The sequence below is a fragment of the Camellia sinensis genome, chromosome 14, assembly GCF_055761805.1.
Source record: "Camellia sinensis isolate YWXY chromosome 14, ASM5576180v1, whole genome shotgun sequence".
Lineage (NCBI taxonomy): Eukaryota > Viridiplantae > Streptophyta > Magnoliopsida > Ericales > Theaceae > Camellia > Camellia sinensis.
The window spans coordinates 74,795,183-74,867,271 of NC_138974.1; the positions used below are offsets into that span (position 1 = coordinate 74,795,183).

The 72,089-nt window shown below is 35.6% G+C and overlaps 1 protein-coding gene and 1 long non-coding RNA gene across 2 annotated transcripts; one reads left to right on the forward strand and one right to left on the reverse strand.

Annotated features, from left to right (window-relative positions):
- Nucleotides 1–20,816: 20,816 nt before the first annotated feature.
- On the reverse strand, nucleotides 20,817–27,882 carry LOC114323577 (cytochrome B561, amino-terminal protein). The gene is made up of 7 exons (XM_028271201.2): nucleotides 27,557–27,882; nucleotides 26,939–26,994; nucleotides 25,918–26,825; nucleotides 23,622–23,823; nucleotides 23,331–23,516; nucleotides 22,253–22,629; nucleotides 20,817–21,365 (listed from the first exon to the last, which is right to left on the reverse strand). Exons 1-7 carry the CDS (start codon nucleotides 27,754–27,756, stop codon nucleotides 21,225–21,227), a joined length of 2,070 nt encoding a protein of 689 aa, XP_028127002.2. The 5' UTR covers nucleotides 27,757–27,882; the 3' UTR covers nucleotides 20,817–21,224.
- A 30,123-nt stretch (nucleotides 27,883–58,005) lies between these two features.
- LOC145807970 (uncharacterized) lies at nucleotides 58,006–59,389 on the forward strand. The gene is made up of 2 exons (XR_014351416.1): nucleotides 58,006–58,060; nucleotides 58,114–59,389. It is a non-coding gene; the product is annotated as an uncharacterized LOC145807970 (long non-coding RNA).
- The last annotated feature ends 12,700 nt before the right edge of the window (nucleotides 59,390–72,089 follow it).

The following is a 72,089-nucleotide window of genomic DNA, read 5'->3' on the forward strand; positions in this document are numbered from 1 at the left end:
TGACTGTTCCGCGACGTTGTTAGAGTTCCAATTAAAAACAGCAGTGATCAAGTGCTCTTCTAATAAGACTTCCAGAAACCCGTAGACCCAGTCAACACCTTAGGAACCAAATCCCATACCCATATAATCACATAGGCATGTTATCATATAAGCACATATCATCCATACTTAAGTCTCTAACAAGTGAGACAAACCCATAGTGGTACTAACCACTTCCCACGTACCCAAAGTATTCAAACCCGGTACGCTCTGATACTAAGTTGTAAAGCCCCCAAACTAATACAAAGAACCAACTCATAAGAGAAATGAATATGATAGAATTAGTCTATTTTCATTCAACAGAGTTCATATTACAAAAGGTATTACATGCATTATACATTCATAAATGTTCATCCTGAATCTATAGCATGTAACATTAGTTAAAAACAACAAAGTAAATGCCCTACGGGCTTATATCTTTCCAAGATATTACTTGGTTACAACAAAGAGAGAGTCATAAGCTCTGTGCATATAAAGCCCTTGGCTTGAATAAACATTTAAGCACAAAAATAACAAAATAGAGCGTCTAGCTCTTAGGTCCTCCCAAGTTACGTTCTTGGAGGAAGCATGTCACCTGTACTTGAAAATGGTTTCCCAAGTAGGGTGAGCCAAAGCCCAGTAAAGACAATCTATCACAATATATGAGATTTAATCAAGATATAAGTGTCAGATATATTCAATATTTATGACAAATGCACATTCATCACATGATCACACGATACCAACATTCACATCTAGATTCATTTCCATTTATCCATTTCAAATTAGTTCATTTCATTTCAACTCAAAGACCATGTTTATAATTTTCTGAATAACTCAACTGAGATTACAATTCAATGGTTTTCAATCGACATAACTATCATATAAACATTTCAATCTTGCCATTTAAGGGAAATTTCATCAACGGGATCGGCACCCATGTATACATAAGATTTTGGGACTTTCACCCTAGACACTCTGGCCAACTTAATTTTCAATGGAGTCCATCCCCTATCTCCTCCCAAAACATGAAGTACATCCTCTTTCTCCTCCCAAAACGTTATACATATACAATGTATTTACAAGTATCATCATATTCAATGCCTTAACATACCGTCATATTCAATGACATAATTAAGTGATTAGTTTCAATTCACCTAATCCTCATGCGATTTCTACAATAATCATAGCTATCCTCCACTAATAGCCCAATACAGATATGTCTAAACAGATATACAATCTTTGTAAGAGATAATTCATCAAATTTCCATAGGTGAGTGATTTAAGAAATCCAACTACACAATTCATTCGCACATCCTTCCAATTTCACATGTCTCATACATCCTTCCAATTTTACAATCTAGGGTTTTTGAGTGAAAAAATACAAAAATTTTGTGTAAAAATGAGCTACTGCGATCTGATATACGCGAGGCTCGCTCGAGTGAAGGAGTTGTCGCTTAAGCGACCAGACATAATAAGTGACCTCGCTCGAGCGCAGAATACACACCTTTAGAAGTTTTACAGACGCACATCGTCGCTTGAGCAAGGAACATTACCCTTCCAGAATCTCTGTAGCTCTGCAAAAATGCTGGGAGTACACAAAACTCGCTTGAGCACAAGAAGCCTCGCTTGAGCGAAGAAGCAATTTCTAGACCGCAACAACTTGAACAACTAGCAACCAACCTGTCCCAAACGAGTCCAAGACATTCCGAAACTCCAATTCAAAGACATAAGTGGGAAAACAAGAAATGGATAACAATATTAAACCACGAAGCCCGAGTTTGGAGTACAACAAAGTCGGGTCAAAATTGGAATTGCTATAAACTGTATATCTATGACCCTTATTTAGCTTTAGAATTTTGTAATCGTAGAAATCCTAACTTGAGAAGAGATGTTCTCAAAACTATTCAAAATAGTTTGTTGCTAGTCAATGCATTTGTAGATAAATTTCGCCAGGCTTATGGCATTTTACATCAATTAGACTCGACAAGACACAATCTACCTGCTCATCTTCATTACAATTCAATAACAGATTGACGTCGGTATAACCTACCAACTACAGATGAGATTGCAACTGTAATACCAGGTAATGAAACAGAATTAAATGGAATGAGAGATATTATCTTACATTTTTGAGGAAATGATGAGTTGATGCAAATTAATGAATGTCACACAGCATACTTACCATTACATTATGTTCTATTATTTCCATATGGTGAGCTTGGATGGGAACTTAAGTTGAAATTGTGGAACGTTCAGTATGATCGACCTTCAACTGTTTGACTTACTCAAATGGATTTTTATAGTTATCGTTTGTTTGAATGACCTACAAAGTATTCAACAATTTTGAGAAGTGGGAAACTATTTCAAGAGTTTTTGGTAGATGTTTGGGCTGCAACTGAGCAAAATCGATTGACATACTACAAGCTTAATCAAGGGAAACTTCGGGCTGAGCTTTACCAAGAGTTGTCAGATATGGATCCAAATTATGTGTGACCTGGTCAAATTGGTCAAAGGTTTGTTTTTCCATCTTCATTTACTGGTAGTCCTAGACATATGTTTGAAATCTTTCAAGATTCAATGGCTATCATGCGCAATAACCAACACCCAGATATTTTTCTTACCATGACTGCAATTCCCAATTGGCCAGAAATTACTTCAGCATTATTACTATTGATCGTTCTGATTTAATTGTCTGTGTTTTTGAGTTAAAGAGAAAATGTTTGATGAATGAGATATAAATAAATAAAGTGTTTAGAAATAAAGTTGCACATGTTTTTACAATTGAATTTCAAAAATGAGGCCTCTCTCATATGCATGCACTTTTATTTCTTAAGGGTCCAGACAAAATTCAGACATGTGCTCAAGTATACAAATTGGTCTGTGTAGAATTTCCATACCCAAAAGATGATCTTATGCTTTTTAAAACTATCAAATATTGTATGGTACATAGACTATGTGGTGCTCGAAATCCGCAAGCACCATGTATGGAAAATGGTAGATGCACTAAAAGATACCCTCAAGCTTTCACAGAAACAATAACTATGGATCAAGATGGATACCCTATCTATCATCGCTGCAATAATGGTCAAGTACATACTGTGAGGGGGCAAGAAGTTGATAATAGGAATGTCGTACCATACAATGCATATCTTTCTAAACTTTTCAACTGTCATATAAATTTGAAAGTTTGTACCGGAATGAGATGTGTCAAATATATACATAAGTACATTTATAAGGGTTATGACAATGGTGTTAGGAATAATAAATGAGATTCAACTATATCTCGATGCAAGGTATATTGGACCTCCAGAAGCTTCTTGGCGAATATTTGGTCATCCTTTGAATGCAGAGATGCCAACAGTTGTACGATTGGCACTTCATTTACCTGGAATGCATCGCGTTGTTTTTAACCTAGAAGAGTCATTAGAAACGATTCAATCTAGAGCTAGTCAACAAATCTCAACTCTTACTGGCTTCTTTGCATATTGTGCTGCTAGTGAAGATGAATGTCCATTTACTTATTAAGAATTTCCACAACATTTTGTTTAGCTCAAGTTAGAAAAGAGATGGAAATCAAGAGAATGGGGATATACAATTGGTAGAATGTACTTTGCTAGCCCTAATTGTGGTGAAAGATTTTATCTACGTTTGTTACTAACCGTTGTCAAAGAACCAAAGTCGTTTCAGTCTTTACACATGGTCGATAATGTTGTGCATGATACATTTAAATATCATGTGCTGCAAGGGGGCTTTTAGAAGATGATAAAAAATAGATACAATGCTTGAAAGAGGCTGCAGTTATAAAAACTGGATATCAATTGAGGTGATTGTATAGTATTATTCTCACCCAGTGCTCTCCACTAAATCCATGTGCATTATGGAATCAATTCTCAACGCATATATGTGATGATCTTGCACATAAGATTCGTACATTGTTTGCCATTTCTAACCCAACTGAGGCTCAAATTGAAGATTATGCTCTCCATCTTTTGAATCAAATGCTTCATGAATCAGGCAAACGTTTAATTGACTTCCCACCCATGCCACAACCTACTGCAAATTGGAGTGCAGTAGTTGGTAATCGATTGATATTCAAACATCAACAACTGCAGAGTGAGGCATAACATGCAGATCCATAAATTACTATTGATTGTCTCAATAATGGACAGCAGAATTCTTATAATACAATCACTTCTTCAGTTTTTCAAAATAAAGGAACTGTTTTCTTTCTGAATGGGGGTGCTGGAACAGGGAAAACATTTCTGTACAATACGATTGCATTAAAATGTCGCAGCCTTGGGCATATCATTGTTAATATGGCTTCATCTGGAATTGTATCATTGTTACTGGTAGAAGGTCACACTGCACATTCAACATTTTCCATTTCGTTATATGTCTTGGAAAATTCACTTTATGGGTTTAGCAAATAATCATTACAAGCCGAGTTATTTAGAGAAACAAAACTCATAATTTGAGATAAAGTTCCAATGCAACATAGACATTGTATTGAGGCGGTTGATCGTACATTAAGGGATATTTGTGATAGTGAAAAGCCATTTGGGGGTATTACTGTTCTTGGTAGAGACTTTTGACAAATCTTACCAGTTATACTCAAAGGAGTTCGTGAGTAAATTGTGAATGCATCATTAAGACACTCTGTTCTATGGAAGCATATATATATATATATATATATATATATATATATTATTTGGATTTGAATATGCGCTTGAATCATGAAAGCCATGAAAATGCTAATTTTGCAAATTTCTTAATGGAGGTAACACTATTTCAACCTTTTTCCTTATTATATAAATTATTTTAAATTAATAAATTCTGTTTACACTCTTACTTTTTTTATTGATTTCATTTTTTTTATATTGGGACCAATCCTCAAGAAATCGTTAACCTTCCATCAGCAATATACAAATGTCAAGATTTGAATGAATTACTCTCTACAATTTACCCACAATTGAATATGATAGTGATGTCAATCCCAACATTTTTAACTGAACGCACAATTCTGTTTGTGCATAACGATAATATCAGTGACATTAATACTACTGCATTGAATATCTTTCCAAGGAGATTATATACTTATCTTACAGTAGATAAAATGTCTGAAGATAATGAAATTGATCATACCATTACAAATAGATATCCTAATATGAATATTTAAATTCATTGGATCCTCCTGGGCTGCCAACTTTTATGTTAGAGTTGAAAGTGGGTTGTCCTATAATATTGTTGAGAAACATTGTACCAAAAGATGGACTATGTAATGGTACAAGATTGATGGTTACTAGGTGCGACACTCGCATAATTGAAGCTCAAATTTTAACTGAAAAAAAGTTTGGCAATTTGGCATTCATACCAAGGATATCTTTGACACCATCTTCTTTAGAAATGCCTTTCCAAATGACAAGACGTCAATTTCTAGTCCGATTGGCATATGCCTTGACCATTAATAAATCTCAAGGACAATCTATGAAATTTGTTGTGGTTGATTTGCGTATACCAGTGTTTAGCCATGGGCAATTATATGTGGCATTGTCCAGATGTACATCCTTTGATCGTATAAGTATTTTCCTCCCTAAAGATAGTTTGGATTCTACTACAAATATTGTTTATCCTGAAGTGTTGTTGTAGTATTTTATGTAGATTAAATCACGTTTTATCATAAGGTAACCATGTAGATTTATTTCTATTGATTATATAATTTTTTATAAAATTTCAATTTAACAATAATTTGAAATATAGACTTTTGTAGGATTAGATCAAAATATCTATAGAGCTTAAAAGGAGAAATATGACTAGCTTGCTTCGATGGGGATGTAATAAGGTAATTTCAATCTCAAAGTATTTTGATATGTATATTTCTGACAAATGTACTAATCTATATTTTTTTGTTTTCACAAATTACTAGATTGTTGTGCATGTTCCTCATTGGAGATACATGCAAGTTGATACAAAAACTTTTTGAAAACTAATGAAGAGGAAGTTTGGGCAAACACATGTTTGAAGACATGTTATTGACACATCTTTTGTAAAGCATATATATTTTGGAAAGCTTTAACCCACTTTTTGTAAAGCTTTAACACACTATTTTGGTGTATGACAATATAATATTTGTTTTTCTTATGCAGTTATAATTTGATTGGCAGCAGTAGCACTAACTGGTATGTATTTTAATTTTAATTTCTTTTAGATTACAGAGCACTGGCTAGTGTGCATTATTTGATATTTATTTTTTATTTTTATATTTGATTTGTTTGGAATTGTAGAGTACAGGCTGTTATGTATTGTTTAATATTTAATTTTCAATTTAATTTGTTGAGATTGTAGAACACTTATTGATGTGCTTTATTATATAGATTTAGTAAATTTTTTTCTTTTTATTATAAAGCATGAACAAGTATACAATAACTTTAATTTCTGTTTTTTGTTTAGTGTTTACACTTTTTTTTTAACTGCCTCTTATATTTTAATTTATAATATTGGTGAATATTATAAATCTTATATGTTTATTTCTTAATTTGCATTAAGATTAGGGGTAGTTGTTATTTTATTTGAGTTTTGTAGAGCATGTAATACAAACAAAATTGTTACAAGTTCTTTAAGAAGAAAAATATTTCAATATATTTTTTCAGTATCTTTATCAAAAAATGACACAAATTTCACAAATTTTAACATAATACGTATAAATTATAACTGTATTTTAATCTTAAAATTATTTATACCATGTCTTTAGGCACGAACATACGCCAGTATAACAATAAGGCAAGAACTTTAAGTATATTTTTAACATAAACGGGAGAAGGGAACATGAAAGAGGTTAACAAGAGTCATTTCTTTATTTTAGTATTATATAATATACTCAACATATTGTTTTGTATTGTTAATGTAAATGTAAATTACTACTACACCTACCACCAAACCTACCTCCACCTACTACTCCTATCACCTACTACACTCCACCAAACCTACCTCCACCACTCACTCCTCACCTACTCCAGAATCATCTCCTATATAATAGGAATTCTTGTACAAAATATTGACACAACAATCAATAACAAATCAATCAATAATATACATCTCAATTTATTTTACATGGTATCAGAGCGAGGTTAAGAACCTGGTCATTCTGCTTCACCGGCGGGCGGCAGCCTCGCCTTGGCCGCCCGCCGGACCTCAACCTAGTCCGCTAAAAGTTTCTACACATACCTTGAAATTTCTTCGAGTCCACCGCCTTCACGCCCAACTCCTTCGAGTCGCTGTCCTTGACTCACCCAGTCAACCCATCACCACCAATTTTCTTCCTTGAAGCTTCCTCTGTTTTCGCCCCTATTACTTTTTTTTTGTTGAGCACCGATTCGAGGTTCAGCAACTTCTAGAGTTGTCTCACTCTCTGTACTCTCTTTACTGATTTGCTAACTTCTTCGAGTTTATGTAGCATCAAATCCGTAGGCAGTATACTGCTGTGCTCAACTGAAGCATAACGTGGGGAACCCACGATCTTCCAACTTTTGGATGGTGATCTGAACACAGCTGGACCCTTAGCAGAAGATCCAACGCGGACCATACTTTCCCCTTCACCGATTTGAGCAGCAGATCTCCGAGTTCTACCAACATCTTGTATGACCTTGGAAGCTTCAGTCACAATGATCTTCCTCAAAAGCCCAGGGTTATAAACCCCTTGCACCTGCAACTCATCTACAGGTGCAGCTTTCCCATGTGCTATACTTTCAACTCTAACGGTGTGGATTCCATAAGTTGACTGCAAGCACCCTTGTTCAATGCTAACATCGATCACCTGCGACAGGAGTAATTACAATAGAAAAGCATGTACTCCCTTTCTCTCTTTCTCTCTCATAGTTGAGCAGAAGAAGAGAAATGGCGGATGACTTGGTGATGGACTTGGAGGAACTTCGTCAACTTCAAAGCATTGCAAAGAGGCCCCGTGTTGTCTCTCTCATTTCCTCTGAAATTCGCAACTTGGAAAAGCTGTCAAAAGAGGCTGCCTCTACAGTGACCTCTCAAGCACAAACTCCAAGCCCAACACCAACTCCCATTCCTACAGCAAAAGTGGCTTCAAATCCCAGACTCTCATACTTGACACACAACACAACCTCTCTCTCTCTCTCTCTCTCTCTCTCTCTCTCTCTACGAATGAATATGCAGAACACCTTCAGTAATAATTTCAATGACATGGTCCATTGTGCTGTTGAGTCGAATGAATATGCAGAACAGAAAAACATCAGCCTAGCTTCTGCATCAACACCTGAAGTGAATGATGATTGTGCTGCTGTTTCACCATATGGTCTTGCTTTTTTTCATGGAACAATGGGCTATGGAGCCTCAGAACTCAGTCCCAGAGCTGCCCCAGCCCATGTGGGATGCACAGAACATGATGTGTGCTGCTGACCCACACCACCCACCTTTCTTTTTATTATTTTATTTCATCTTTCAATTCACGCTTTACACAACACCTCCTGAGCATCTCTCTCTAATTTTTCAAACCCATTTTCCTTTTCTTCTTTTATTTCTTTCTTCTTTCTCTTCATCCAACTATCCACCAACTTTTGTCCCCCTCTTTTCCTTTCTTTTATTTTATTTAAACACAATGCCTCTCACATCTTTTCCTCCATCGTCCACATCCCTCACTTTCTTTAATATATTTTTTTTTATTATTATAATATATTTTTCCTATCCCTACTTTTATTTTATTTTTTCTATCTTTTGTATAATAATGAAATATTGATAAAAAAAAAAAAAAAAAAACATTCACAACCATCTCGGTTTTCATTCCACAAACTTCTCATTTTTGTTATGACGGGATCAACCCCGATCACAATTTTACACCAAAAAAAAAAAAAAAAAAAAAAAAAACACCAACAACAACAAAAATACACAAAACAAATCACAACAACAACAGCTTTGTTTTCTTTTCTGCAGACGGCCACCCACCGACCTACTCTGCCGCCGGTCTCTTCTTCTTGCCTCCGTCCTGGGCGGCCCTTGACGGTGTTGCCCCCGTGTTTCCCTCTCCACTGGGCATGATCACTACTCCCTGCTCCTCCACTGCAGCATATGGCGGACCTCCAAATCGGAACATCACGGTGGCCTTCCGCTTCAGCTCCTTGTTTTCTGCCCTTAGCACGCTTATCTCTGCTCGCGCATCCTTATACATGCGTTGGAGCAGAGCCAGTTGGGCGTTTAATTGCTGCACCTCATTTGTCCTACTCTGCAGCCGGTGCGACAAGTTTGTGACCGCCGTCATAGACTCCACACATGCCTTCAACGTATACTGATTCGCCTCCACATCCGTTTGCACTGCCATTTTTTGCTCCACCGACTGCATCGGAAAGTTCAACGGAGCAAACCCAGTGGTGTTTTGTTGAGGTTCACGGGACACCGCACCAGTTATCTCTCTTGTGGACTCGTTGAGGTCGGGAAAGAGAGTAAGCAGAGGGCGGGACGAAGAGGCCATTTTCTGGGCAACAGAGTATTATAGAATATCTCTCGCAACAGAATGTTACAGACTCTCTCTCTCAGCACAACGAAGAGTTTTTCAGAGGATTTTGCAGGTTTTTTGCCTCTGCCTCGGCCTCAAGCTCCGTCGTGGTTAAATAGCCGAGGCAGCCACGCGCATCGCGCGCCTCTTGACGCCCGACAAACTGGCACGCCTTTTCATGGCACATCTTTTGATAAAGTGGGCACACCTTTTGAGGGCACGACTTTTGAGGGCTCGATATCTACGTCCATGTATATCTTTTGGGCAGCCTATATACACACTCATACAGTGTCTGCTACTACGGTCTGACATGACCCCATAAACTGTCCCGACATTGATTCCGGTCAGCTTCTACTACGGTCCGACATGACCCCGTAAACTGTCCCGACATTTGATTCCGGTCAGCTTCTACAACGGTCCGACATGACCCCATAAACTGTCTTCTACATCGGTCCGACATGACCCCATAAACTGTCTTCTCCAACGGTCCGACATGACCCCGTAAACTGTCCTGCTACAACGGTCTGACATGACCCCATAAACTGTCTTCTCCAACGGTCCGACATGACCCCGTAAACTGTCCTGCTACAACGGTCCGACATGACCCCATAAACTGTCTTCTACATCGGTCTGACACGACCACACAGTGTCTGCTACAACGGTCCGACATGACCCCGTAAACTGTCTGCTACAACGGTCCGACACGACCATACAGTGTCTCCTATCCCATTTTTAATTGTCAGCCTATTTTTCTGTTTTGTTACTCTCTCCAAACTCAAGTTGGCTAGTACCTATCCTCCTTGAGTTTGAGGGGGGCTGTTAATGTAAATGTAAATTACTACTACACCTACCACCAAACCTACCTCCACCTACTACTCCTATCACCTACTACACTCCACCAAACCTACCTCCACCACTCACTCCTCACCTACTCCAGAATCATCTCCTATATAATAGGAATTCTTGTACAAAATATTGACACAACAATCAATAACAAATCAATCAATAATATACATCTCAATTTATTTTACATGTATAATGGTTAAAACAGGAGAAATTTGCCAAGTGGTACCTTCTATCAATCACGAAAGTATATGCTCTTAGTGTCTCTCAAATAGCCAATATAACTATAATGGACTGTACTATCAAATTCAATCATAATGGAAGAAAATACCACGTATCATATACTCTGCTAGTATCCAAAAATTCCTCTTAAAACAGAGATGAATAAAACAAAATGAGGCTGCACTCTCAGATCAGATTTTAACCTGCAAGGCTCACCATATTTTTAAAACCCATATCAGATTCCAATTTGCAAGGCTCACCAAGTTTCTACCAAATGTTTCATATTTAAATAAACAATCAGACTCACTAGAAAATTTTTCTTTTCCCTCTGCAGATTTTCTTATCACTATACCTTTTCATTTGCTATAATCTAATGCCATAAATCGGGCAATTTGTTTTCTCCATAATTAAGGGCAGAATTTATACAAACACACTAGGAAGCTAACAAGGCTCTTTCACTGCTCTGAAAACGATTCTGTATCAATCATGTATGTGTTTGTGCACAAATGCAATAAAACCACTCATCCATCGACCCACAGCGAGAGAGAAACTAGTAGCAAAAATGCAAAATTCTTGATCACCACTCCACAAATATTGGTCAGCCTAAGTAAACATGTCACAACCATTGATTAAGAGTCGAAAAAACAAGAAATTCTCAATATAGCAGCTCGACATGCATTACAGCAGGTGAAAACATATGCCTTGCACTCTTAATTCTTCACTACTCTCCCAGGGCTGAAAGACCTTGCTTGAGCGTCTCCATCTCCATCTTCTTCTTTGATATAGGCTTCTTCTTCCTTGGCGGCAAAGTCTTTTTGGCTTACAAGTAGAGAATATAGTTCCCTCCCAACCAAGAAGGTAAAAACTAGTTCCCCAACAAGGAGGAGGACTGTAAACCCTGGGTTGATTCGTCCTCTTCAGCACCAATGATACAGCAGTCTTAAGCACCTCAACTAATCAACAAACACAAAACAACATGAAACTCCGAAAAACTAGACATATATAGAAACAGGGCAGATTATACAAAAGATGATAATAAATCCCAATGTGAAAAATGGTTATATAATTGACAAATCTTAAAGATTAGCATGTCATCTTACATGATCAACAGAACCCCCTATACAAAGGCCTAGGATCTGGCTCTTCAGCCATTTTTTTTCACTATTTGTTCCTTTAGTTGGATATATTATCACCCTAAAAATGGACTGGCTATAGCTTGAAAATTTTACGTCTTTTTGAAGTTCAGTGCATTCGTATTGCTATAGATAAACTACATTAGTGTTATCACATGATCAATATATCACATTCGTATTGCTAGTCTAGTAGTACAGCTTCATTCACTCATATCACATTAGTGTTATTGAGGTGAGCTAATTCTTTGTTGCTAAGCGGTGCGTGTTTCTTGAGTATGAGTGCCTTGGATCCTGGGGTTTGCCTAGACTTTTTCCTGTATTCCAAATTAAAAAGTATGGTCCTATTGACTAGTGAATGGGACACAACCAATTACTCTTTCTTTCCCTTCTCTATTATCTTTCACCTATCTGTTTTTACCACCTATGAACCACTAAAGATTGATTTTATCAAATGCAAGACCAGACCAAGACCTTAGGAAAGCAATAACCTAGAGCTCCCTTTGCCTTTTTCCACCTTTTCTTTCTTCTTTTACTTCATTAATAATCTTGATACCCTCAAATCTTCTACCTATGTACTCTTTGAGCTCAAAGTTGGTCAAGGATGCCCCACATTTAAGTTACTCAAAGTGTGACAAAGACAAATAAAAAAATGCAAATAATACTAAGATTTTAGAGCAAGATTGATCAATTTCAACAACAATTCAAAGTCATTCATAAAATCAATTGAAAAATGGTTTTAGTAAGTCGAAAATTATCCCAAAATACAAATCTTCTATAAAAATAGCGTTTCTCATGCAGAAGCTATATCTATAAATTGGCAATTTAACTCACAAACAAGTTACTTGATGACACAAAAATAATAGGGCAAATTGCAATGACTACTCCTAAAGTTTAGAAAATTACAACAAGCTCCACGATTTTGACATAATTATATTAATCTCCCTCTTAAGGCTAAAGAGAATAGAGTTAATGCATAAAGTAAAATACATATTTCAATATAAAAGATATAACAATTATTTTTTTACCCATACAACTAATGAAAAAGTGCTAGTGTTGTATGAATTAAACTAATTGTAATTACAACAAAACTTATTGAACTCAATATATTTTCTTCAAACATCCAAGAGTGATTATTGTAATTTACCAAAATAATAATGAATGCAAGAAAATTGATATTTGAATTTTAGTGTGTGCGCACGCGTGAGAGATAAACTTATAGTAAAGATATGTATATAGAATTTGTGCATAGAAAAATGCCTAGAAAAGTAATGTATAATTTAGATTCAACTCTGTATTTTTTGAGGCTCATATTTAGAATGATTCTCCATCACACGAAGAATTTTCTTTGTATTTTGTGCATGAATTCTCAATTAACCACGAAGATACACACACGCATCGTATAGGTACATATATACATTATAAACATTCAAGGATGAAAAAGGATTGCGGGGTCAAATGATAAATAATATTTTTTTACTGAATAGACAAATATATGTATGTGCAATATGATATATAAATTATATATACACATAAAAAAAAAATTGGTAGAAAATAAAAAGAAAATGAAAGATTATGGGAGACAAATAAGATAGATATCGTTTATACTAAGATGTCATTTTATTTATAAAATAAGATATATATATATATATATAGAAGTGCTATGACAAACAAATTTTTTCATAGGGGTCATGGTCACCCATAGTCTTCTCGTAGTTCCATTCTTATATATATTGATATATAATTACTTTACGCTCTGTTTATTTGGGCTCAAAACGAAAGTCTAACGGAAAATATTTTCACATGATCAATAAAAAACAAGTCTATTTTGGGCTTTAACAAGATAAAAAAATATTTTTCAAACTAAAATTTTACCAATGTTATTGCCACCAGTACTGTCACATCACCATCAGTATCGACCCAACACCATGCCACCACATCCACCTCCACCACCACTTTTGTTCCACTACCACCATGAAACATAAAAAAAATATTCTTCAAAAAACCTTTTTTGGAAAAAAATTTGCGTAGAAAATTTTTTCGTCCAAAGTGAGCATTAATTAAAAGAAAAAGGAAACAATTCACGAATTCTACAGATCTATAGAAAGCACATAGGGGGTGTAAAAATGGCCAGTGGGTGGCCCAAAGCCCGCCCGCGCCTAGGGTGGACGTGGCCCGTTTAGGCCTGGGCCTAGGCACAAGCGGGGACCCTAGGCTTGGGCATGAGCCGGCATTTTAAAGCTCTGCCCGGCTCGACCGGACTCAAAAAAAATTTCACTCTACGAGTGGCCTAGCCGACTCAACCCCCCCCCCTCCAAACGACTCTATTATATCCAATGATTGAATTAAAAAAAAAATCCTTTCAACCGGTCAAATGATCGTTTACTTCAACAGTAATTTTTTTTTTTACAAATTAACCCCCCTCCCCTCAAACTTCTATAAATATTTCCCATCTTCCATTTTATTTCTCACAAATAATTCTCTCACTCAACTCTTAACTCTCAACTCTCTCAATTAATTTTGAAGTCTCATCCTTAAGTAGCAATTGTAATTGTGCAAGAAGAAACTTTTATCGGAAGAAATTAAATTTTGTATCACATTCGCCAATGATAACATTAACTAGTTGAATTAGACTTATTAGTTAGTCATTTTTTTACATTAATTATTTCTTAATATATATTAGTTGTTATTATTTACTCGTTATTTAAATTAATTGTTAATTCTTATATATTATTTTACTTACATTAAAATGGATCCTAATATTCCTAATGTTTATGTCGATATTGATGCATATATTACACACCAAGAATCTGTTAATTCTCCTTCTAATACCTAATATCTCTCTTCCAACAGTTGGATCATCATCTAAGGGCACGACTAGTACTGTTTGGGATTAGTTTGAAAAAATATCTGTAAATAATCCTGATGGTACAATTACATTTAAAGGAAAATGTAAATTTTGTGTACATTTGCTTAGTGTTGCATCTGCAAGGGGTACTAGTCATCTAAAAATGCATACTAACAAACATTTATAAAGTCAACAACTTGTTATTAGAAGTCAAATGCAACTATAGGTTTATCAACTGGTCATTTGCAAACATTTTGATATGATCTTATACGTATACAAAATTCTGTAATTTATTATATTATTAAAAAGAGACAACTTTTTATTACTAATGAATGTCCTGATTTTTTACAAATGGTTTACGAAAGTTTTGCACTACAATATCAAAATTTTTTGAGAAATATTACTAGAAACAAGATTTTAAAGAAATTTGAGGATATTAAAAGTAAATTATTTTGCATCTTCAAAAATTTAAATCGAAGAGTTTGTTTAACATCTAATCTGTAATCAAATAATAGTTTAGAATATCAATATATCACTGCACATTTTATTGATAGTAATTGAAAATTAAATAAAAGAGTTATTTCATTTAGATTAATTGAACTTCCATACATTAGTCATTCGTTTAGTGTAGAAATAAGAAATTTATTATATGAGTGGGTTTTGTAAAATAAAATATTTATCATTAGTTTAGATAATGCAACATATTATAATCAGATTGTAACTCATTTGAAATCAACTTTATAATTACTTGTTGGTAGTGATTTATTTCATGTTCGTTGTTGTGTTCATATTTTAAACTTGATTGTTAAAGAAACTATGCATATATATGAGACTTTTGTACTGGTAATAAAAAATATGATTGTTATTATTATACCTTCTACTAATCGAATTTCGAAATACAGAAAAATTTGTCAACGAGAAGACATGTCATTTAAAAATTTAATTTTAGATATAGACAGCATATGGAATTCAACGTATAATATGTTAAAAGAGTTTGTAAATAAAGAAAAATAATAGATTTATTTTTTACAACATCAATAGGAGGAATACTAACTCCCACAGAACTTAATTGGCGTCAAATAGTCTTATATAAAGATTTTGTAAAAGTTTTTGATACTGCAATAAAATTATTATTTTTTATATATATTCCTACATCACCATTTGTTTTACATATATTAGCAGAAATAATGAAAGTTTTTGTGAAATATATGAGTAATTAATATTATGTAACCATTATTACTATAATGAAAGAAAAACTTGATAAATATTTTGATATATTGCCTAATATTTTAAGTTTAGCTATAATAATTGACCTTAGGTGTAAAGAAATTGATTTTTAAGAATTTTTAGAACGTATTTTCGCTGATCAAAAATAATTTGTCCATATTATTAAAACATGCAAAACATTATTTGAAGAATACATGGTAGTTGCATCTGCAAATACATCTATACGCACTACACCAACAGTCTTATATCCAGGCGGAAGATTAAAGCCCCGTTTGGCAACCGTCCATTTTAGCTAAAAAGTCAAAAAGTTACCAACAAATCCAAAAAGTCACCCTAAAAACCTATGTGTACAGTACCTGAACGTGAAGCTCAAAAAGTGTTTTTTCAGTAATAAAAAATAGAAGAATATCTCAACATACCAGCTTAAGTAGTTTTGAACTGCAACATTATTTGGAAAGCTCGGCAGTGGATGATTTCAAAAATTTTGACATTTTGAATTGGTAGAAACAAAATAAAATTATGTAGCTTGTGCTTTCATAGATGACCCGTGATATATTAACCATTCATATTTCTACAGTTACTTCGAATACAACTTTTAGTGTAGATTAGATGGGTGCTAAGTGATTACCGCAGTAGGATTTCGGGCCAAATAGTTGAGGCACTAATGATATCCAAAGATTACATGCATACACTTATAAGAAGACAAAATTATAGTAAAAACGAGAGAATTCAAAACGAATTGGATGACATATCCTTTAGCAACGTAAGTGAATTGTCTGCCTCTTCCGATGATTGACCAATAATTTGTTTTTCACTATTTCATTTCATTATTTTTTTGTATTAGAATATTGAGGTAGAATATAATGCAAATGATTGGTTGGCTAGTAGATGTCAACCTAGTTAGAATATATTTGACCTATAGTGATACAATTGCTCTACCATAATCAATAATCTACATCTATTTTATTTGATGATATAAATGTTTGTAACATTTTATTTCATTTTGAAATAAAATATATTAATTCAATAAATGTTATCTATTTAATTTAATGATTGTAATATTGCAAGTTTCATTTTGATATATATATATATATATATATATATATATATATATATATATATATATATATATATATATATATATATAATTATTCATTTCAAAATAAGAAAATTGCATAATTTCATACTTTTTTAGTCATAAGTTCATAACCAAAAAAATATAAATTATACATAATTAAATTTAAATAGCACTACACATGAAACATATCCAAACATCTCATTTATCTTAACTAAAATACTTTAGTACAATTTTTCTTTTATTTTTTATTCCTCATAAATTATCGATATACATAATATATTTATTATTTATTTTTTGCACAAAAAAAAAAAAAGCCCAGGCATGTTGGCCTGGCCGCCAATCCTAATCTGAGTGGATATGGGACCCACTTTTCGGCTCGACAAAAAAATGGGAGGCCTCACGGCCCACTGTGAGCCAGCCCGAGCCCCGTCGTCTAAGTAGGCCGGGCCATATTTACACCGTTAGAAGCACACACCGCGCGTTGAGATGACTGTGGAGAATTATGATGAGTGAACTCGTATTCGGAATCCATCACCAACAAAAGGGATTCAGCTCTCACCTTCTCCTTGGATCTTCGAATGCGTGAATTTGATGATCTAAAACACCACAAAGTGTCAAAAATTTGAGAAACAAAACAAAACAAAATTAAAGGTTAAATCGCGAAGATGTATGAGAATGGTATGAGAGATCGAAGATTTTTTTATTTTTGTGTGTTTGTGTGTGAAGCAAAGATGAAATGTAGAAACAAATTTACGAGTGGCCAAGTTTGGCTACAAAGAAAAAAGTGCACTTATTTCATCTTTTTATCTTTTTTGGGTCACATCAATCAACATCTCCTCTCTACTTTTTCTACACATAATACAAAAAAAATCAAAAAATACACTTATTTAGTCTTCCCAAACTAGGCCTTAATATCAAATATCAATGAATTGCGGAGCAATCCTGATACCATGCTTGTACAGAGGGGAGGGAGAGAGATATGTGGACTCGTGAGGAATTATCCGTCTTTCAAAAATTCCAACCATGCTAATTAGTCTGTGCCCTTCTAATAAAATTACTTTATATAATATATAGGAGAAAAAATAAAAATTAATAAATATGTAACTAATAAAATTAAAAAGCATAAGATGGAGCTAATTTTTTGGACTCGTGAGTCGTCGCCACATTACGAACACAAAAACTATTGGCCCACAAACGCCATAACTTTTTCTGTTGGTCGTTAAAATGTGAAAATTTATTTTGTTCACACGTGATTTTGGTGTGAATAAAAACATATTATCATTATTATTATTTATTAATTAATTAAAATAATATAATATTTTTAGGAAGAATTTTATTAAAAAATATGATTTACAATAATATAAAAATTATTATTATTCTTTTTTTTTCTAAGAAATTAAACACTAAAATGTAGGGTGTGTTTAGTTTAGTTTTGGGAGATAAATTTTAAAAAAATCTTGGAGAAAGAGTTTAGAATTTTTTTTTGATTTGTTTGGTTGCATATTTTAGAAATAGTTTTGGAGTATGATAGTTTAGTTTGAAATGATTTGATATTTTGGCTCTGTTTGGTAGCGCTTATTTCTAGCTTATTTCAGCGTTTAGTTTAATTTAAGCTATTTTGATGTATTTGGTTCAGCTTAACAATACAACTTATAGTTTTTTGTAAGTCAAAAATCAACTTATTCTTTGAGTGGAGGAGGAGAAGCTTAATTTATAAGTCAAAAATCAGCTTATGTTCACAGTTATAAGTTTTAAGCTGTTAGGCTATAAGTTATAATCACTTTCCCACGGCTCTACCAAACGGGACTTTTATTGTAATTGGGTAGATATGTGTGAGAGAAAAAGTTATTGAAAAATAAAGAGGAGAGAAAAAAAGTGATTGATTGATATCTAAGAAAGAGAAAATGATTTTTAAAAAAAATTTCCAACCAAACAAAATTTTAAAAAAAATTCAAAAATTATATGTTGAGAATTAAACCAAACAAATTCGTAATTTCTTTTATAACACAATATCCAGCTTACTAGACCAACTGCCATTATTGTTCTAGGCATCTAAATGGTATATTTTTATGTACTTGTCTTATTATTATTTTGATACACGGGAAAGGTAAAAAGGACGTGAGAGTTTGGTCCTTTCCCTCGAAACATCTAAGATGTCTGCAACCAAGAGACTATGGCATTGTTTGGTAATAACTTTTTAGTTAAAAAAATATAAAAAATAAAATAACTATGTTGTATTTAAATTATAATTATTATTATTTTTTTTTTACAAGAGTCAAACCAAACAAATTTTTACTCTCAAACTAAAATAATTAAAAAATCAAAAAGCCAATTAGACAATTAAAAAAGTCAATCACCAAACGACAAGTCACTTCTCAGCTTTTAACTCATTTTGAGTTATATCATCTCACATTTTTTACACGTTTTTTCAAAAAAAAATAAAAAAATTAAAAAATTAATTTTTAACTATCTTTTCAAAACATCCTACCTTAGTAGCGACTCATTCAAATAGAAGTAATTTCTCCGGTTGTTCTGGTCCAAGTTTTGCCAAAACATCAGCACAAGCATTTCCCTCTCATTACATGTTTGATCTCACACTAGCAACTTCACATGATCATCATCCTCCACTAGTCCTCAAAAAGGAAATTTATCGCCTGGCCCTCTGTCAAAAGTTAGGTTACTTGTTTAGCATCCGTTTACGATAACCCTTGTTATTAGATATACAAATAAGAGAAAGATTTTATATAAATGAATTGTACTGTGCAGTCCATCTTGTGACCCTTTAAAACTTTTTAAAATATTTTCTATTAAAATTAACTCATTATTATTTGAGACCTTTTTCATCATGTAGCTTAGATAATAAATAAATATTTTCTACCACGACAAACAAGGTGTTCACGAGTGCTACGTTTCTGCTCGACTTTATTATCTCTTTAATGATTGCATCAAATGGCACCCAACCGCTCGACTTTATTATCTCCTTAATGATTGCATCAAATGGCATCCAGTGGACATGTTAGTGATAGTGTTAGTGTCACTTGTCAAAATTTAGCTAGCTATAATCACTTTTAAATTTTATAATGGACGTGTTAACGCGTGTATTAATTATGTGTGTTAGGGTTAATTGTTAACTTGTTTATTAATTGTGGAGAGCGTTGCAGTTGGGAAGGAAAGTGTTTTTTTTGTCTTCTGGGTTGACCGGCAGTTGACCGGTCAACGGCAATTTTTTTTTTTTTTTTTTACTTTTTGAGATTTTTTTTTTTAATTGAAATTTAATTTTGAACTTAAAATTTTTGATTAAACTAAATTATTTATTTATTTTATTTATTATATACACACATATATATATATATATATATATTTAACACACACCTTAAAACATCCATTGTACCACCACTCACTCTCTAAAATTAACAAATTCTTAACACATCTTAACAAATATTTTGGTGCCTCACTTTTACCACTTTTTGTCATATAACACACACTTTAACAAACAATTGGCTATCCCATTGTAGATGCCCTTAGGTCTCGTTTGGAAACATGCTAATTTAATAACTTTTTGACTCTTTAACTAAAATATGAACTAAAAAAAATTAATATGTTTAGAAAGACTTTTTGACTTTTTACGAAAAAATGTGTAAAAAATAGAGAGAAAATTTTTTTTTTGACTTTTTTGTATGAGTTATTGACTTTTTTATTTTTTTAGTGATTTTTTTACTTTTTGACTAAAAAAAATCACTTGGCAAACGAGACCTTAAACCCCATTTGAAAAGATGATAAAATAGCAAAAAAGTCGTAAAATTACTAAAAAAAAATACAAAAAAATCATGTAAGTCAAAGATTTTTTCTCCTCTACTTTTTGCATATTTTTTTAAAAAGTCAAATTATTCCCAAACACATTTTATACTTTCGCCTCATGATTTAGATCAAAAATCCTTAAAATAATCACTTCCGAAACAAAATCTTATTAAGAATTTCCAACTAACAAGTCTATACATGTCATCCATTAGATTGAATCACATCTAACCCTGGTGAAATAAAGCAAAAAAAGTCTACGAAGAATATATATAGATTGAATCATAGCATCAAAAAGAAATTCCAGTCATAGGCCAAAGTCTTCATCAAAACTACCAGAACTGCAAATCCAAGTCAATCATCAGAATTCGATTCAGGCATCTCTGAAAGTCATCCGATTTAGCAAGCGCGCTGAATGAAAAAAAATGGTTAACTAGACTCATAAATCAAGGCAGTCCCTCCACATGGTGAATATCGCTCGTTTGAGATGCCGATGCAAATCAGGCATTGCTTAATTTAGATTTAACCACAATACACCTTACAAGTTTCTCAGTCTTCAGTTTCCGGATCAAGAACAGGAAGAATGCCTAAAGCTGAAGAACCAAGATTCATGCCCCGAACAATCCCTCCACTTGCAACCTTAATCCTGTGGCACAGAAGCAAGATAGAATCCCACAGTGATGTTCTTCCCTGAAATAGACCAACACTGGTGTCAAAAACCAAATATATCAACACACAAGTTTTGATCATGCTTCTATGGATACATTCAAAATTGATACAGCGAGAGGGATCTCAACGCATTGTGAGAGACGTAATCTAAGGGTACACCCCAACAATGTTGAAGTATTATATGCAAGCATCATAAAACCACAACAGCACTTCTATAATTCCTACAATGAAAGCCATATTGCAGGAATGTCGCACAAAACTTGATTCCAGAGTCTAGAACATCAACCACTGCTCTCTGCTCAATTTATGGAAGAATTTCAAATTCTATTCAGGATTCCATGACCCTAAGTTGTTTTGTTTTCTTTAAATTGCCTCAACATTTATACTGTCTTGAGAAAATGTATTCCTTTTGAACTAATGCTAACATTTGATTATTCAAAGGCAGACTCTCCCGTTGTTCGCGGCCCAGTCCGCTGGGGTGTTATGTTGGGTCAATCCCACATCGACCAAGGAGGGACACTACCAAACTCACGTGACTGGCTTCTCGCACCCCAGCAAGATATTGTCCACTTTGGCCGGAGCCTCACGGTTTTGTTCTTCCTCGGAGGAAAAGGCCTCTTGCAAAGTGGAGGGGGCCAGTACGCTTATAAATTGGTTGCAGTGTCCCTCTCTGGTCGATGTGGGATTGACCCAACAATTTACAAACAAAAGTTCTAATACAGTGAATTCATGGCAAGATATTATGCACACTTGCTAAAACTTGGTACATGCAACATTTACAAAATCTGCAAGAAAGTAACAATCACTATATTATCTCAGTAATAATATGCAGGCAATATGACAAAATCAACATGCTACATAATGTACTCAGAATAGGTAATATATGCTACCCCTTAATTTTAACTTGCCTGGAGAGAGAACTGTGGCTTCTTATCCCAATATAAGGCAAAGATTGGCGGACTTTGCCTTCCAATAGCCAATATACAAGCTCCAGGATGAAGCACATGCGGGACACCAGATATGGCAGCTACATACTTTTCAGGGAACCTTTCCTTCGGAGGCAGAACACCCAAAAATAAAGGATTCTTGCTAGACTGTGCTCCAGCAGATGATGTAGGATCCACATGTAGCATCCACTTCGGATGTTCGAGGAAAGCACAAAAGAGATATAAGAGCAAGTGAGAATCTGTGGGAAGCTCAAGCGTCCACTTCTTGTTCACTTTGTCATAAACCTCCCCACTCCCTAGGTACTCATAGTTCTTCAAGCAGGTTCCTTCAGCAAGCTCTGTAAAGATTTGGCAAGTAGATGATTCAAGGTTATTTACATGTCCCAAATGGTTGTGCCATGCTTTATTTGTTATATCATAATCTATTCCAAATGATTATAGGAGATACAAAACACAAAATTGTTATGCTCTATTTGGTTCACTAAAATGAGAGAAAATTGAATGGTCATCCTTAGTCTCGCCTATGGAATGATCATTCCCTTATAATGGTGAATGATAATTCCATTTGCAATATATTTTTCATTATTTTTTTGTCAATCAAACATGGGAATTGACATTTTGATGGAATGATCATTCCATTTCACTCTATTCCAATGAACCAAACACTACCTTAGATCACCCTGCTAGTCCCAAAAGCTTTATAGATGTTGGGAAAGGGGCTTTATCAAGCTCTCCAACACCCTCCTACATGTGCAACCCCATCTTGCAGGTGAAGATTCAATTATCCAAACATAAAGAGAAACATAATGCAAACGGAGACTTTCACATGCAAGATGGGGTTGCACGTGTTAGACGCCAAGATCTCTCCAACACCCTCCGCTATTTGTTAAACCCAAGATCTCTCCCATCCCAACTTAAGCTCTAATACTATGTAACACGCCACTAATCCAAAAGCTTAGGCTATTAGGAAAGGGACACAACAATACATATCAGGCTCCTCAACAAAAATAAGCTTGTAAGAGAGAGGAAATATAATTACCCCGGATCCTTTGTACTGTAAAATCTGCCCGGACACTGCTTTGTGGTAGCAGACCCTTAGCCCATTCTCCTTTCATCAAGGAATGGAGCCTCTGGTGTTCAGTGATGGCATCAATGCACTCCTGTACAATAGGGGTCATAGTGTTCTGTTGTGGGGACTGTTGCAGATTGCCTAAAGGTAACTTTGCTGCAAATAACAAGAAAATTTACATGAAATCCTCTGAAAAGATACATAAGCAACAATTTCTGAGCAAACATAAATATGACAACTGATAAAGGAAAAGCAACTTACGCATAGAAGCATCCAAAGCTTGTACAAGGGTAGCACGTAATTGATGAAGAAGACCATCTTCATCGAGATCAAATGCTGGCTTCCAGTCATTAGGCCGTCTCTCAATTGGAGAAACAGTAGCAGGAGTTCCAGTAGTTGGTAAATCACTTCCCACTTTACTAATTGTAATTGAGATACCAAGTTTTGCAGCTGCTTGCATGACCTATAAGCATGAGATTCTATGAATAAATAGGCATGAAATATATTAGAATTATGCAGAGAATCTGATCGTTGGATTTGCGGCCTCACTTGTGCACATGTATGTCCAAAACATGCATATGAACCAAATCAAACAAAACTTGTGTGATATGATGCTTGTCCTATGATTATCAAACTTTCTCTAAAAACTTAAAGAAGTTTGAACAAGGGCCAACCTTGGCCACAAATGACCCAATATCATCACACAATTAAATATCGCTAAATTCCATATATACACTATGCACGCTGGTAATGGTAGCCAAGTAAACTAATGTAGTTTCCAACCTATTTACTCTATACAACTTAAACCTTAGATCCAATTGCTTGTGGTGGACGTGGACTGCACTAGGCTTTTGTTTTCCCATTGGCCACGTTAAATATCACACCCTAGTCCCATCTTCAGATAACCATATATTTGTCTCTTCTTACTACCACAATCCAAGTCCATCTCAGCTTGTTCCTTTGTTTTTTGACAACTTAAAATTAGATAATATCACTCCCGAGTGACAGGTACATTAATTGATTGTAGATGGCCATGACAGCTCAAATGATTCTCCCTCAATTTATATTCAATTGGTGCCACTTGGCACGCCTAAGGGCTACCCCAACTAATTACAAGATACATCCAATCAACCCAAGTTTTTTTTTTTTGATAAATACCCAATCAACCCAAGTTCATAACTTTCTTTTTTGTAAAACACCCTGTCATGAGTCATGAGTCATGAAATAAAACAACAATTAGGTAAGGTGAAAATGCATTAGTTAGGTCAAAGAATACGAGGTATAATTGGAGAACAGAGAAAGATGTCAGTGCATTAGTAGACATCTTTGAACACTCAAATATGGCAGGTTTATGGATGGGTTTAAGTGATAGAAGGCAGATTGCAGGCTTTGTATATGCAAAAAAAAAAAAAAAAGCAGAACATGCTTATTTTCAAACTTGCGGCTCACAGGATTTCTGAAATTAGTGGCAGGATTTACCTGAACAACTATTTTATAGTGTGGATTAGGACCCAAAGGGTATGGGAAAATGTTGGGTACGATTTGAACTTGATTGGCTAGTGTTTAAGGGTTGAAAAAGGGATTGTTCTGTGGCTGCGAACAATAACCTAAGAATTGTAACCTGAGTATCCCTGCAAAGAAAAAAATAAAGAAACGAAGAGAGGGAAAGAGATGTTTCACCCTCACAAGGGCTAGACAAATGCACACAACCAAAACCTCAAATTCTCATTGTTCAAATTCTAATAAAAAGAAAGATTACATGCATATTTATAAACTACTAAACTTCTCTTATTCCTGCAACGACTATAATTCCATAATTTAGAAGTTAAGAAACTTTGATCAACTATAATATAATAGACCTAATAAAGGCTCATAAAGACCCACCAATATAGTTTTGATCCAAAAGAATTCCCATGGCAACTTGTACAACCCATATCTAGCAATTTACAAAATTACCAAAACACCGCTAATATTAAAACTGAACAAAAAACATTAAATCTGTCCAACAACATTTTAATCTATACAACAAACAAAAATAAGACTCAAATTAACCCTCAACATAATTACACAAAGCCCTAGGTGGACTTCATGTGAAATTTCACATTTGAACTTTTTCTTCTTTCTATGTTCATCATCACATCTCCCAAAAATGCAATTTTCAAAGAGGTCAATTGCAATGGAATGCAAAAGTATTAAATTCCTATATGAAGATATATGCTTCAGCTCTTTACTCCTTAGTGTCAACTTTTCCTTAACTCTGACTTTACCATAGAGTCTTGCCAAATACCAATGATATATTTCCATTTTCCACAAATACCCACCACAGTTACAAGTTACATATGACACCAAATAAATACATGGGCACTAAACGTGGGAATAACATCTACCAAACCCCACATTGATACTCAACATAATTAATGAACTCAATGTACGAATACAATGTGACATTAACACATGGTGAGCATAATAGTTATCTATTGAACATGTATGCACCAATAAAAAATTGAAACTATCAGTAGAAGATGAGGTGTGTGGATGATAATATGATGATACACACCTGCATGTGACTGGTTTCAATCTTGTTTAGCAGAGGATTTAGCAGAACTGAAGAAAACCACTGCCTGATGCGATCACGCCACAGCTCAATCTGAGGAAATATGCCAAGACGCTCAAAAGCTTCAATTGACTCTTCCATGGACATGGGCGGAGGAAGATCTCCTTCTCCCTTCTTGGGAGGAGTGCTGAACTTCTGGGAACCAGGAGACATCCTGACAGGCCTCAACGGTGTACTTCTTGTAGTTCCAGAAGTGTTAGCTGAACTGGCAATTGCGTTAGGACTGGCCATACCAAAACCACTTATGGTGGGAGGTGGAGTTGCCATTTTTCCAGCAGATTCAGAAATTTTCTCACCAACATCAGCCAAGAACTGTTCAAGCTCTTCTTCAGTTGTTATCTCTTTATTAAAGGAAGCTCGCTTATTCAACCAAGGGGTGGCAACCAATTGATCAAAACCTGGTGAAGTCTGAGCAGAAGGTAATTGTGAAGAAGCTGCAGGTACAAGATATAAAAGAGATGGAGAACCTGATGGCTTGGATGGCGTGCTGAAAGAATGGGTCTTACTCCCACTACTAGTGTTTGATTTGCCACCGCTGAGTTGAGATGAACGATTGGAACTAGTTACTGGCTGATGAAGTGGAACAAGAACATCAGCAGTAGATGCTGAGTTGAATTTGGTTTTGGGAGGTTTCCTCAGAGGTTCCGTTACAGCCACCTTTGACCTTATTCCAAGAAGCCCTAGTTGTCGATTTGTAAGAAGGGTTTGCTCCTTCGTTCCTTTAGAGGGCGATATAACTGCTATACCTGCAGCATTTCTTGCTCTCCATAGGGAAATCGCTTTGATAAAGGCAAACATGGTTCCAACAAAAAATGAACCAAGCGTAATCTGTATTGCTTTGGCGAATAAATCTGAAGAAAACATATACGATAGTTAACAAATAAATAAATAAATAAAATACCACAATCAGAAGGAGCAAGTTAAGAGCAATCACTGAGAAACCAATTTAAATTGGGTAACTTACAAGCAACATCAGGGGAAATAAACCCGAGTTTCAAACTGTTGATAAGCCCATTTTCCCTTCAGCATTCACAAAAATAAATAAATAAACTCCATTAGCCAATAGCCACACAAAATAAAATTAATCATACAGTAAACTAATATTCAAGTTTCAAATTTTCAGTTTGGTTAAAAGCACATATAACACAAGGGAAATAAAAATAAAATAATTACAAACTCAAATCTATTACTCTTTCTGATTCAAAGCCAACAAAAAATAAATAATCAGCTTAATCAAGACTTGTAAAAAGTTATGGTAGGAAATTAAGCTACAACCCACCCACCAAACCCAGCCACAAGAAGCACATAAGCTAATTTCCATCATTATAATAATTGTTTTTTTACCTTCATTATTATTGTTATAAGAAAGACAAACCAAAATAACACCCAAAAAAACATTTAAAACAAACCCAAATTATCTAAAAAGAAATTACCCACAAGCCACTTTGCATTAAAATAGCAAGACCAATTTGAAAGGCATGAAATTTGTGAGAACCCTAGCTTCTCATAATCAGCTAATATATGTGTATTTACTTATGTGCATATACAAACACGATCACACACACATTGTTTGTATTTGAACCTGGCAGAGAAGCTGAGAAGAGCGAAGGCAGAGGCGGTGGAGAGAGAGAGGATGCAGAGGAAAGTGGGTTTAGTGGGGCGGAGGCTGTTGGTGCTCATGGCGGCGGAGAGAGCTGGGTTCTGATACACCGCGAACTTCGAGGGCTTCGGTGGAGGCGAACCCATGTCTCCTCCTCCTCTTCCTCCTCCTCCGCTGTTCATAGTGGAGATAATAACTAGGGTTTCGCTCGATCAGGCTGGCAGAGAGAGTGTTTCCGCCATAGAAATGGGTGTCCAGTTCAAATATTTCTTGCGAGGGCTTATTGACAATTATGGATGTTTTAGGTTAAGAGTTAATTTTTTAATTTTTTTAAAAAATATATAAAAAATCAAAAACATATAATTAAAAAAATCAAAAAGTTCACTTTTAATTTTAGAAATATTTTTCAATAAATTACATCTCACAAATAAGTATTCCAATTAGTTTCAAAAAAAATTTATTGATCTATTAAGTCCTATTAGTGAAGATTTTCTTTCCGTGTAGTCCTATTTTTTATTTTTGTAGTGTTTTGGTGGACAACTACATCCTTTTATTAATGTGACAGGTATGATGTGATACTCTAATGTGGCACTTCAACGATGTGATACTCCAAAGAAACTAAAAATTCCTTAGCGTGTTTTTCTTAAATGTGACAACGTGATGAATATAATGTGACACTCTAAAACTTGTATTTCAAAATAACTAAAAACTTCTTAGTATACTTTCCAAATATGAAAACATGGTGGGTATAATGTGACACTCTAAAAAAATAAAAGCTCCTTAGTGTACTTTTTTCAAATGTGACAACGTGGCAGGTACGATGTGACATTCTAATAAAAATAAAAATTCTTTAGTGTATTTTTTTCAAATGTAACAACGTGACGGGTATGATGTGACACTCTAAAAAAATAAAAACTCCTTAGTATATTTTTTTCAAATGTGATAACGTGACGAGTATGATGTGACACTCAAAAAAAATAAAAATTCTTTAGTCTATTTTTTCCAAATGTAACATGTGATATTCCAACGTAGCGGATATGATGTGACACTCTAAAAAAATTTAAAATTTTTTAATGTATTTTTTTAAAATATGACACTCCAGCTTGACAATTATAATGTAACACTAAAAAACTCCTTAGTATACTTTTTCTAAGGGGTCGTTTGGGAATGACTTTTTTAGTTAATTTTTTGATTTTTTTAACTTTTTTAGCTTGAGACTTTTTTAGTTATTTGGTATTCTTGTTTGGCTTTTTTTATTTTTTGACTTTGGAATGACAAAATTGCCCTTAGTATAGAATAATGTTTTTTTAACTTTTTGTTTGTATATGGGATAGTTTGATACTTTTGTAGCTTTTTTGTCTTTTTGTGATTTTGTAACTTTTTTTTGTCTTTTTTGTGATTATATATAGCCAAAGATGAAAACCAAACCAAGACTAAATGTGACACTCTAATATGACAAGCAAATAAGTCATTACATATCCAAAAGAACTAAATGGATTAAAAAAAATATGAGATTATATAAATTACAAATCCAAAATATAAGATTTATTGATCAATCTCCCTTTATTTTAATCTATTTTCTTATATTTTTTTTCTTTTTTTATTTATATATTTTAATGTCACCTAGTTATGTTTGGATTGCAAAAATAAAAAATAGAAAAATAATGAAATCCCATCAACACAAAGAATTTCATTGTTAATAATAGGATCAATTGCACTAATTTTTTTTTAAAAAAAATTTGAAAGAAAAAATACACCAAAATTCAATTTATCTAACACTAATTTTTGTCAGTTATTAAAGAATTGACTTTTTTTTAGTAGTTTTTTTGAGTTTTAAGAAAAGAAAGATAAAAATTAAAGAAAGTGATATGACAATGTGTAGTTGTTTTTTAGTTAAGTTGTCGTTTGGCTAGGGCATTTTTAATTAGCTTTTTTTAGTTAGGATTTTTTTAGCTTAGGAATAAAAAGTTCGTTTGGATAGTTTTTTTTTACTTTGTGAGAGAAAAAGTAAAATAATTATGATTGAGATGTAACATTTTATCTTATTGACTTATTTAATCTATTTTGTCTTTTATATTTTTTTTAGTCCCAATTTCTTTTGCCAAACAAAACCTATAAATTCAAATCCCCCAATATGAGGTTTGAGTTTCATAATAAATTAAAAATTGAATGATTTCCAAACTATAATTCTATCTACACATTCAAACTTCATATTTGGATATGGCTTTCAAAATGTATTTTCAAAACTCTGCAGAAAACTCTGTCTCAGGCGCGATTTTCAATTTTTTTTTTTTCAAATTTGGCCTAACTAGTCGTCCCATTGGATGTCCCACGGGACGTCCAGTCAGTTGACCGGAACAGTGTAAACTTTTTTTTTTTTTGCAATTGACATATGTTAATTTTTATATATTCGAAAAAAATATTTTTCGAATTTTTAAATTTTTTTTATGTGTTTTAATAGAATTTTGAGTTGTATGTTTGTTATGAGTTGTAAGTTTTTGTATCAAACATTATATGTCACATCAAAAATTTCCCACTCAATTCAAAACTGTTTTCAAAACTCTTTCACCAAATAAATTTTCCACACTCAATTCATAATTTTAAAACTCACAAACTCAAAATATAACTCGTACTCTCAAATCATATTTACAAAACTCTGTCAAACACAACCTAAATTTTTTATTTTTCACTTTAAACCTTAATATTTCAACTTGATAATAATTGGTTTTTTCAACTTGGGTTAAACTCCAAGTTTCAAATTAATCACACTGAATTATAATCGAACCTAAAAGGTTAAGTATGAAAAGAAAAAAAAAAAAGAAAAATTATTATTTGAAAGACATATAATATATAATAAATTTTTTATTTTATTTTTATTTATTTAAATTGTACGTGCCAACTGTTAGTCCATTAACAGAAAGCATCTATCCCCAGCCACACCGTCGACTAGATTATATTCACTGTTTACCTGTTATCCATTGTATTAAAAAGAATCTATCATCAACCACACCGTGAACTTCATCACATAGTATTAGATCACCACATTCTTTTCCCTAAATCCCCTCCTCCTCTTTACCCTCACCTCCACTTTTACAATCTCATTACTCTGACAAGCACGAAAAAAACTTCAATGCAAAAATAATACCATCCCATTAATGTTATCGTTTAAAAATTTCTCATCATTTATTCTCCCATATATATGTGACATCTAAAAAATAAGAATTGACTCTTCATATGTAAGATTTAATATTTGTTAGTAATACCACATCATCAATGAGAGGGTAATTTATGTGAAAATTGGGCCGAGCTGAGTAATGGGCCGTTTTGAGCCGCAGTACAAAGGGCCGAGTAAAATGGCCATATAAGTTACTCCGGTCATGTGGATATTTTGAAGTTAGTCCGGTGCTAAGGTCGAGAAGCTAGTCCGGTCCGACAGAAGATCGAAGTTAGATCGGTCTAACGGTACTTTGGAGTTAGACCGGTCTTGGAGTTACACCGGTCATGACATGTTAGTTCGGTCTAACCACGTCATGGGTGGTGCATGAGAAGCCGACGTAAGAGCAGTAAAAGGAAGAGCTAGTTTGGCTTATTCTGCAGCTATGCATAGTCATGTTTACTTCGGTCATGTTGGAGTTCGGCCATTGTAAAAACCATCTCACTTGGTTTAAGCAGTGAGGGGGGTGTTGAAGGATAAACATTATCTTTCAGGGATATGAATCCTAGGAGAACTCTGCATGGAGAAGTAGAAATCCTACTAGGATTGTGCCACACGAAACCTATAAAAGCTCACAAACATCACCTTTGGAGAGGTAACACACAACTTTACTTTCTGAATACACAGAATTTTTGTCTATTTGTCAAGGTTACTGACTTAGGCATCGTAGAGGTTTCCGGCATACACCCGTCGGCTAGCTCACGTTTGTGTTTTCAGGTGATAAAGCGACGGCGTACAGCGGAGCGCAAACTTGATCAACAGGATTATACGAGAAAGTTTATTTCTTTCCCGTACAATCAATATCATCGTTAGATTAAATTTTTACCCGCCAACCACACCAAGGGCCACCCAACTATAACTATTCTCGTAATTACGTTTTCTTTATTTTTTAATTAGGGTTTAACTCACTCAAAAATGGTAGCAACATTTGATTTTTTTTTTTTCCTTCTCATTTTCTTCTCAACCCTGCATGACCGGCTAGTTGACCATCTCTCTTCCATTAGAACTAATAGTGAGATATTTGTTGAAATTTGCTTAGTTTCATTGAGTCTTGGTACAAAATTTGGTTGCTTTGGTCGATTTTGTTGTGTGATACTTTGTTGGTTGTGGTCTATGGAGGTGGGTGTGGTTGCCAATTTAAGAAGGAGAAGTAATGAATGGCATTGGTTAGGCACAAGTTATATGTTCGTGAAATCTTATGAATCTAAGCATAATAAAATGGTGATATCTTGTTTTTGCATGAATAAAAAAATTAAAAATAAACAATTCACATCATATTTGGGAACATCAAAATAAATCACATTTAAAAAAAAAAATCTTATTTGGTTTAGACTGTTTTTCTGAAAATTAAGTTTTTTATTTTTTGTTTTTTTGTTTTTTTTTTTTGTTTTTAGTGATTTTTTTTAATATTTTATCCAAATTTTTATTTTTTAGATACATTTCGATACCCATAAAAAGTATAGTATTTGTGATCTTTTTTTTAAAAAAAAAAAAACCAAATACAAAATATTAAAAAAATTCAGTACATTTTTGTATTTTATTGTATTCAATGAATTTTTTAAATATTTTTGTATAAATTTTATACTTTCTAAGCATATCAAAATTAAGAGGATCTAAAATGTAAGAAAATTAATTAAACTATTTTTAAAAATCACAACAAATACAAAAAAAAAAAGGAATTGAAAATTTAAAAAACTATTTTTCAAAACTCCAAAAACCAAACAGAGTGATTTTTATTTAATTATGTCCCAATTTTTAATTTTCCAACTTGTCTTGTGTAAACAAATTTAAAGGTAAAAAAAATTCAAAATTTTCAAAAAAAATAGAAAAGCCAATTTTGTGTGTGTGTCTGTGTGTGTGTGGCTATTCTGGAATTTTTTTTCAATTTTTTTTAAAAAATACTTTTTCTACCCATATAGTCAAGTAGAATTTAAAAGTTTAGTTTTTAAATTTTTTTTTAAAAAAAAAAATCACCAAAAAATGTCAAAAAAGTAAATCCCAACCACCAATCTCTTAATTCACAAAAGACCAATTTTGGAGGTGTTTGGGAACTTAGGTTGGAAGGTTTTTTTTTTACTAAAATAGCCAATAAAGACAAAATAAGTTAAAATACTCAATTAAGTAAAATGTCATATAGGAGTGTTTTGAGAAGGTGGTTAAACCTCCGTTTGGGAAAGTAGATTTGGGCTAAAATAGCCACTACAGTCTAAAAAATGCTAAATTAGCCACTAGTTGACAGAAGATATTCACATGCTATGCATTGTCCCAAGCCAGGGTGAATTTACCAAACTACCTCCCTCTCACTCTGCTTCACATGAGCACCGCCTTACTACACATGCAACACTGAAATTATTCTAGGTCACACCAACAACACGCTGAAGTGAAAGGGCGAATTGGGGACGCTGAACGACGAAGACATCGCGCGAACAACGCCAAAGCCGATCGAAACCGGAGGACACATTGCGCGAAGAACGCCAAAGAAGAATTTGCCGTCTGAAACACCACCGATCTGCAGGTACTAGTTGCTTTTGTGTTTTGTTTTTGCTTTGTTTGTGCATAAATCCGTCGCCTTCAACCCGATCTGGTGGGTTCATCTGTCAAAGCCATTGTTGTGGGCGATTAAACATCTTTCGCCATTTTTTTTTTAGGCATCTGTGGTTGTTTTTTTTTTATTTGTGTTTGCTTTGTTTATATCAATTTTTTTTTTTTTTCACATGTGGGAGACCCACTGCTCTATCATTGAAATGTAGCCAAATACCCCATTTTTTTTTCATTTTTCTTTTTTTTTTTTGAACTACAAATGCTAATCTTGATACCATTTTGTGATAATTTTTTTTTTTTTTTGGTGGTAAATTGAGGTTCATGTTTTGTTTTGTTTTTTTTTTTTTTTTTTTTTTTTTTTTTGCAGATCTGCTAATTATATTTTTTTCGAATTCAGTTTGTTTTTCAAACTGAGGTTTTGTAATTTCAGTTTTTTTTTTTTTTTTTTTTTGCTTTTTGCAAAGTTTTTGTTTTTGTTACACTCAAGTTCTGATAACCCATTCCCAAAATCCTGATAATTCATGTATTGCCAATTTCATGTATTATCTTACCAATTCAAAAAGAATTCATGTATTTTCTTTTTTTTGAAATCTCAAATTCTTGTTTGTGTATTGCCAATTTGATGAAACGATGACAACACAGAGAAGCAGATGAACCGCTTCACAAAGTTAGATTTTAATTGTAATTTTATTTTTTTCTCTGAAAATTTTGAACCTCACTAGAATGAACAGTAGGATTTATTTTTAACCAAATTTTAACCAAATGGTTTTCTTTTTTTGATCAAAGGACGCAGCAGGCGAGCCAACAGAAAGGACCCAGAAAAAAGAAACTTAAGAGTCCGCACTGCCATTACCACAGTATTCAATGAACTTATCTACCGGATTCTCAGTGAGATACACAATGAACCTTTCGTCCGGTGGCCAGGCAAGTTAGGAGAAGCACAAAAAGGCTATGACGAGAGGTCCCAGTACACCTTCCATGATGAAAAGGGGCACCGCACTGAAAATTGCACGCCATTGAAGCAACATCTGGAGGAGTTAGTGGCAGCTGGGCACCTGGACCAGTACATAGAAGGAGGGACACAGCCAGCCCCCAAGACCTCAACAAACTGAACGGGATGCCAGTCGACGGTTCACCCCAAGGCGTAATCAACGTCATACATGGGATCATCGAACCTGAGCGGGTATGTGAACTCAGGGGGATAATCAAAAAGGCTATACACTTGAGACAGGTATTAAGTGCATAGCCTACCATCAAAAAGGGCAGAACAGAGGCTACGAATGTCATATCCTTCTCAGACAAGGATCTAGCAAGGCTACATTGCCCTCACAACGGCGCACTGGTAGTGACTTTGTGAGTCAAAAATTTCAACATCAAATGGATTTTGATTGACCAAGGAAGCTCATGCGAGATAGTGTACTACGAGACCTTCAAACAGCTGAAATTAGAGGACAAAGACTTGGCACCTGCGACATCTCCCCTTGTCGGATTCAACTCAATGCTAGAGTGGCCAGTAGGCAAGATAATCCTCCCGGTCAAGGCAGGAACCATGACAAAATAGGTGGAATTCTTAGTATTGAAAGTCCCTTCCACTTACAACATAATCTTAGGGATGGTTGCACGCCATATGATCGGTAGCGTCAACCTACCATCAAGCATTGCGGTTCCCCAAAGAAGCCAGAGTAATTGAAGAGATCTTGGGAGACCAAATTATGTCGAAACAGTGCTTCGTCACAGTAAACGGCAGTAGGGCTGCAAAAGGGTATGTACAAATGGTGGAAGAGCTAGAGAGCAATGAACTGTTTGCAGATGTTGGCAAGACAGCCGAACAGAAGGCAGTGGAAGACTTGGTAGAGGTAAGGATAGATGAAAAGAACCCAGAAAAGTTCTTTTTGCTCGGCTTGTCTTTGTCCAGCACTGAGAGAATAGAGGTCATGGAATTTTTAACGTCTAACATCGAAGTGTTTGCTTGGACACCATACGACATGCCTGGCATTAACCTAAACTTCATCTGTAACCAACTTAATGTCCACCCAACTGCCAGACCAATTATACAACGAACTCGTAGATCGGCACTCCACCACGCGGAGATAGTGGCGAAGGAAGTAGGAAACTTACTAGAGGCAGGAGCCATCAGAGAAGTGTACTATCCCAGGTGGATCTCCAATACTGTAGTAGTACCAAAGAAAAATGAAAATTGACGTGTCTGCGTGGATTACAAAACAGTCAACAAGGCATGCCTAAAGGACAGTTTTTCCCTACCACGGATAGACCAACTGGTAAACCTGACGGCAGGACACAATCAACTTAGCTTCCTTAATGCGTACAGAGGTTACCATCAGATTGCCATGTTTGAACCAGACCAGGAGGTCACATCCTTTACAACGCTAAGAGGATTGTATTGTTACAAGGTCATGCCCTTTGGCCTAAAGAACGCAGGGGCTACATTCTAATGGATGGTTACCAAAATGTTTGAACCATTGTTAGGCAGAACAAATGAGGCTTACATAGATGACATGGTGGTCAAAAGCAAGGATGAGAAGGACCATCTCAGGGACCTAAATGAAATGTTTCAAATTCTGAAGAAGAACAAGTTGCTTCTAAATGCATCCAAGTGTGCATTCAGCGTAGGATCAAACAAATTCCTAGGCTTTCTGGTAACCAACCGAGGTATAGAAGCAGACCCCTCTCAGATCAAAGCGATCCAGGATCTTGAGAGGCCCAACATAGTCAAAGAGGTGCAGCATCTCACTGGCTTAGCAACCGCACTCAACCGGTTCATAAGTCGGTCGTCAGACAGATGTCGACCATTCTTTCAAGCATTAAAGGCCAAGTTTGAGTGGGATGAAGAATGCGACCGTGCCCTAAAAAGCTTGAAAGAGTACATGTCTTCTCCACCATTGTTAGTAACCCCAGTGCCTGGAGAAGAGCTTTTTTTGTACTTAGCGGTTTCACAGTATGCAGTCAGCGCAGTGTTGGTCAGAGCGGAAGGAATCCAACATCTGCCTATCTTTTATGTTAGCAAAACCTTGCTAGCCGCTGAAATAAGGTACCTGCCATTAGAAAAGCTAGTATTAGCTTTAATAATGGCCTCAAGAAAGTTGTCGCACTATTTTCATACTCACACCGTGATCGTCCTAACAACTTTTCCATTAAAGGCCTTGTTTGAAAGGGCGGATTTTTCTAGGCAAATCTTGAAATGGGCGGTGGAGTTGGGGCAGTTCGATATCAAGTTCCAACCCAGAACAGCAATAAAAGCCCAAGCTCTAGCAGACTTTGTGGCTGAATTTACACCAGGAAGTCATCACATCTGCCCAGTCAATTTAACTGACGCAACCGAAATAAAAGGGAAAAGTGCCGCTGGAACTGCGCAGCCCCTAATATAGGATGCACAACCACATTACAAGCCACACAGGATTGAGGACAGGAGGGAAGGAGCAATCCACGCTGTTCCCAGCGAAGACTCATCAAAGAGTAAAGACTTTGGGCAGTCAGATAATGAAGATCAAACCCCAACAGCAAGCATGGACTTGAAAGAAAACATTGGCAACACTTTTGATCCCAAGACATCATCCGATCCCTCTACTTGCTGAAAGCTATTCGTAGGAGAGATGTGAAAGCTCTTCGTAGATGGAGCATCCAATAGACACGGTGCAGGACTTGGCATAGTCCTCATCTCACCGAACGGCCTAACAATTGAACAAGCAGTCAACCTTGGTGTCACGACCCAAACCCACCCCTATAGGTTTAGCATCGTAACCGGCCGTAATCCTTGGATTACCGAAGGCTTCAGAACTGATTAGCAAAATTGAGGGGCTAGCGGAAGCAAATACATAAATATAATTGTCCAATGAGCTATGCTAGCTTATATAAAACGGAATATTTAAAACTTTATACAAGTATTCAATAGTCATTCATACATTATACCCACATACATTGAAGTATCTTAAGTACGGCCAACAAAACAACCATGTCTTATATATACAGAAACAACAGAACTTAAACACATGACACTTTAGGAACCTCCATGTGAGGCACAATGGCTGGCTGACTGACAACAGGACACAGACCCAGACAAAAGCCTTCAGGCTCAATCTCCAGAATGTCCACATATACATATATATACACACAATGAGCTAAAGTCCAGTGAATAACATTAAGGTACAGGGGTTAGTGAACGAATTCCGAACATATCATAAGCGTAAAACAAATCATAGCATAATCATTCTTGTATCTGAACATAATAATGGTACATCCCATAGAACACATCACATAACGTCTTCCGACTAAAGTAATCGGTTCCAGATACCGATTAAACACATATCACCACAATGAAGTGGTTAACGAGATCTCGTAATCACATGTATGTCATGGACCCGCATTTACATGCCGTCCCCCATGACTTGGGACTATCTATGGATGCCATAATAGATTTCAATCATAGGACATTTGTTCACGTAAACAATATCATTTCAGAAATCATAACTTGACATATCACATTTGGAACATAATTCATATCAACATATCTTTACAGAAATGTTACTCACAATGGTTCTCGCAAACGGTTAATCAATCTCCAGACGTTGGCCTACAGACACAAAAGCACATAACACCAACATATCTTATCATTACACATTCACATGGCCAACACAGCTTAACTTTCTTATTACATAGGTTTCTTGCTTAACACATTCTTTCAAACACACATTGGTAATCTCTTAACTTAGTACATTCTTTTCTCAGTGTATTTCCATTCCAAAACTTCATCACTATGACTTAATTAAGGCTTAAGAATGCCTAAGATGCAATAAGGATGCCAAAACATGAATTGGAACACTTAGTAAATTTTCTGAAAATAAGGTCCCCGCTCGAGCGTAGGTTTCCTCGCTCGAGCGGACATGCAAACATGAGAGGGGTCGCTCGAGCGGCCTGCAAACTTGGGAAAAGTACTGGTTGGTCACAATCTATGCTCGAGCTACAACTCCCACGCTCGAGCAGATCAATAATATACAAGGGGTTCGCTCGAGCGTGACTTTGGTCGCTCGAGCGAAGAGTTCATGCCTGCAAAAAAAAATACTGAGAGCCCGCATTCTCTGCTCGAGCGTAGGATTCCTTGCTCGAGCGGACTGTGAAATTCTGGGCTTTCAAAAACAGAGTTTTGAGCTTCAAAATGCAATTTCAATGTCTTCACTCATGCATAGCTTGATCAAAACACTTGGAAAATTTTTCTAAAACATGAACACATGATTGTTTACAAAATCTTAGCTCAAAACTCATGGATTTAGCTAAAATTGGGTTCAAACTTCCTTGTGTGTGAGGTTTATAAACTCTTTTTCTCCAACACCATGGTTTTAACAAAATTGAGCTCAAAGGCTCCATGCATGAGGGAAATCCTTTTCAAAACATGAATTTAAGTGAAGAAACATGATAATTCAAACATGCGAGTACCAAACAACTCCCAAAATAATTTAGATGCTCAAAATCAAACTCAAATGACAAACCTCTACATATATATATACATGCATGTGAGATTATAATCAAATCCTCCATCTTCTTGACAAACATATGTAAATTACATGCAAATGATCCTAACAACTCCATGAATTCATCTCTACAACACATAACTCTTTGAATTAATAGTCAAAAGCTTACCTAGAGTCTTGAATTACTCTTGTTCTAGCACAATCTTTGACTAATTCAAGCTATTTCAATAACTTCATCTCAAGAACACACCTTCTCACTCTACACTTGAGCTCACTCTCTCTCTAGAATGTCTCACCAGATTTTTCCACTTAAGGAATGAAGGGTCTTGAGCTCAAAATGGGGCTTATAACTCATATATATAGCTATGATGCTAAAATGCATTAATTAGAATATTAGGCTAACCAAACACGACTTAATTAATTAGACTGAATCAATTTTAATAAAATTTGCCATACGGTTCTAAAAATTCCAAATATCATATTGGTGTAGTCAATTTCGGTTTCGGATGCCGATAAGGCTTTCAATTTTCATATTAAAGCGGAAATTCAGACAGATATTTCTACAAGTGATAGATAGAAAGCCAAAATCATGCAAAATAAAGAATAAACACATAATTTATTTTAATCCTCTCATTAGCATCAATTATTACGGATTAGTAGCTAATTATGGCTCGGGGTTGTTACACTTGGCTTCCCAGCATCAAACAATGAGGCGGAGTATGAGGCACTTTTAGCAGGCCTAAAATCAGCACTTTTCATAAAGGCCACCAAGCTAATGGCTTATAGCGACTCCCAGCTGGTAGTAAACCAGATTTCAGGCGACTACGAGGCAAAAGATGAGAGGATGGCCAAGTACCAAGAGCTGGTTAGGAAGGAGATCATGAAGTTCGAAGTAGTACGAATAGAGAAGATCGGCGGACAAGAAAACAGTAGAGCAAACAAGCTGGCAGGTTTTACTTCAATGGCAGATACATCTATCCCACATCCATTACTGATCGAGTTCTTACCAAGACCAAGTATTGAAGAACCCGAAGTAGCTGAGGTATGCTGTGCCGAACTGGGCCCTTCATAGATGGATCTCGTTATAGTATTCTTAAAAGACGACATCTTACCTGAAGAGAAGAAAGAGGCCAACAAAATAAGAGTAAAGTCACAGCGATTTTGGCTCTCTCCATCATTGGCGTTATACAAAAAATCCTTCACGGGACCTTACTTGAAATGTGTCCACCCTAACAAGGTCGAGGCATTTTTGTTCGAGATACATGAAGGCGTATGCGGAAGCCACCAAGGGGGAAGATCATTGGCTTACAAAGCAATCTCACAAGGATATTGGTGGCCATACATGCAGGCAGATTCTGAGAAGTATGTCAAAAGGTGCGAGAAATGTCAGAAGTTCGCACACTAGATACACCAACCAGCCAAAAAGCTTCTACCATTAACTAGTCGATGGCCCTTCGCAATGTGGGGCCTGGACATAGTGGGACCACTTCCAACAGCACCCGGCAACAGAAAGTTCTTTCTTGCAGCAACAGACTACTTCACAAAATGGGTGGAGACAGAAGCACTCGTATCAATAAAGGAGAAAGATGTTAAGAAATTTGTCTGGCAGAATATCATAACTCAATTCGGCATACCCAAGGCTCTAATATCCAACAATGGCACTCAGTTCGATGGTAAAATCTTCAGGGGCTTTTGCGAGGAATATAAGATAGAATTCTACAACTCCACACCAGCATACCCTCAAGCAAATGGCCAGGCAGAAGCATCAAATAAAGTCGTCTTAGATAGTTTAAAGAAAAGGTTGGAGAGAGCAAAAGGCAAATGTACTAAGGAGCTTCCACATGTTTTATGGGCTTACCGTACCACACCTCAGCGGTCAACTGGAGAAACGTCTTTTTCCTTAGCTTACGACATGGAGGCAATAATCCCACTAGAAGTAGGCCTCCCCACTATTAGAAGTAAAAATTTTGACCCAAACTTGAATGAAGAAGCCATAACCTTAGAACTCGACCTCACGGAGGAAATGAGGGAAAGAGCACTTGTTCACATTGCCTCATGCCAGCAGGAGTTATCCAGAAAATATAACAAAACGGTGCATCCGAGACAATTCAAGATTGGGAATTGGGTACTGCGCAAAATAATGGGAAACACTTTGATACCCGGAGATGGAAAACTAAGACTTAACTGGGAAAGTCCATACAAAGTGGTCAGTTTAGCTGGAAAAGGGGCATATCACTTGGAAGATAGAGATTGCAAGGCTATTCCTAGGCCATGGAACACTGTCAATCTCAAACTATTTCATTTATAGCTTTTTCTTAAAATACTTGTAATTTTTATTTTTCAAATAAAACAAGTAGTTTCCTTTTCAGCATAATTCTTTCTATTGTAAAAATTGTTCCCAGTTATTGCTAACAAGGGGCAATCAGAAAGTTTGGCAGGAATAACCAAACAAGTTAGCTCTTTTAAGCCGAGATAAGGATTTAGACTGAAGAATGTTGGCCGGAATAACTAACATTGAGCTCTCTTCGGCCGAGGTCAGGATCTAGGCTGAAGAGGTTGGCAGAAATAACCAACATTTATCTTTCTTCAGCCGAGATAAGGATCTAAGCTGAAGAGGTTGGCAAGAATAACCAACATATATCTTTCTTCAGTCGAGATAAGGATCTAGGCTGAAGAAGTTGGCAGGAATAACCAACATTTATCTCTCTTCAGCCGAGATAAGGATCTAGGCTAAAGAGGTTGGCAGGAATAACCAATATTTAGCTCTCTTCAGCCGAGATAAGAATCTAGGCTGAAGAGGTTAACAGGAATAACCAACATTTATCTCTCTTCAGTTGAGATAAGGATCTAGACTGAAGAGGTTGGCAGGAATAACCAACATTTAGGCTGAAGAAAGTTGGCAAGAATGACCAACAGTAAACATATTACAAATCTTTTGAACCAAAATGTCTATCTCGGCAATGAAATGTTAAGACAATTACAAGAGGAACCGAACAAAAAGAGAGAAAAAAGAGCAGATTTCATTACATTTCAAAATATCCACTACAAGAGGAGGGGCTTGAGCCCGGCAACAAATTCATTCAAGAGTAAAACAACAAAAGAAGAAAAACAAGTTCAAGCCAAGAGGTCGTCCAAATCTGCATCAAGGTCAACCTGGGCTTCGCCGTTTGGTGGCCCGGTTTCAACAAGTACGTCGGTCAAAGGCGCATCATCAACAGTGCTTGGCACCAGTGGCTCCACCCGAGCTATTTGAACGACTGGAAGACCGCGATCATTACTAGCACTTGGGGCGTTGTTTGAATCAGGTGATCCTTCTTCCTCTTCCCCCATTTGAAGAAGCTTCTGTTGAATGGCGTTGGCATATTCCGCCATATAACTTGGGATAAAGTGAGGGGGAGGATCTAAAAGACCTCGATTTCTAGGCCAAAACCAAGCTTCGCAACAGCCGCCTTCCAGCCATTTGAAAAAGATGTCTTTTGCAGCCTGGCACTGCAAGACATATGTGGCCTTCCTCTCTTTGTAGCCACGGCCCTCAGCGTCATTCGCGCTCTTTTTCAGCTCGGCGATCTCGACATCTTTTTTTTTCTCAAGCTTAGCCAACTCGCGCAGATAGCGTTCTTTCCTTTCGGCCAGGGCCTTCTGCTTGTTCGCTTCTGCTGAGTTAACCAGCTGGGTAAGCCGGGTGACTTTAGATTCGAGCTCGGTCATTTTTTGTTTGTCTTCGTTCAGCTCGGCCGTCTTGGTGTTGTCTTCTGCAACGACCAGCCGTGTTGTCTTACGTAGCTCCAACATGCGCTTGTGAGCAACGTGGTTCTTTTGCATGACCTGCAAAATGAGAGATAGCGATGATGACAAAAACCGAGCGAACAGAAGTAAATTGGAAATCAAACAAAGAGAGTGCTTACCAGAACCATTGATTTCGTGGCCGAACGGATGGCCTTCAGCTCGGTCAAATGATCATGATGTTCCATGTCTGGTGGCAGACATAAGCTTTTAGCAAGGTTGAAGGCTAGTGTGTGGTCTTTGTCTGCCACTACAGAGTCTGTGTTCGTTATGGCTCGGTTCTTATAGGTTATTTTTGGAGCCCACTCTGAAGGGCTAGTTCGGTTTGATTGCCTTGGCTCAGGACTTGGCCGCGTTGTTTCTGGAAGCACGCAGTCGTTTTCATCAATCAGTCATTACGGTTCAGTCGAAGCAGAGCGCGCACGTTTGTTTGACTAGGATGATGAGGCTCGGGCAGTGGGGAGGGCCGCCACTGCCTCAACTGTCTAACCGACTTGTGTTGTCTCGGTCTGAATCCAGCTGTCGAGAGTTGATGTTGTCTCGGTGATCAGTGCTTGGACAGCTCGGCGCTTTGCCATCTCTTGTTCTTCAGTTAGGGGAATAAGGTTGATTTGGGGAAGAGTTGGATCTGGTTCCAGTGATGGTTCGAGAAGGAAGTCAGTTACCCTGGTCTTCTTCTTACCACTGTATCTATATGTTGGTTCAAAATTCAATAGCTTGGCACCCAACCTCGGTGACGGTACCGAAGTATGCTGCGAAGGGCGTCCTGGTTGGCGTACTGGTACTGCAATTTTAGTTGGTTTAGATCTGCATAGAAGGAGGATAAAGAGAATGGTTAGCACAATGTAAGATTATGGCCTGGAAAAGCAAGACAAAAAGAGAACCGAGGTATCCTTACCAGCAGTCCCCTTATTCCAATTTATGTTGTAGCCCAGTATTTGGGCTTCCTGGTCTTCGAAATTACCAGAAACCCAGAAGAAGTCATCATCATTTACGTCTTTGTCTGGTGTATTTTTAATTATTTTCTTTCAGCGTCTTCTTATTCTTAAATAATACACCCAACCGTCCTCGTTCTGGCCGAGTGAGTATTGATGGAATAGCTCGGCCAAACCGAGGTTGAGGCCAAATTGGCGGTTTAGCTTGGCGATGCCATTTATTATTCTATATGAATTTGTGGAGAGCTGAGTGAGGCAGAGTCTTGTCTGCCTGAGGAATTCACAAATGAGAGGCTGAACGGGAAATCGAAGTCTGGCTTCTACAATGGATATCACGGTAAAGGGAACAAAGCCCAGTTTTTCCCAAGGTGTGTTATCTAATTCAACTAGTGAGAGATGGACATCGTCAGGAATGTTGTAATCCTTGTGAAATTCGGCGTTGGCCCTATGGGATTTTACTAAGAATCGGTATTTACCCATTTAAACTTAAATTATGTATAAAATAGCTCAGAGTCCTAGCTCGGTGTTGAGATGACGTTGAGTATCTCGGTTGAGCGTGCAAAGGTGTGCCTAGCCAACTTAGTCAGAGTCTGCAAAGTGGAGATAAAAATTGTTAAGCCCAGATCGTTGGACTAGGCTAAGTACAAAGGCAAAATAAATATAACCCTAGTTCGGCTACGTGGGATGCAACCCGTTCTTAGTTCGGTTGGAGCAAAAGTCTTTAGCTCGGCTAAATGAGAAGGAAGGTTCTTAGACCGGTTGTAACATAAGGTGTGGCGCAAATTTTTAGTTCGGTTATTGGGTGGAGTTTTCTAGTTCGACTGGGTGCACACCTAATACAAACAGGTTCCTAGTTCGGTCGTGGTGTTATTTTGGATCAAAAGGATTTCATAACAGATTGATTGAGATATCCAGCTAAAGTGTGAGTAAAAAGTCTAGATATGTGGTTTTTGGAGATTCATGTTAAAACTACAAAAGTGTGTTTTGGAAAACATGTGTATGTATTTCTATGCTATGCATATTCACAGACTAAAACAAAGGAAAAAGCAGGGATTGAGTTACTAACAGCTTCGAAATGAAAGAACGGAGACTAGAACAGCGGGGATGCTAGCCAAAAACACGAGCTTTGCAGGTGATAGGGTTGAGAGTATGAAGACTCAAGAGGTAATGAAAAAGAGATGAACAGTGGAGTGTTTTGATTCAAAATATGGGGTCTTTTGTATAAAACACATAAAATGGGCGGGACTATTCAAAATACTCGAAGTACGAAGACGGCTGTGACAGCTATACTTGACCAATGGGAGCCAGCCACGTGTCCAAGAGAATAGAAAACGATTCAAACGTGCAGAACAATTGAAGAGACGTTTATGAACCGGATCAATCAGTAGCCCGGTGGAGAATGAGCTTGGTTGGCTTGAATGTTTTTTTTTTTTTAGCTCAGCTGGAGAAAAATAATCCCAAATCATGCATTATAGATGGAATTAAGGGGCAATTGAGAGGGAGATTTTGTGAACTAGGGCCGAGCTGGGTCCAGGTACAGTAATGGGCCGAGCTATGGGCCGAAGTGATTGGGCTTCGCAAAATGGAACTTAGTTTTGTTAGTTCGATCAAAGGTGGGCCGCAGTTAGCTCGGTCTGAGTAGTCCCAGCCGAGGTATAGGTGGGCGGGACCGAGCTAAGCATTACCCATAGAAGCGCCGAGCTGAGTATGTCAGAGGGCATAAGTTAGCTCGGTCGTACTGGTATTCTACCATGGTAAAATCATCTCCCTTGAGTAAGCAGTGGGAAGGGCGTAGAAGGAGGAGCATTACCTTTCTGATTCCTAGGAGAACTCTGCTAAGGAAAGTAAAGTCCTACTAGGATTGGGCAGACCATCTCACTTGGTTGGTAGTGAGTAGAGTGTGTGATTCCTAGAAGGACTCTTATAAGGAAGAGTTGGAATCCTACTAGGAATGTGCCCGGCAGGATCTATAAAAGCTCATAGCAAACCTTCATACAGGTATCATAACTTTGATTCTCGAATACATAGAACTTTTGTTTATTTTTCTATTTTGCTGACTTAGACATCGGAGAGGTATCCGGCACACACCCGCCGGCTAGCTCACATTTGTGTTTTCAAGGAGTAAAGCGACGACGTTTGGAGGAAGCGCGAACTTAATCAACAGGATTATACGAATAGATTATTTCGTACTCATACATGTGGTTAAAGAAGTAGTTGCTGTTGTTCCAAAATTCTACAAAACAAAAAGGGTGACCTTAGATATTTGTGTTAATTTTGTGTTAATTTAGGACAGTTGTTCTGTTGTTCTTTTGTGTGGAAGGTCCCAACTATCTAGCTACTATTTTTTACCAGTTTTTTTTTTTTTTTTTTTTTGTGAATAAGTTGTTCTTTTTTTATTATATTTTAGTGAAGTCCAATTTATGAGAGACTGTATTTAGTTATTTGGGTGTCGATTTGCCGAATACACACGTCATCATTTATTTTATTTCTGTTTTATAGGAAATTGCTCATATTTCACGAACATAGATATTGATACTTACAAAACTTACATTTTCCCAGTTGTAAAACCCAAATTTTAAAAACCAAATTGGGACATTCCTTAATTTTTAACAATCTAACAAATCCCTCAAGTGTTAACAAAGTGTCGCCTATATGTTATCATTAGTGTTTCACCTGGTCAGCAAACATAGCATGGCTTCGTTTACCTCTACTGCAATTTTCATTACATGGCCACGTCGAATGTGTGCCTATGGCTATGGGCACTGTATTGTTAAGATATCCAGGTCGACCAAAAATCTAGGGCGCCCCTACTTTGCATGTTCCCACCCTGTGGTGAGTGCCCAATAGATTGTCGGTCATAACTGCATTTCATTACGAACAAATTGACTAATAGCTTCGTCATTTGCACTTGTCAGCCCTATGTCAGTTGGATTGGTTAGTGCGAAGAACCAAGGTGACACAACACGAATTATGCCTCATCCAGAAACGACATTGTCATGCAAATGCGAGATGATGTCATACACATTCAACAGTCATTGCATCTTCTTAAAACCATTGTCTATGTGCTATGCATTGTCGTTGTCATTTTGTTGTTGCATATGTAAGGAAACCAATTTACGTTTTCAATATGTTGATTGTTATGACTACAAGTTTGGCTTGCATTCCTTCACTAGTTCGAGATAAGAATATATTAATGACTTTAAGAAATAGTTTCATCGTGTTGGTGCTTGTTTATTTGTAATTATTTATTTTGTGTATTGCTATGTTACGTTATGGGCAATGGATATATACTGTTAACTTGTATTGTTTATGGGCATACATTTTCCCATTTATGTTTTATCTCATTTTTGTCGTTTATTGTGTATGGTCATACATTGTGCATGTCGCAACGAATTTAAATTATTCTGCTATGGTCTTATATGTTTGTATATAACAAGCAAATTTGTGATTGTGATAATGTAGAATCGTAAATTAGTTGCCTTAGCTGCGTGGTTGTTGGTAATGGCTTCCATACGTACTTCTCTGCGTTTCCAAGCAAAAAACAAAGGCATTACTCCAGATAAGTCAAGCAGTATGGAAGAGACACCATTGCAGTTAACCCACAAGGCTTCATGGGACAGTGAGTCAATCCGAATTTTCCTATAGCTGATTGCAGAGGAGATTACAAAAGGAAATCGGCCCTTCCTAGTCCTAAGCCAAGTAGGGTACAAGTCATTAGCAAGAAAATTTGAGAAAAAAAAAAAAGAAAAAGGCCTTAAGCAGTTGAAGAATAAATACATGAGTCTGAAAAAAGATTGGAATGCGTGGAAGAAATTAATGGATTCAAGCAGAGGAGTGTTAGGGATTGGCTTTGACGGTGAAATTGGTATGTTTCAGGTATCTGAGGAGTGGTGGGACAAGATGGAATTGGTAAGTACAATGTAATTTCCATATTTTGTTTCGTATTTTCCTGTAAAATCAAACAAGGCGTGTGCCAAGTTCCGAAAAAAAAAACTTTGGAACATCGCTAGTTGATGGAGACGGTCTTTACAGGGGCATCAACTACTAGTAAACACCATTGGACCCCGGGAGAGAAAGTTGCAGAACCTGCCGATGTCTCATCCGATTCTGCGGACAGTCTCGATGCCTAGCCATTTGTTGATCCGATACTTGCATGCGCACAGGAAATCAATTCAGATTCTTTACTCGAACCTGTGCCGACTGTTAATGACAAAAGGAAACGGACTCCGTCAACAAGTTGTGGCAAGTTGAAAAAGGCCACAAGTGGAGCGCCAGTTATTGCGGAAAACATGAATAATCTGACAAACGTGGTGCGTACCTAGAATCAACAAGTTACGGCCAGGCACCTCATAGGTAACGAATCACTTTACACAATTTCGGAGTGCATGCACCGGCTAAGGAACATTCCTGCCATTCTCGGTACGCCGTTATTCCACTTTGCCTCGACATTGATGGATAACGCAGATTATCAGGAGGTGATGATGTGCCAGCCTGATGACGACCACATTATCAGCTAGCTCACACAGAAATAGCTGTAGTGTAGTGCGGGGGTGCTGTCTGCAAACCTGTTCGGGGCTCGCTGAATTTGATATAGCGGTGTCATGCTGAAGATGCGTTCTCATTGTCTAGCTTTCAAAAAAGTTTACTTATGTTTATGTCAGGCTTGTAATAAACAGGATGGTTGTGCGTGTTGTCTTTATTTATTTTTCTTTCTTTCTTTTTATAATTTGTTGCCCCAGTTTGGTGAAACAATATTTACAGGTTATTTTATATTTTTCGACGACTATTGTTTCGTTTATATGTTTTTGTGGGATGGAACAGGATGGTTGCATTTTTTTTATTATGGGAATTACATCCGCAACGGCAGGATGTCGTGTTTTAGCTGCATATGGAGTTATTTATTTGTTTATTGGTATAAGAGCATCTCCAATGCATTACTAAAACAGCTGCCAAAGTCATAATATGGCAGCTTGAGCGAAAATGGATTCTCTAATGGCATGCTATAGCAGCTGCCAAATTTGATAGTGTAGACGCGCCACAAGGGGCTTTATGCTATGCTACAGTTTGGACTCAAATGTCACAGTTCTTAATCTGATCTCACAATGTGCAATGTGAGATTGATAAATCACCAAAGAGTCCAAATTTGGAAAATCGTTTTGGAAAACTGATTTTTGTAAAGAAGTGCCAAACATGGACTACTTTGCCAGATACAGAGTCGCCACCTAAATATTTTATTTTGGGAAATTTAGAAAACCCTGACTCGTGCCTAAGGCCACGTGTCCGTCATCACCAAAGTTGCCTAGGCTCGGGAACTTGGGTACGAGAGGGGAAGGTCATACAATGAGCACCCCCACTCGCCCGATCGAAGATCGGCCTTTACTAACATGATATCTTGTTTTTGAAAGCACATGCGTTCTTATTCTGGTTATTAGCCTAGAATTACTATGTGATGCGCATAACACACAAGTATAGACTAGATCGCCTAAGTTTGAACAAATTATCTCATGTTTGTTTGTTTGAAGATGGTTTGAAGGTGTTACTCGCAAGTAGGCTAAGACGTGGATTTGCCACCCTCAAGTGGGCTTAGAAAACATGATTTTGCCACAATCAAGTGGGCTTAAAACTCGCATTTTAATGAATTGTTTCAATTCAAGTAATCTAACCTTTACCCACAGGTATTCAGGCAGTTATATCATATAAGCAGTTAGCCTCATGGCAAGCATGCGGTCATGTTAACACTCACACTCATGCAAGATGCTAAAGTATAAAAGCTTACCTAGTACTCCGAGCCAAAACAATAGCTAGTTAGTAATCAATGCATGATCCTAGCTATGTTAAGATGCCTAATGCAACACATGAAAAATGCAACTAGAATAGGCTCGGCTATCTAAGAATGGCATGTGAAATGCGATACTTGATACATGTATTCAAGTAGGAATTGAAATACAATGTAGTTAGTATGATGCGCCGAGCCTGGTGCATGCAATACAGATAGATGGATGCAAACATGCATAGCATAAGGATGCTAATTGAAACATGACCTAAAACTAACCATCGAAAACAGGTAAGTAAAAAGGAGAAAGACGTAGGGTTGGAAGACATGCACACACGCACACACACTTATTACAAAATTTGCCCTCTCGACGGAGGGTCCGAATAAATAATACAAACTACCTAATTAACTAACTAACAAGCTGATTAATTATTACACAATCAAATGAATAACTACCTACAACTAATTATTACAACACATAAATAATTAACAAATTAATTAAGTTACGAAAAATAGTAAAGAGGCCTCAGAGAGAGGGACAAATGCATGCTTGATCGGCTTCGCTCGAAAATCCATTGCCATGCCTCATGTTGCCTCTGTTTGCACTGTTTTGCACCTCTGAAAACTATGAAAAAGTCCTATGATGCTCTAGAACCACTTCATGGACATGCTGAGAGGCCATCGGCCAAATGGTGAAGCCATCGGCCAAAGGAAAGGTGTCATCGACCATTTATGAGGTCATCGGCCAAACACTTTTAGCCGATCAGCACACCAGATAGTCGATCAGCCATCTTTTCCTGCAAAAAGTTGTTTTGCTGCAACAGAGGACAAACAGAGCACGGCAATGCATTTACAAGACAATGTTTGCAACTACACCCCTTATCATGTTTAAGGCTCAAAGGTGTGTAGTTCTTGACCCTCGGGCTACCAATCACGCATTTCGATGCATGATGGCCAAAAGAGTCAAGTGTGTAATTCAATATCAAATGAAATGCGCAAAACACATAAGGGACCTTGACCTCTATCATGTGTGATCAAGAGGCAAGGCAATGCACACACAATGCTATGCAAACTAAGCATGCAAGCAACATGTAATGGAACTAATATGCAATAACATATAATGTACTAAATATGTAACAAGCATGCGACAACATGCAAAGAAAGATGGATGAGCATGCAACAACATGTCAATTAGCAAGCGTGTAAGCATGATGTGAAGCAGCAACTTTGAACAACATGGTAAATGGACTTAAACTAAAGATGGACAGACCTCAGCCATGCCCAAAATCAGTGGCCATACATGCTGAAATGAAGGCTCCAAGGACTAGCCAAGCATGTATACATGTTAATGCAAGATTAAGGCACAAGACACAACTCTCCAAAGGCATTGAAAGGATGAAACATGGAGTACAATAGCATATGTTCTAGCACTGAAATGTCATGCTAAATGACTTAAAATCATGCAAACAACTCATGTGATGCATGTTGCAAGGCTTAAGCATCAAAGCTAGTGAAGTGTATTACACTAGAGGCATGCAAGACAATGCTCAAATGGCCAAACCAGCCCCAAACAGACCTTATGCAAGCCAAAACAGTAGCCAAAATGGACTGAGATGATGGCTTGAAAGGCAAGAAAATGAGACTCATGCAATGGATCACAAACAAGGCATAAATGTGCAACTCTCAAACACATTGAAGGAGTGATAAACATAAGAGTATGGCAAAGATATAAGCTCTAAAATATCATTTAAAATGATGCCAAGGCACGCAAACATCACAAGTATAGCATGGTAGAGGCCTCAAAACTCAAGACTAGTCAAGGCATTTGCACTATAGCTATGCAATGCATGAAGCATATGGCCAATACAATCCAAAACAGTCCTATAGCATGCCAAAATAATGACAAAACATGCATGGAGCAAAGCCAAAACAAGCTAGCATGAAGGGTCAAAACATGGAGTATGTAAGGCCAATAAGGAGGTTTACACTACACCTACCAAAGCCAAGCATGTGATGACTTAACCAACAAAAATCAGAGTTATGGCATGTCAAACTAACACCAAAAATGGGCTAATACCAAGTCAACACATGCTAGAATAACAAGCTCACTCATTAGGCATGCAAGAATAGTAAATAGAACTTACACTACAAGTGTAAGAAGCAAATGAGGGATGCCCTAACCAATCAAAAACAGAGTTATATCATGGAAAAATGAGACCCAAAACACACTAAAATGGTGGTCCAAAAGCCTAGGCAAGATGGCATACACATGGCTTCTTTTTAAGACATAAAGCATGAACCCTTCAAAGCATTGAATGAGTGAAACATGTGAGTGCATGGCAATGAAACATGTGAGTGCATGGTGAAATATCATTCCAAATTATGCTAAATCATGCAAACAACCCAAGCAATGCATGTTAATGGCTTCGAAACTCAAGGCTAGTGAGCTTGAATGCACTATGGCTATACAAAGCATGGCATGCATGACCAAAACAATATAAATTAGACCTTAAGCATGCTAAAACATGGCCAAAAGTTTCTTGGAGTTAAGCCAAAATCACACTAGAATGATGGTCTAAAGCATGATGCATGCTGGGCTAGTGTGCAAGTTTACACTACAAGTGTATAAAGCATGCAAGAGGCGACCAAGACAGCCAAAAAAACAGTTATGGAAGGTCTAATAAGTCACAAAAATGAGCCTAAACAAAGTCACAAAGAAGTAAAAACACATGCTCATTTGGTTGGCCATCAACACTAGCAAGCAAGACAAGAGGAGAGGGGACCACCCCCTCCTATTTGGGACCTCAAAACAGGGTTTTTACCACTGAAAATCCTTTGGATTTTAGTGGTTACAAGGCCATGAAAATTTGTTTTGAAAGGCCTTAGAAGATGGCTCAAAAGCTATACAAGCTAAGGAACAAAAAAGAGAGACAACCCCCTAACACAAAATAGGCCTAAACCATCATTTTTAGGACTGAAAAATAGAGATTTTCTCAGTTCAAAACCAAGCCAAAAATAGTTTGCAAAGGTGGTAAAACAAGTATGTAAAGTTGGCCAAGATAGTGTACAAAATGAGAGAGAGATGCTTACTCTTGAAGCACAGCTGCAAAACAGGTCCAAACTCTGAGCTAAAACCATCTTTTGGAGCTCAAAATGATCCTTAAAGAACCTCAGCCCAATGGTGGTTGAGTTTGATCAAGGGTGCCTAGGCCAAGGAGAGGTATATCTCAAAGTATAGCTCTTGTTATGCACACAAAGGCAAGAGAAGAAAAGAGAGGCAGAGATTTGGCTCTGAAATTTCTAGAGAGAGAGGGACTTTTTAGAGTGAGAAGCTCCCAAACTTGCTTAAGAAGCTCTATCTATAGAATATGAGATATTTGGCTTCATATATAGCAAAATAAAAGCTTTTGGTCGAAAACATCTGATTTGGGACAGGCGGCACAAGCTAGAAACAGCTGGAGGAGAAATATCTGCAAAAAATCTGAGTTTTGGACATTTTTGGCCGATCGGCCAACATTTTTGGCCTATAAGGTTCACTTTTGGTCGACCTATGGCCGATGAGGTCCAATTGTGGCCGATGGACTTCCATAGAGGCCGATGGAAAAAATCAGTCTTGGTCCCTGACTTGAAGCAAGCCTAATTCCTTCATCTGGACTCCTTTTCAGGTCATTCTTGAGCCTAAACTGTAGCCCCGGAAGTCTTTTTTCCAAATTTGACAGCCTCACCTCAAAATTCAAAGTGTGCTAAGAGATATCCCTCTTTTAGTAAAGATTGCTCAGTTTCGGTCCAACCGGAATGATGCCCAACTTCAACCAATCATATCTCCCCCATCCGGACTTGGCTTTAGGAGATTCTTAAGTAAAAAATGAAGCCCTGAAAGTAATATTTCCAATGGTGGTGGCCTCATATCTAAAATCCAAGTATTCAAAAGGGTAGGCCTGATTTAGCGAGGGTTGCTCGACTCTCTCTTAACGATTCATACCCAACTCCTTCCCCAACTGGGTTTCTTCTCTCCTTTCTTCTTTTCTTCAACTCCAAACCCCTAAACAAGGTGTCTTGACAGATTTTTTTCAAAGATTTCAACTCTCTTTCATTCATTTCCACTTTGTCCTCACTCGGTTTACCGAAAAACATGACATTTGACAAAATGCGAGCCTCAGAGCATCGTAGAAACTTTATTTCAAAAATATTTTGAAAGAGAGGGTTTTAAGGTCTAAAATCCATTCAAAATAGATTTGGTTCAAAAAGGGGTGTGAGGTTAGGATTTGACTCTCCTCTTGCCAAAGAAATCGAACTTTTGCTCTGCACATCTTTTACCATCAAGTAAGCCATTAGTAGAGCCCAAGTCTTAAGGTCGGTCAAAAATTGGGTGTCTACAGATAGCTGCCAAATCTGTTGCCAAATTTGGCACCAACTTTGGTAGCTGTCAAATGTGCCAACTCACCAAAAATCAACCGTTTTCTTCCTTCCCTCATTCATCCTTCACAGAAAAACAGAGTTAATTTTTTGTAAAACCAAATTCACCAAATTTTTTTAAATAGAAAATGTTTAAAACAAAAAAATTTTAAAACATAAATTATTTCAACAACCAAACCCTTCAAAAAAAAAATCACAGACAACAACGACAACAATAATCAAACAATTTCAATGCAAACAAGCAATTTCAAACGAATTTTAAACAATAAATACCAGGAATTTCTGGTGGTTGATGGATTTGAGACGAGGGTTTCGATTTCTGCGATTTGTGAAGAGGGCTTGAATAGGGCTCCTTGATGCAATTTGCGAAATGGGGGAGAATGATCTACGATCTTGGTTCTCATGTTTGTTTTCATCTTCTTTGTGTTATGTGAAAAGGGGTTTGTGTGTGTGTGTGTGTGCGTGTGCATGTGTGTGTGTGAAGAGAGAGAGATCTGCGAAGAAACGAGAGAAGAAATGAGGGTGAATGAAAAAGATTGAGAGAGAAAGAGACTGTGGTCTCATCAAATAGCATGTGATGGCACAAATTTGAGCCGTTGATGTAATCTAACGGTTAGAAATTGGGTGGTTGCGAGGTTGAAGCATTATTATTATTATTTAAAATTTTGTAGTGGCAGTGTTATGAATTATATATTTTTTTTAACTTTTTAATTTTTAATTTTTTTATATAATTGCCAAAAAAATTATCTGAATTAAAGAAATTATATATATCATTTTTATTTTCTCCTCTCTTTTTAATTTCATTTCAAATATAATTGCCAATATATATATATATATATATATATCTGAATTTCAATTTTTTTTCATTTTTTATATTTGTCTAGTCGGGAATAATATAAGTATATAATTTTTTTTTTATAAACAGTTAAAAAAAGGTCAAAAAAGACAAAAAAATAAACAAAAATAAAATCACTAAAAAACCTATATCCAAACAACACCTACAAACTTGGAGGGAAAGTTGATTAAAAATTGCTAAAATAGCAAATGACCATTGGAATACCATTGCTATAATTTGGCAAAATAGCACTATTCATTGCCAAATTATAGCAATAGCAATGGTATTTTAGCAACAACCATTGGAGATGCTCTAAGTACTTGTTCCGTTGTTATGGTTGTATTTGTAATGCAAATGACGTTTTATTGGTTTGTGTATTACCACTTACCGCCGCTTTCTTCACTGTTTGTTTATTTGGTACACTTTGAATGCAATTATACCTTACTGTTAGGCGTCATGTATTCCATGGCGACACGACATAAAAATTTCCTTTACCCCACTACATCACGTCTAAACTGATTCAAACCGTCCCACTATTGTAGGTTTCGCTTGAATCGACGTGATGAATCCTAGGGATGGAAGCAACAATCTAGATTTACAGGAAATACTTAACCAAATGGCCATATAGCTGGAACAACCAAACAATTAGACAATTGTAGAAGCATGCTGGTATGTGCAAGAGTGGTATGAAAAACACATGTCCAAAATGGCATGTCGTACTTCTATTTTGACCGGGCATGCATGGATAGCCGAACTATATGCACGCCATGTGGGTCGATTTCAAGAAAATGTGTGCATGCTGAAGGAAGTTTTTGCAGTTTTGTGTCATATATTAGTAACTGATTTTGGGCTATAAGTACCGCAACGTCCACATGGCTTAGCTGTTGAAGAAAGCATTGCAATGTTTATCCACGTGTTGCGAGGGTTCCAAAATCAACAAATCCAAGAACAGTTCCAACATTCGGGAGAGACTGTGTCCTGGCACGTGCATAATGTCTTAACAGCGATGAAAGAGTTCATTGTTGTATATTGCAGGCCCACATATAGTCAGCATCATATACATCCATACGTGAGGTCGAAACGGAAATACCTACCGTTCAAGGTACTAGTTAAAAACCTGACATAGTACATTTTATTGGACGTGACATATGAAAACTAATGATTACTTGTACCCTTAGGAGTCACTTTTTTTTTCCAGTTATGTACAGGATTGTATCGGAGCCATAGACGGAACACATGTTAGTGCATAGGTTACGGGGCCAGATGCCGCAACATATTTCGGTAGGAAATACTGTCACACACAAAATAAAATGGCCGCATGCGATTTTGACATGTGTTTCATCTTTGTTTCGCTTGGATGGGAAGGAAGTATACATAATAGTTGCATCTTCAATGAGATAATAACAAATGACAATGTCCCATTTCCACATCCTAAAGAAGGTAAAACAATAATTTGAAAATATTTGGGTACCTAATATATGAGAAAACATCGTTAATTTAAAATTAAGCACAATTGGGTGAACGTTTGAAAATATGGTACTGTCTCCAGGAAATATTATCTTGTCGATGTTGACTGTCCGAATTGGGTAGGTTACCTAGCACCTTTCAAAGGCAGTTGTTACCACCAACAACAATTTCGCATTAGTGAAGAGAATAGGACAGCAAACAACCCTAGGGAATTATTTAACAAAGTTCACTCGTCGTTACGCAGTGTGGTCGAACAGACTTTCGACGCCTGGAAAAATTGATAGGGGTTTATCCGAGACATGCCTCACTATAATTTTACAAATGTGCAAGTTCAGTTAGTAGGTGCGCCATTGGCATTGCATAATTATATACGTCGAAATACAGGCAATCCAACAACTGTTGATCCCCATTTCAACGAAGAAGAAGCTTGGCTTTTGTGAATGTCATACCAGAAGTTGAACATGACAAGGATGGTTTAATGGTTGGGGATGAGGGCCCGCATATGGCGTTGATGCGACTTCGCATACGGGACAAGTTAGTGTACTTGCGTAATAATGATTTTTTAGGAAATATATAATAGTTCACCTAATATTTGTAGGCTTGTAACATTGGTAGGCCACGCAGAAGAGGTTGTACATAAGTATATTATAATGTACAATATGTATCTCTGTACACGGTAAATAAAATCAAAATTAGCATTGTCCACGTCATTTACAAAAAAGAACTGGAAAAAAGCCTTTTTTCCGAAAACAAGGAAAAATCAAAAATTAAGAGAAAAAATCGAAATTATCATTGTTCACGTCATTTGCGAAAATAAAACACAAAAAGCCTTTTCGAACAAAAAAAATACAAATTAAATAAAAAAGATTGAAAAAAAAAAAAGACATTAATGAAATCGAAATTAACATTTAGGTGTGTAAAAATAAAAGAAATACAAAAAATTGAAACAAATTAATAAAATAAATAAAAAAAAAGATTGAAACAAATTAATAAATAAAGAAATTGAAACAAAACCAAGAAACAAATTAATAATTTTTTTTTTATTAATAACACCTTTTCCAAAACCAAGAAACAAATTAATAAAAAACTATGAAAAAAAAAAGAAAAGAAAATAACGCCATTGTGATTTCATTTTCCATGTAATTTATAAAAAAAAAAAAAGAACTGGAAAAAACCCTTTTCGGGAAACAAGGGAAAAAAAAATTTAAAAATCGAAATTATCATTGTCCATGTCATTTGCGAAAAAAAAACACAAAAAACCTTTTCGAACAAAAAATAATAAAATAATAAAAAATACATTAATGAAACGGAAATTAGCATTTTTGTGTGTAAAAAGAAATTAAATAAAAAAATTGAAATAAATTAATAAAATAAATAAAAAGATTGAAACAAATTAATAAACAAAAAAAATGAAACAAAACCAAGAAACAAATTAATAAAAGAAATTAAAAAAAAAATTAATAACGCCTTTTCCAAAACCAAGAAACAAAATAATAAAAAACTATGAAAAAAAAAAGACAAAAAAATCATCCAAGTTTGTGAATTCATTTTCCACGTAAATTTCAAAAAAACAAAACATAAATTGTCTTACTAGACAAAAAAATAAACAAATTGAAAAAATATATATATATATTAAAAGCAAAAACTAAGCTGATGTTGCCAGCCGTTTATGCAGTTTGGTACTTTCACTATAAGGGCATTAGGGACATTTTACATGTGGCCACCTCACAAAAAAAAGCCAAAAAGTCTATCTCAGACCAGGTTTTTTAGTCCCAGGCTAAAATAGGCAAATAGCCAAAAAGTCAATCCACTTCCCAAACCACACCTAAAAGCTGCTTTTTGGCTTTTTTTTAGCTTTTTTGTGAGAGAAGGAAGTGGGTTAAAAGTTGAGAAGTGGATTTTAACGCACTTCCCAAAATAGGTCTGTTAAAATTGATATATTATTGATTGATTGATGTTGTTACAAGATTGATATAATCTGTATATTACAACTCCTATATATAGAGGAGAAGATGGTAGTGGAGTGTGTGATAGTGGAGGTGGTAGGTGTGGAGAAAAATAGTGGAGGTAGTAGGTGAGCGGTATAGTGGAGGTGGTAGGTGTGGAGAAAGATAGTGGAGGTAGTAGGTGAGTGGTAAATTCTAACAGCCCCCCGCAAACTCAAGGAGGATAGAAACTAACCAACTTGAGTTTGGAGAGAGGAGCAAAACAAGAAAATATATAAAAATAAAAAAAGATAGGAGACACTGTATGGTCGTGTCAGACCGTTGGTGAAGACACTGTATGGGGTGTCATAACGTTGTAGAGGACACTGTATGGTGGTGTCAGACCGATGTAGAAGACAGTTTATGGGGTCATGTCGGACCGTTTGTAGAAGACAGTTTATGGGGTCATGTCGGACCGTTGTAGAAGACAGTTTATGGGGTCATGTCGGACCGTTGTAGAAGACAATGTTGTGACAGTTTACGGAGTCTTGCTGGACCCTTGTAGAAACTAACCGGAATCAATGTCGGGACAGTTTACAGAGTCTTGTCGGACCCTTGTAGAAACTAACCGGAATCTATGTCGGGACAGTTTACAGAGTCTTGTCGGACCCATAAAGGAGCTAACCGGAATCAATGTCGGGACAGTTTACAGAGTCTTGTCGGACCCTTAAAAAAGCTAACCGGTATCAAATGTCGGGACAGTTTATAGAGTCTTGTCGGACCCTTGTAAAAGTGGCACCCTCAAAAGGTGTGCCCAATTTTGTCAAAAGGCGTGCCATCAAAAGGCGTGCCCAATTCATCAAAAGGTGTGCCGGACATGATGGCGAGGCACGTGGGCGCCTTGGCTTGCGTGCCCGTTTGTCGGCTGGTGGTAAGAGGCGCGCGATGCGCGTGGCTGCCTCGACTATTTAACCAAGGTTGAGGCGGAGGCTGTGCAAACCAGTCTGAAACCGCCGAAAAACCTTTGAAAAAACTCTTCCGTTTCTGAGAAAGAGATTCTGGAACACTCTGTTGCCATTCTGTCACCAACCCTTCCGAACATTACCAGTCTGAAATTGCTATTTCGCTGAAACACTTAGCAACCCAAAAAACATGGCCTCGTCTTCCCGTCCAGCTACCCAGAACCTGCTCACGCTCTTTCCAGAACTGAACGAGCCCACAGGAGAAATAACTGGTGCGGTGTCCAGTGAACCGCAACCAAACACCTCTGGTTTTGCTCCATTGAACTTTCCGATGCGGTCGGTGGAGCAAAAAATGGCGGTGCAGTCGGATGTGGAGGCCAATCAGTATACTCTGAAGGCATGTGTGGAAAGCATGACGGCGGTCACAAACTTGTCGAACCGGCTGCAGAGTAGAACAAATGAGGTGCAGCATTTAAACTCCCAGCTGGCTCTGCTCCAACGCATGTATAAGGATGCGCGAGCAGAGATAAGTGTGCTAAAGACAGAAAACAAGGAGCTGAAGCGGAAGGCCACCGTGATGTTCCGATTTGGAGGGCCGCCATATGCTGCAGTGGAGGAGCAGGCAGGAGGCAACTGGCTGGGTGGCCTAGGAAGCATGGAGGCAACACCGTCAAGGCCCGCTCAGGACGGAGGCAAAAAGAAGAGACCGGCGGCAGAGTAGAGAAGAAAAATCCCACTTGTGAATGTGGTTTATTGTTTGTATTTTGTTTGTGTTTTTGGTTTGTTTTTTTTTTTGTTTTTTTTGTTTTTTTTTTTTTTTTTTTTGGTGGAAAATTGTGAGCGGGGGTGATCCCGGAGATGAATAAAATATGGGTTGTTGTGCAAATTTGATTTTTATTTTTATTTTTTTTTTTATGTTTTTTTTTATTTTTTATTTTTATTTTTTTTGAGCAAAAAGTCGGTGGGCAAGATGAAATGAAAAAGAAAGGAAAAGAGGGGGACAAAAGTTGACGGATGGTGGATCATGGAGTGGTGGATCACAGTGTGTGAAAAAAAAATAAATAAAATAAAATAAAATAAAAGAAGGTTGGATGGACAGGGAGAGATGAATAAAATATGAGAGAATAATGATAAATATAATTAAAGTGGGTCTGCTGTAGAGAAAGGGACCAGAGAGAGAGAGAAAGAGAGTGAGTGGGTGCCCCATGTGCTGGGTTTGGTGTGTACCGCGTGTGTGCTTGTGGATGCATGTGCATAGCAGTGTGTTTATTATTATTATTATTATTTTTTTTTTTTGTTTTTATTTTATTTTATTTTGTTTTGGTTCAAAACTGCCGAGAGAGAGAGAGATCTGTTAGAGAGAGAGAGAGAGAGAGAGGGCTTGATGGAGCTACTGTTGCAGTGACCGATTCAGTTGTGATGTCGAAGAGGCTGGATCGACGGCGACGCCGATGGAGGTTGCTTCGCCGGAGGAAGTAGTTCTGAGACAGACGAGCGACTGGGGGTGAACGGCCTCGTCGGCGGAGGCTGGATCGACGGCGACGCCGATGGAGGTTGCTTCGCCGGAGGAAGTAGTTCTGAGACGGACGAGCGACTGGGGGTGAACGGCCTCGTCGGCGGAGGCGTAACCGCTGTCACCGCAGGCAACGTCGGCGACGTTGGAGTCGTCCTGACACTGAGGTTGTTCGTATTGCGACAGAATGGTCATACTGACGCTCTTACTCATCGGATCAACCTGGACTCGGACGCCGAACAGCATGAGCCGGAGTTGCAGTCGGAGATGTGGCCGAAGGTGAGAGAGGCTTGTGAGCAAGCACTGGGTAGCAAAAGAAGGCACCAAGATGGTGATAAGGAATCGAACGGAGGAGAGAGTGGTTGCCATCCGTGAGGAGTGAAGGTATGTGTAAAAAAAAAATTCTAGCGGACTAGGTTGAGGTCCGGCGGGCAGCTAAGGTGAGGTTGCCGCCCGCCGGGAAAGCGAAAATATCAGGTTCTAAACCTGCTCTGATACCATGTTAAAATTGATATATTATTGATTGATTGATGTTGTTACAAGATTGATATAATCTGTATATTACAACTCCTATATATAGAGGAGAAGATGGTAGTGGAGTGTGTGATAGTGGAGGTGGTAGGTGTGGAGAAAAATAGTGGAGGTAGTAGGTGAGTGGTATAGTGGAGGTGGTAGGTGTGGAGAAAGATAGTGGAGGTAGTAGGTGAGTGGTAAATTCTAACAAGGTCATACAAATCATAATCATTTTACTTTTTCTCTTACAATCATCAAATCAACTACAAAAAATTCAGTTATCATCCTAAATATAACTTTTTTAACCAAATTAAAATAATTAAAAAAATCAACTAAAATAATCAAATTCACAAATTAACCCTGTGTCACTTGAGTTGGGATACAAACCCACCTAAACTCATAAATATGAACCCTGAAACGTGTACAACGTGCTCGGTTTTCTTTTCGGATTGGATTTATCTCAAGTTAAAAAATTAATTTGAGAGAGTATTTGGGTTTAGTGTGTCCATTGTGAACCCAAACTAAATGATCTGAACCGTTCACATTTTAAGATTCATTGAGAACAATAAACATGTAAAAAATCAAGATGATTGGATTTTGGTAATTATATATTTGAATTACATTTGTCTTAAAAAAATGGACGACTATTCTTGAAATTATATTTGTTGTCAATTTTTTATAAGACAAATGTGATTCAAATATATAGCTTTTAAAGTCGAATAATCTTGATTTTTTACATGTTTATTCTTCTCAATGAGTTCTAAAAAATGAACAATTCAAATCATCAAAATTGGACTCACTAAGTCCAAATGCTCTCTCAAGTTAGATTCCAACTTAAGAGAATACCAACCTTTTTTTTTATTATTTTTATGGACAAATTACCCTCATGTCCCTTTTAAAAGAGGAGAACTCCATTTAATCCCACAATCTTTTGTGTATTCTCAAAAGTCCTTAGATGCTTCATTCCTTTTTCTCTTTTTGATATACATTCACTGGTAACCGACAACCACCATTGATTGGGATTCACAACCATTGACACCGACCCCTTGCTTTGCAACGGCAAAAGAGATAAGTTTCCAGTAGTATTCATGACATAAATCTACTCAGATCTGGCCAAGATCACAAGACAACTCATCGGATGTTCAAATTTAAAGTAGATCTAATAGATATCAACACATACATATCAAAACCCAGTCATTCCATCTCTCTTCCTTTTCACTCTCTCTTTGTGCTCTGCCTTTCTCCCTTTCACTATCTCTTTTCTATCTTTCTGTGCTCTCTCTCTCTCTCTCTCACTTCCGCTATTGCGTCTCTCTCACAAACACACACATCTCAGATTAATCCACTCCAGGTTCTATACGAGATTGAGAATCATGATCGGCCATGAATACGTCCAATCGCTTTGTCTATCCTGTATCTACTTCGTCACAGACTTGCACACTTGCATCAATAGCTCGCACATCATTATCCGGCTGTTAGCGCGACGAAGGAACCGAGTCGCTTCGCAGAGGATTTGGTCCGTGAGAAATGACATTACATCGACGCCGTTGTTATTGTTGTTCTCGGTCGGAGAATAGGATGGTGTGGATTTTGGTGTGGTGTAATTGAATTTCAGAGGATTTTGGTGCGGATTTTTCAGTTTTATTATTTTTTTTATTTTTTGTAGTTGTTATTGTTGATAATAATGATGATGATGTAAACATAAGAATGAATGAGAGGGAATTTTACATTAAAGGTCAGTTGTGTCTTTTCACAATGTAGTTCAAGGGTATTATGGTCAATTCGGCTATCAAGTTAACGTCGTTCATGCTCTTTTAACAAAAAAGGAGAATCTGTGTATTTTTTTCAAAAGTAAGGGAGGTCAGCATTATTTTTGAAACTACAGGGAAGATATTTATAATTAAAGTAAACATCAGGAGAAGTCAGTCTAATTTACCCTTTTTTGTTTGGTAACAAATTGGTTAGCATTTCAATGCAAAATCATTAAACTGCCCATCAATATTTTATAATTTTTACTCTTTTTTTTTGTGTTTTTTTAATCTATGAATAGTATTTTTACACTTATAGACAGCAAATTTGTAAAATTAGATTACATCACAATAATGCCAGCAAAAAAAAAAAAAAACTTAAAAAAACTGTTTTCAACATTAAAAAAAAAATAATGCCAAATGCAAACCAAAAATGGTTAAAAAACAGCTACCCCTTAAAAAAAGCCACCCAAAACAATACTGCTCAAATAGTTTGTTGGTATTGATCTTTTCTATTTATAAATTAAAAAATATTGTTTAATTGTTTTAATTTAAACCTTTACTTTTTTAAATAATATTAATTATAGCTATATGTTACTTATAACTAGTGGAATATGAAATGGTCCGTTTGGTAAATTAGTTTCGGGCTATTTTAGTCACAAAAGATAAAATAGGCTATTTTAGCTATAACAAACAAAACATCATATCCAACTCATAATTATTACACTCTTCTCTCACAAAAAAAATCAAAAAGGTCAAAAAGTCAAAAAATCTTTCCCAAACCAAACTTTTTAGCCCATGCTAAAATAATCAAAAAAGTCAAAAAACTAAAAAACTAACCCACTTCCCAAACTGAGACTTAGGCTTCATTTGGGAAGTGGGTCAGTTTTTTGACTTTTTGGTTTTTTTGACTATTTTAGCCTGGGCTAAAAAACTTGGTTTGGGAAGGGCTTTTTGACTTTTTGACTTTTTTGGCTTTTTTTGTGAGAGAAGAATGTAATAATTATGGGTTGGATGTGATGTTTTGTTTGTTATGACTAAAATAGCCTATTTTGTCTTTTATGACTATTTTAGCCAAAAAAACCCAAAAAGCCTCTTCCCAAACAGAGGCTTAATCATTTTTCTCGATGATGCTAGACATTAGTGGTGTCTATAGACTAGAAATGAATAAGGACAGTATTATTGTACCAATGAATGAAAGGACCGGGAATAGGTAAATTAAATGAAGCAGTGGACAGTATCAGTGTATATAATTGTAAAAACTGTAGCAAAGAGTAAATAATTGTAGTCCTTCTTTTGTATTTATTTTTGTCTCTTTGTATTTACTTTTACGTAGACTTTTCAAAAAGCCTATGATTAGGCTTGCCTAAAGAGTTAAAATTTTTGCAACTTTTGGACGTAAAATCTTGCAAAATTAGATATGTTAGATATGGAGTTAGATAGGCATTAAGTTATGTTTTGTTTGTATTCACCCCTTGTAAGTCCATATATTGGCCTTTATGCCAACATAATAATGTATGTAAATTCTCTCCATATTCTCTCCATCTTTGAGCTTCCTTCTTTGTCTCTAATTTCTCTACCTTAATTCCATAACTCCACCATAATTCTTTAATAAAAATAGTAAAAAGCTCCTTTCCTTTTTAGTTTTGTAATTAGTATCAGAGCTTGGTGAAGAGCTTTTGAAAGTAAGATCAAGCTATGTAAGTATTTTTATCTATGTATAAATTTTTGATATATATATATAAGTTTGTATGGTGTGTTTTATGTTATAAAAAAAATTAAATTAAATTAAAAATTCTGTCTAAGTTTTTTGTGTATCTTTTATATTTTATATCTTCATAATTATTTATTTCATTTATAGTTGTTGTAAAACCTATATGCTTAGTGTATGTCAAAACCTATATACTCGTTAAGATCTTTTGACTATTGGCCATAATTAAGTCTTTAAGATCACAAAGAGAGGTTTTAGGCACCAAGTAATATATTAGGAGAGTCTTAGGTACCAACAACAATCTAAAATGGCAATTAATTCTGATGATATAATGTGCTTTGAAAATACAAAAAATAATGTAAATAATAAATACGATCATAGTTTGCATATTACTAAAGAATCTGCAAATATAAATAGTGTGTGTTCTAGTTTAAATAATATTATTGATATTATGTGTTCTTGGTTTTCCAAATTAGATAAAAATCAAAAAATAAATCAAAATTATCTAAAGACTAAAGTTGAGTCTATAGAATCTAAAATAGACAATTTGGGTTCTATAATAAATATTGACTTAAATAAAGAAGCAAAAAATCAAATAAACAATTTGGTGACAAAATTAGAAACTATATCCTTTATAAACAATAATGTAATGAATATTCCAAGAGATAGTTACATCCCTAGGCTATTTTATGGTACAAAAGACATTGTGGTATTTCAAACCAATACCTATAATAGAACTGAATATGAAAATATTGTTGAAATATTGGATTATTGGAGAAAATTATATAAAGACCCAAACTTAGGTATTGATGAAAGAAATAGGCTACTAGATCAGATAAGAGAAACTTATCTAGAAAATGAAGCCCTTTTACAACACTTTAATTATGATATTAATATGTCAACTAATGATGATGACAGCCAATCATCCTCATTTGAAGAAACAATAGATCAAGACATTTAATCGGAAATAAATAAAGGGAAAAGAAAGGCAGAAGAGCTAATTGATCCTGAATTATTTGGCACATGGGGAGATGGAGAAAATTTTGACTTTATTCAAACAAATGAAGTTAAAAATAATACTAATATTGGAAGTACCTCCAATCCTATACCTGAGCCAGTAATATCTAGAAAAGATAATAATCATAAGTATCCAATAGCTCAAAATGGTACTTATTTAGACTTTTCTCATGTTCCATTTAAGGATCAACCACAAGCAATTGATGATTGGGCACAATCCTTGTCCATCATTATTACCAATTATAAAAATAGTTGGTCAAAGGAAAAATTCATTGATTATATTGCAGCAACTCTCCAGGGAGATGTGTTGCAATGGTTAAGACAGTGAAAAAAATCTGAAATTGGAAAAAGTCAAAAAACGGCGTTGTTAACAAATTTTCTCACCCTTGACACAATTTTAGCTGAATTTGCAAAAATCATACAAGAAAATTTATGTGGTTTTGCAGGAGATACTAATTTGTAAGCAGATGCAAATTATATTTTGACTAAATTAGAATTATGTAATATTTTATCTTTTTGAAGGCTATGTTCAAACTTTTAAAAAATATTATTATCTTATTGATTCACCGGCAAATCAACCCTGGTTAGATTAATTTTTTCATAAACTCCTAATCCATAGGATGAGTTATGTATTAAAACATATCCTGATTTTCTCAAAAAAATGGGGAAGGAAGAATATGATAACCTTGGTTTTCGCATTAATTATGTTCTAAGACTGATAGCAGATCGGTGTCTAGAAGCAAAGGCGAAAAAACAAATAAAAAATCAAATTTCTAACTCACCCTATGGTCAAAAATATTGTGATAAAATTTTAAAAGAAAATTGAAAAATTGGTTGTAATACATTTCCTATAAGAAAAGGATTTTTCAAAAAGCGTAGAAATATAAATGGAAGCCTTGGAAAAAGAACAAAACTTTTTCAAAAAAGAAAAAATATATTCGAAAAAAGAAACCAACAAGCGTTTCAAAAAAGAAAACTTGTAAATGTTACATTTGTAACGAAAAAGGTCACTATGCACCCGAATGCCCAAAAAAGGGCAAAAGTGCAAAGAAAATGATCAAAGTCTTTGAAGAACAAGATTTTGAAATAATATATGGAGAAACAATTTCTGATGAAGAAGAAATCTTATATGAAATTTCTAGTGATGAAGAAAGTTCAAATGAAGAACTAATCTTCATGATAACTAATAATAGTCAAGAAATATCTCAAGAAGCAAATAGTATATCTCAAGAAGAATTACAGGCAATTCAACTTGGAGATGTAATCGGAGAAGAAAAAATTTTTACCGACGAAGAATTAGCAAAATTTGAAAAAATGGAAGAAGTTGTTGTTCCAGAAATTTACAAACTTTCAAAATTTAACTTCTTTTCAGTAAGAGTGTTTGAACAATACAATGGTAGCACTCAAGCAAAATGTTCAGAAGAAGGAAATATTGATATTCCTTTTTTTGATAAGAAAAAAGTTGCAAGATGGAAAAAGAAATATCTTGAAATTCAATATATTCATATTGGATTAATTCAAGTAACCATAATAGCCTTATTTCGCCAAGGGATAGATACTCCTATTTTGGCAGTAATTTTTGACAAAAGATTTTCCGACCCAATGAAAGCAACCATTAGAGGAATTCAGTCTAATTTGGCTAATGGAGTAGTTTAGTTTAATGTTAGACCAAATTTCTTTATTTCCATAAATGATCCTAATCTTGAAAATACAGTCAGAATAAAAATTAAAATACAAGGATTGGGAATGAAATCAAATTCTCATGATTTGGCTATTCGTTGGAAAACAATTCACGAATTAACCAAATTTCTTGAAACAAAAACAAGATCAAACGATAATAAAATCGTTGAGATCTTTGAACCAAGACCATTTGACACGGTAATACAACCTCGTCTAATGAATTGGAGCGATTTAGAAGTCCCTCGACAATGGTTAATCCAAGACCTAGTGGGACAAGGAGAATCTTCTAAAACAAAAAAAACCTGCACAATTACAAATGCAGGCATCAGGAAAAAATTTATATATTGAAAATACAGTTCCAAAAATTAAAAGAACAACTTCTGTATTTGAAAAAGATTTTCTTAACAAATCATTTTCAAAGTTAAGCATTAGAGAATCAACTAATAATTCTAATCAAGAATCTACTACTTCAAACAATGTTCAGATTTCTATTTTTCCAGGAACAAGGAAACTTGAACATATTAAGTCTGCATATATATATCATTTTCAAACAAAAAATGATGACATTATTTTTTCTCCTAGCCAGGGAAAAAGAAGATATACATATGTATTGGGAACATTTAATTTTGCAGGTTATAAACCTTATAGTCACAGTGTTCTCATAGACACAGGAGCTACAATTAGATCATGTAAACGGAATGCCATACCAAAGGAAAAATGGACATTAATGAAATATCCAATTTTGGTTACTGGAATAGATGGCAACCATACTTCCATACAATTCAAAGCTAAAAATATAGCTATTTGGTTAAATGATAGCAAATTCATTATACCAAAAATTTTATATTTTCCGTATAAGCATGGAGATTTCCTTCTTGGCAATAATTTTATATATAAATACCTTCCAATGCAAATACAGGAAAAAGCTATTTCATTAAGCATAAACAATGTCTTAATTCATATTCCCTTATTAGAACAACATAAATACATTTGTGATAAAGAGTTTGCGCCCGTGCCGCGTGGTGATTTAACTCCCATCATCAAAACTATTAATGAATCACATTGGATTTATAAAATTTTAGAAGAAAATTTTAGTGAACATCCATTAAAACTATGGCAACGTAGTCTACGTTTTTGTAGTTTAAAATTGAAAGACCCTGAAATTATCATTAGAGTAAGACCAATGATCTATACTAGACAAGATATAGATGAATTTGATATTCAACTCCAGGAACTTTTAGGCAAAAATTTAATTGAAGAAACTAGAAGCCCTCACTCTAGCCCAGCTTTTATAGTAAGAAACCATGCTGAAATTAAAAGAGGAAAAGCCCGAATGATAGTCAACTATAAACGGCTAAATGAAAATTTAGAATTTGATGGATATTTTATTCCACGAAAAGATGTTTTGATTAATTTAACCAAAGGATCAAAAATCTTTAGCAAATTTGATTGTAAAAGTGGATTTTGGCAAATTCAATTGACTGAAGAGTCAAAAAAATTGACAGCCTTCAGTACGCCCAGAGGACATTATCACTAGAATGTTATGCCCTTTGGATTAAATATAGCACCACAGGTATTTCAACGGTGGATGGATACAATTTTTAAAGATCTTAAAGATTGTTGTGTAGTTTATATTGATGATATACTTATCTTCTCTAAAACCAAGGAGGAGCATAAGAAACATTTAAAATTACTTTGTGAAAAATTCCAAAAACATGAAATTATTTTGTCTCCAAAAAAGATTGAACTAGAAAAAGAATCAATTGAATTTTTTGGAATAATTTTAGATCAGAAAGGTTTAAAATTATAAGAACATATTTTGTCCAAAGTACAAGATTTTCCTGATACTCTTGAAAATATAACACAATTACAGAGTTTATTAGGCATTTTAAATTATGGACGAAATTTTATCAAAAATCTTTCAAAAATAGAAATTCCTTGGTTAACCAAATTAAGGAAAAATGTTATTTTTGAATGGACAACAGAAGATATTGCTTTAATTAAACAAATTAAAGAAAATGTTAAAACTTTACCAGATGTTTATCTTCCTAAAATATGTGATAAATTAATTTTAGAAACAGATGCCTCAGAAGCATGCTGGGGATGTGTTCTTAAAGCAATACCCAGTAATTTATAGTATGATAAAGAGATATATTTATCAGAAAATGGGATTAGACCAAGAAAAAATTCAATACCCATAAAATTACAAAAAGAAGAGTTAATTTGTGGATATAATTCTGGAACATTTAAACCAAATGAGCAGAAATATATTATTTTCGAAAAAGAATTACTTGCAATAAAATTGGCAATAAAGAGTTTTCATATTTATTTAGCCCCAGAAAATTTTATTGTACGCACTGATAATAAGACAGTAAGAGATTTCTTGATTAATAAAAAACCTATTGAACAAGGAAGAATATTAGCCTGGTATAATAAAATTTCTGAATATACTTTTGAAGTAGAACATCTTAAAGGTACTAACAATTTTCTTGCAGATTTTCTTAGCAGAAATTGTTTCAGAAAATTAAATTGCTAAGCAAGTAAATTTAATTTTTGCAGAAGACCTCTAGACCAAGAGGAAACAATGGATAAGGATAAACAACCTGCTCAAGGAGATTGTGTGACAATTGCTAAAAAAGCAATCCCCAAGAAGAAAAAGTTTATGTTGTGTTTGCAAGAAGACAACCTGGAATTTACATAGACTGGAACGAAGCCAATCTGCAAGTTTGTGGATATTCAGGAGCGGGCTATAAAGTATATGATAGCATGGCTAAAGCTAAAAAAGCTTTTTACAGTGCACCCGCTATGCCAGTTTATCAAAAGAATTTTTGTCAAATGAGAATTAACCCAGTTCCAGCTAATATTCAGACATCTAGACTAGATGAATCTGAAATAAAAGATTTTTTCAACCCTGGTATATCTAGAGAAATTTATACAGAACTCAATAGAATATGGAAAACTCACATTGTTGACAACAAAGTGAAATTTCGAAAACACATGGGAGTTTTGGCCAACAAATTAGCTAAGCAAACAGCTAAATTAAAAGATTTGCAAAATCTTTATTTCAATATTCTTAAACAAATGAATTTGAATGAAGATTTTAATTTTGAAAAAATAAACAATTTTCTCCAACTATCAGACCTCATATCAGATGAGTTTTCTGATCCAGTTTTTGAACAAATAAAAGAATTTTTCTTTTTGAAAAAGCAAGAACTTTGCTTCCAAAAGAAATTTTTATGTTAATCAAAAATCGAGTTGAAGATCATCATGATAAGATTAGATAAATCTTAGAACGATCTTACAATAAATTAAATTTGAAAGATGGAATTCCCAAAATAACCATCATAGCAAACCATGACATGTGATTTTTTGAGGATATAGATTGGGGAATAACTAAACAAGTTATTTTTCAAATTTTAGATCCAATCCAATGGATAGATTATCCAATGATCATCAAAGCAATGCTCTCATGGATAGTAAAAGGCTTTCGATGGAGCAAATATTTTACTTTCTAGATCTCCAGCACTGTTGGTTGGCGAGAACGAGAACATTTTTTTCAACCATACCAGATTTGGTATCTTAAAGAAACTGAACATTTTGAATTTGAAGATGATTATTTAGATGAAGATCACCGGAGAGAGCGATTGAAAAATATCCAAAAACTTTCTTTGACAGAATATTGGATAGACAGTCTAATATATGTTTCGCAAGCAGCGTCCAACATCCATGGCTCAGCAAAATTGCCATTCATGGTTACAGATGGTCGAATATTATTTGTAACTCATTTTCCCATAACATATCAAAGATCTCCTACACAAATTAATGAGGCTCTTAACATGTTAATAAATCTCAAAAAGAGAAATAATTTGGATCTTCCGTTGGAACTAGTCATGACCGCGGATGATGTAGAACATTTCTGGAATGAACAATACAGCCAAGATCTGAATTCCCTTCCATCAGAGACTGATGAAGAATATCACAATCTTATCAACAGGATGAAAGTATAGTGGACCCCACTATCAGAGAAGAGTGGTGATGGACAAAAACAATGATGAAAAAAGTGATTATCAATAGTAACGAAGAAAAAAAAATGTGATTAAATTATTTAAATTATTCATCCTCTGTTAATTACTTGTTCACGGATGGTTAGGTTTGATATTGAAATAATTAGAAAAATAAGGTTTTATTTGTTGTCGAGATCAAACTTTGAAGTTTTATTTATTTTTAAATTTTTTATTATAAATTTATTAATAAAAAACAAAAATATAACACACTATTTCATTAAAAAAAATGGTCCCATGGAAAGCAGATAAGGATAGCTTTTCTGTTTTTTTTTATAGAATATTTTTGGGTCTGAAGATAAGGGCAGCTGAGCTGACTCACTTTCACATGATAATACCGCCAGCCAGTTATTTAAGGAAAATGTTTGGTAACTCAAAATTTTATAGCTCAAATGGCTCAAATTTATCAAAACGACGTCGTTTTACATTCAAAATCTGTCAAAACGACGTCGTTTTGAGTGATTTGAGCCATTTGAACCACAAAATTTTGAGCTACCTAGCATTATTGGTTATTTAAACGTGCACGAAATAAACAAATACTTTTGTTTTGGGATTTTAGGCTCACTCCAAAGGAATTAAGATTATGGTCTACATGAGTGAAAAAATTATTAATGTGATAATATTAAATTAGAGATATAAGATAAAAAGTATTTGTTTATATACTATCAGATTAATAATATTATAAATAATATTAATATATAAAATTATTATTTTTAATTTTTAATACTTTTTAATATTATAATTTTTGCTTAAAAAACATTTAAAGATTCACTAATCTCTCAACCCTTCCATAGTTTTGTTAGTCTTACCGCATGGAAGAATTACTAATCCAAAGGATAGTTAATCATTTCACTCATGTCCCTAACTAAACATTCTTGAGGTGGTCTTATAAACCTCTCCATATTTGAGTAAAAGATATTTTCCGTCCCACCAAAATA

Excerpts from the sequence above, each read along its gene's own strand:
- LOC114323577 (XM_028271201.2), bottom strand. The coding sequence starts at position 27,756 with ATGAACAGCGGAGGAGGAGGAAGAGGAGGAGGAGACATGGGTTCGCCT. Across the intron at positions 23,517-23,621 it reads AGCTTTGGATGCTTCTATGC|CAAAGTTACCTTTAGGCAAT; the intron begins GTAAGTTGCTTT and ends TGTTATTTGCAG. Across the intron at positions 21,366-22,252 it reads AGCCACAGTTCTCTCTCCAG|GGAAGAACATCACTGTGGGA; the intron begins GCAAGTTAAAAT and ends GGTCTATTTCAG.